Source organism: Cornus florida, unplaced genomic scaffold (genome assembly GCF_030987335.1).
Source record: "Cornus florida cultivar Cherokee Brave unplaced genomic scaffold, ASM3098733v1 CherokeeBrave_3.0.0_Hap2_Chr10, whole genome shotgun sequence".
NCBI lineage: Eukaryota > Viridiplantae > Streptophyta > Magnoliopsida > Cornales > Cornaceae > Cornus > Cornus florida.
Window position 1 is genome coordinate 83,911,804 of NW_026775580.1, and position 72,089 is coordinate 83,983,892.

At 35.9% G+C, this 72,089-nt stretch overlaps 3 protein-coding genes across 3 annotated transcripts in view; 2 read left to right on the top strand and 1 right to left on the bottom strand.

Annotated features, from left to right (window-relative positions):
* The window catches only part of LOC132279449 (uncharacterized), a 6,312-nt gene extending 5,014 nt beyond the window's left edge, over positions 1-1,298 (bottom strand). Inside the window, exons 1-2 of the mRNA XM_059781428.1 lie at positions 749-1,298; positions 406-639 (exon numbers count right to left, since the gene is read on the bottom strand). Coding sequence (XP_059637411.1) covers positions 406-639; positions 749-1,038 — 524 coding nt within the window. The 5' untranslated portion in view covers positions 1,039-1,298. The remainder of the gene's footprint in view (positions 1-405; positions 640-748) is intronic.
* An 11,161-nt stretch (positions 1,299-12,459) lies between these two features.
* On the top strand, positions 12,460-45,060 carry LOC132279455 (uncharacterized). Its single transcript, XM_059781436.1, has 7 exons — positions 12,460-13,111; positions 13,277-13,560; positions 37,054-37,192; positions 42,737-42,822; positions 42,916-43,502; positions 43,591-43,875; positions 44,599-45,060. Exons 2-5 carry the CDS (start codon positions 13,288-13,290, stop codon positions 43,060-43,062), a joined length of 645 nt encoding a protein of 214 aa, XP_059637419.1. The 5' UTR covers positions 12,460-13,111; positions 13,277-13,287; the 3' UTR covers positions 43,063-43,502; positions 43,591-43,875; positions 44,599-45,060.
* LOC132278023 (protein FAR1-RELATED SEQUENCE 5-like) lies at positions 43,763-56,389 on the top strand. Its single transcript, XM_059779856.1, has 3 exons — positions 43,763-43,875; positions 53,828-54,813; positions 56,358-56,389. Exons 1-3 carry the CDS (start codon positions 43,763-43,765, stop codon positions 56,387-56,389), a joined length of 1,131 nt encoding a protein of 376 aa, XP_059635839.1.
* The last annotated feature ends 15,700 nt before the right edge of the window (positions 56,390-72,089 follow it).

Here is a 72,089-nt window from a genome sequence, read left to right on the forward strand (position 1 = left end):
GATAACAATCTTTATCTTGTTTGTTCCAGTACTTTTCAATTGACATAACATCAAACAATTGTTAGATATATATCAAGAAGACCGACATTCAGAAAATCATGTACAGAAAGCATCAAATTACTATTTGATATGAAAATATTGCTCATGGTGCATAATGAAGTCCATTCTGAAGTGAATATTGGCATTTTTCTTTCATACATCTCTAAAATTAATTATCTAATGGTATTTGCAATGATTGAATCTAATGGTCAATCATATAAATAAAGAAATTCAGCTAGAATTTCTAAACAGTAGGTGCCCAAGAAAAAGACTCTAACTAGTCATTTCCATTTAACTCAAATACTAAACCAACTATTCAAACACACACACAAACAAACACTGAAGAGCAAGAGTTAATATGCTCACATAAGACTCTCCATGGCGGAGAATTCAAGCAGGTTTTGCCGCCCAATGGAGGTGGTTGACAAATCCAAAATAGCATTACATACCGCCAGCAAAACGTTCCGCTTCGAACTCTCTAACGCATAGACCAAACCCTTCACAGTTTCCCCATCCGAAGCAATTTGATCATTCATCTCAAACGAAGAAATCGAAGCAGCCCCAATAATCTCCGCGCAATCAGACACAATTTCATCACAACTGTAACCATAATTCAACTAACTATTATCACAGTTACATAATCTTCAATTGAATAAAAGGCGTAAGCGCACGTGAATGAACACACACACAAACACATATATACATATACCTGGAATTGAGGAGGAGAGGAAGCAAGGAAAGGATGGGGATGGGTAGGGTTTGCTTGGGATTTGGGGTTTGGGAGAGAACAGAGAGACGGAGTTGGTTTAAGCATGTCTTAATGAGGGGTTTGTGTGAGCTATGGGAAAGGGAGGCGAGCAACAGAGCGAAGATGGTATTGTTGTCGGTGTGGTGTGGTTGTTGAAATCTGGAAATGGAAGAGGACGTCGTTGTGTCGAGCTTCTTCCTTTTAGGTTTGGGTTTGGCTCTTCCTTTCCTCTTTCTCTCCAGCTGCTCCATTTCCCTGCTCTGCCTCTGCGTTGTCTTCTGGGTTTGTTTTACAGTTTAGGAAGACGATGATGAGGGAACTTGCTGCAGAGGTGCGTTTGAAAGCCCAGGAAGGGCCTTGGACATGGTCTCAACATTTTGGGCCTGTTTCAACCTTTTGGGCTTTGTCTACAAATACACACTCTTTTCTTCCCAAATTCAACACAATTTATAATATATTTTGCTTTTTTCTTTAAAGTTTTTTTTTTTTTTCCTAGTTTGTACTCATACATCTCTGCAATAAATTGTTTACATTTAGCATGAATCGATCTTGATACCTGAAAGTTACTTTTCATTTTTTTTTTTTTTTTTTTGTGCGCGCGCATGTAACAATCTTTGGGAAAAAAAAAAAATTTCACCCACTTACTTTGCTTAGATGAAGACTTGAATCCCTACCATCAATTTTAAAAAGTGAAAAAATATCACTAGTACAATTTTGTTTGAATTTAAACAAATTTCAGGTGTGAATTTGGATTTGAGGTCTTTTATTGATTGTTTGTGTATGGATTTGTAGTCCCACCTGAAAGCTTGAATTTGGGCTATACAATGATTGGAGCACTAATTTATCTTTTGTGGAGAGAGAGAGAGAGAGAGAGAGAGGGAGAGGGAGAGGGAGAGGGAGAGAGAACTATTTATAATTATATATATAACATCATTGATGGATGTTGCATTGGTGTGAAAAGGTGTAATTGTGCACTAATAAAAGTTATAGTGGGGCATTTTTTGGATTTAAATGAAACATTAGGGTTATTAAATGACCAATAAAAGTTATAGTTGGGCATTTTTTTTTAATTGAAATGAAAAACTAGGGTTTTACAGGTCTTTTCACATAGTAAAAGGTAAGTTGGTAATTTCAATTTTCTATATATTTTCATATACGTAGTACTTGTCATATGATATCTCAAGAGGTGTCAATATAGTTTTTTTTTTTAATTTATACTCTCTTTTTTTTTTGGGTAAGTAAAAGTAGAGGTAATTTTTTTATTTATACTTCTTGTGTCAAATAACAATCATTTTGTAGTAGGTGGAGTTTGAATCTTTAATTTCACATTTTAAGAAAATAAAAAGATATCGATAAAAACTATAAAGTGTGCTACATGGAAAATTTTTAAATTAAAAGTTGAGAAGCCTAGATAAGTGAAGAAAATTTTGTTATCAGAATAATTATGTGTATATCATTAATATTTAAAATTATTAATCAACATGGATGATATCCATATATGTTAGAAATAAGAAGACAGAGTATATAATAAAACTTTGTATTGTATTGATGTATGAGATATTACATAAAGGTCTTATATATATGAAAAGATTTTGGGGTAGGTGAATAATGAACAAGTAACTTATATATACTAATATGGTAGGTGCACTCATATTTAGTAATTTGTAATATGCAATAAACCTAGATGGTAGGTAAATGGATAAACTTGTAATCTAAGAGTCCCCCTCAAACTTAAGGTGAGTTATGAATCCAACTTGAGATTGAAGGCAAAATCATGAAAGTTATTTTAACAGCCCCCTTCAAAATCAAGGTGGATTGAATAAAATCATCTTGAGTTTGGAAATAATTAAGATGTTGAAAGCGGCATGGCGAAAGCGATTTGGTGAAGATGGGTTTTCATCCATAATGAAAATGGAGACACGATTAACAGTTGATGTAGCAGGTGATGTGGCACTACTGCTGGCACCGTTGCTGACTGTGTCTAACATGGAAACTAACGTGGCAGGTGACGTGACACTACTGCTAGCACCGCTGCTGACTGTGTCTGACACGGCAACTGACGCGGCACTACTGCTGGCACTGCTGTTGACTGTGTCTGACATAGTAACAGTCGTGACAGGTGACACACTACTACTGGCACCGCTGTTGATGTGTCTTGGAGGCTGATTGAGCGACTAAATAAGGATTTTGTTGATTATGAACTTGAGACTAAAGGTTGGGATGCGGAAGCATAAGTTTGAAGGTTAATCGCCGAAGGTTGATCGCCAGGGATGGGGCTGAAGGTGCCATCTCCGGCGGTGACTATGATAAATTGATAAAATTGTTACTAGTAATCGAAATACTCTGATACCATGTTAGAAATAAGAAGAGTGTATAGAACTCTGTATTGTATTGATGTTTATGAGATTTAAGATTATATAGATCTAAACCCTATATGGTAAATCTATACATGGTAACAAAATATTATAGAATATATTCTAACAATACATGGTAATAATATATTCTAACAGCCCCCTTCAAAGTTAAGGTGGGTTATATGAAGTCGTCTTGAGTTTGATCGACGACAATCCTTTCACCCTGATATTGTAGCTGATCTGACACCGATGCTAACGTAGTTGATAATATGACAACTGAAGTGGCAGGTGACGTGGCATTACTGCTGGCACCCCTGTTGCGTGGCAATTGACGTGGCAGGTGACTTGGCACAACTACTGGCACTGTTGCAGAATGTGTCTGACATTACACCAATGTTGACATGTCAGGTGACTGTGATGTTTCCATTTTTCACCATTTTTTCATTTTTCAAAATTTTTGTCATTATGAGGGTATTTTCGTCTTTTGCCGTTTTGCGTACCGGACATTGTGGAATGTGTCGGTTGTGTCTGAGAATTGATTGGGGCATTTCATTGAGTTCATGACTCTTTGAAATGCAAAGTTGTCATTTTTGCAATTTTTTTTCGCTTTTCGGGCTGGATGGTTCCATGTGGAACCCGCTACCGGAATTGTTGCACACAGGGATTTTAGTTGGGTCCATTTGCATTCCATGCATTTTATTTAATGTGCCTTATGTGAATTTTATATAGTTATGTATATGTATGTGGGTGGTGTAAATTAAAAGCAAAAGAAAAAGGAAAAATAAAAAGAAAAGAAAATGGGACCCACCAATACCAAACTTAAGGCTAAGAGACCATGTTTGGTCTCACCATTCTCTCATCTCTCCTGCTGGTCTCTCTGTAACTCTCAACTTTCTTTTTTTCTTTTTTCACTTCAAGGCTTCAATTCTTGATTCCTCTCTTAATTCTTGATATTTTTAAGTGCCGTTTGCGACAAATTAAAGCTTACGGCAAGGCCTATAAGTTGATTGGAGCAATTCCTAGTTTAGTGCACTTGGGAATTTCGAGATTTAGGGCATTTGATTTAGGGGTTTTTGGCTTAATTTGAGGTAGGGGTCTCTAATACTTACTTTCTTGCTAATTTGTGAGTTTTTCAACTTTAATTGCTGTTAAGCATGATTAATTTGAATTAATTATTTCTTAAATGATTTAATTGTGTCTATGAAGCATTCAATTATGTGTATTTGTTGATTTACATGGAAAACATGCTTTATTTGAATTGATTGTCTTGAAAAATGATATAGTTGTTGTATTTGAAGACTATGTTTATATGTGTTGAAGAAATTATGTCAAAAGTATGCTTAGATGTTAATTTCCATGCCTACGGTATCTATTAATTCTCTAGGAGTTGCTATGAAGGAGCATGTTAAATTGTGTAGTGTGAATTTTTCTTATTCTCATATTATTGAAAAAAAAAAATAATAAATAAATAAAAATATGTGACATACGTTCATAGCATTGGGCATGAATGAAAAGGGCAAAGTGTTTTGAAATGAAAGTGAAAGGGAATTTTTGAGAGAAATTTGATTAAATGGTTTTATGAAAACCCGGTCGCTGCGGAGTCACCAAAGGGCCGGTGTGTTAACGTAACCTAGAGAGAACTATGGGAAAATAGCTTAGCGTGGTTGAGCTAGCTGGGCCCCAAATGACGCCGCGAGGGTACCAAGGGTCAGGGACAGTAGCCAATCCTTCTCTCGTGTCTCTGTGGACTCACCAAAGGACGGGTTATATTAACAGTTTGAAAAGCAATGGATTTGAATTTTTAAAATGGGGAGCGACATACATAACATTGCATATTATGGCATAGCATTGTTTATTTTAAATTGGAATTTATGTTGTATTCTTTTGCGGCATAGCATGACCCCTATCCTCTATTCCTATTCATTATTTGGATTCACGGGGTCAAAAGAGGTGTGTCTTAGGCACCACCTACTGAGCAAATTGCTCACCCTATTATTTAATATTTTTCAGGACACGGAAAAGAAGTGGCGGATGACGTTCCACCATAGTCCTAGCATGGATTAGATGATCGTTTTGTTATTTTTGTATCTAAGTCTCACTATATATTTTTTTTTTTGTAAAACTTAATATAATGTATTTTGTACGAAAACTTATCGACTCTTATTACTGTAATTATATCTATGGGTTGTAACTTTTATATAAGTTGTCTAAATGTTGTAAAGTATGGACATTTGATCTTAACCTTGTATTTTGGGACAATAATTATGATATTTGAATGAAATGATATGTGGTTGTTCCACCGTGGGATGAACTAAGTTAAGGCATAATGAATGGAGGAAAGGGATGCTGGAATATATATAATATTTTGTATTGTGTGTTGGGACAGGTTGGATAAGTCTAGAAGGCTCGAGTGAGGTTGTTGCATATATTTTTTTTTTTTTTTTTATGCATCTAAACAGGTTGTTGTAAGCCCCTTTTTAGCAGAGGTCATGCCGAATTTTTATTTTTTATTTTTTATTTTTATTTTATTATTATTATTATTATTTTTATAATTAGTATCATTTAGGGTCGTTACAGTGACGTTGGGTGGATCTATGACAATCTTGGAGGTAGATGCAGAGCGTGAATAGGTTGACGATGCCATCTCCAGTGGTAACTACTATAAACTGATGGATAATGAATTTGTGAAGATTCACCACGTTGAAGGTGCGTGTGAGTGCATGATGACCACTGATGGTGCGTGGTGGCGCGGTGACGGAGTTGATCCGACACGTCGAGGTTCGGGATTACTGCTGGTGCCCATGAAAACACATGGAAGAGTGGGATTAATACTTGAGACGCATGGTGGCACGGTAACAGAGCTGATCCGACACATTGAGTATCTCTGAACGAGACATCTCATTAAACAACAAGGCTTCCTTATACGGGGCATCCGTAGACGAGGCTTCTCTAAATGAGGCAGAGTACGGAAGCGTGTTGGTTGACCGCCACCGCCAAGGATAGGGCTAATGGTGCCATCCCTGGCGGTGACTACGATAAACTACCATATTGTTTACTAGAGATCGAAATGCTTTGATACCATGTTATAAATAAGAAGAGTGTATAAAACTTTGTATTGTATTGATGTTTATGAAGCATTAATTATAAATAAGAAGAGTGTATAGAACTCTGTATTGTATTGATGTTTATGAAACATTAATCTATTTTATCATAAGCAAGTGTGATAGCAGACTCGAAATTTATGGTGAGAACAACATTATCATAAATTTCTTTATCAAAATCAGGATTTGCTGTGAAAATACAAGTCAACTACCAAAATGAATCTTTTTATTTCAAAATTCTTGGACACAAGTCATAATCTAACTTCCATCCCTTCCTTCTTCTTCCTTCTTTCTTACTTTGTGTGTGTGTGTGTGTTTCTGTCTATATATATATATATATATTTCTTGTAAAAATGCAAGGTCAAAAGTATGGCATTCCAACTCTCTTTCTTTTTGTGTGTATAATTGTTGGAAGAATTAGGATAATTGAGCAAGTGGTACAAGAAAATTGAAGGAATTCAATATTTTTGTACTTAAGAAACCAAATTTGTATTGATAACCAAATTAATAAAGCTAGTACAATTAAAAACAAAAAAAAAAATTTCAAGTAACAAACATTCGTGATAAGCGCACAAAACTTGTTATTTTATACTTAATAATAAATGATTAATTCAAAATTGGCTTTTTCATCAAATCAGCAAAGATCAAACCAAATTGGAAAAGATATAAAGCTAAATTGGAAAACAAGCTAAAAATATCAAGCCAAATTGGAAAGCAAATAATTCCAAATTGGAAAGCAGCAAGATTTTAGGAAGATTTTATTTTATTTTATTTTCACTTCTGTAATTAGAATTTTTTCCTCCTAATCGTTCCATTCTAAACTCTATAAATAGGGACATATGTAGAGGAAGTTGATGTACATTGTTAGTGAGATAAAATAATAAAAGTTAGAAATTTTTTGTCTTTAATTCCTTTCTTATAATTTTATTTTTATGAAGAGCAGTTTTATTTTTATGTTTTATTTTTTTGTTAGTATGCTAGCTTAAACACCCTTTCTCAAGGGAGTGATGAAGCCACCATGGTTGAAATATAAATAGTTGTATCCTTCATGTTGTGGAAGTTTTTCTCTTTAGAATATTATTTTCCTCTTCTATTCTGTGTTCTTATTTTGATTAAAAAAAAAAAAAAATTGAAGGAGGATTCTTCGTGTTTGCCAATTAATGTTAATTCGGAGAATGCCTACTTCTATTTACCAAAGATATATACTAGATTAAGTAAAAATATGTTCTCTCATATACAAGCAAGTGTTATTTAACGCTATAATTTTCCTTCATCTTTTCAAGTTGTAATTGGACTGGTGAAGTGATTTGCTTACAGAAGGAAAATTTACATAAAAAGAAATATACAAATTTATTTCTATTAAGCCATGGTGGTGGATAATTTCCTTTGATATTTTTCCTATTATTTGATCAGAAATTATTTAGTCTTATTTATTAATTTATTTTGTTTTTAGTTCATTATTCAAAAATCATCAAATTATTTTAAAAATTCTTTCTTTATCCCTTTTAATTGATGTTTTGAATCTATGTTCGGAATCTAATTTGAGAGTGGTTCGACCCGTTTATCCCCTATATCATTTTTAGTTTAATCTTTGCAGGTTTTTCTTTGTTTTTGCACAAATGGCACCGTTGACGGGGACTTAAGGGTTTAAAGGATTATTGCATACGCTAAATGCAATCGAGAATAGCAGTGAAAGTGGGTTTTGTTTTTATTTTTGTGTGTTTTGCTTTAGGACTAGCAAAATATAGGTTTGGGGATGTTATGAGTTCACATTTTATACATTTTTTATCCCCAAATTTATATCAGTTAGTAGTTTATTTTTATTTATTTTAATTAATTAGTTAATTTTTATATTTATTTGTATTATTTGTAAAGATAACTAGGTCTTTAGTCTATTTCTTTAAAGGTCTCAGGTTCAACTCTCCAAAGTGTTGAATTTGATTATATTTTTGGTCAAATATCCTAGTTAGTTGCCATGTCGGGGGTCTGTGGAGAAATATGGGTAATAAATAATGAGCAAAATCTAGAGAGGAGGAAAGAAATATAAAAGGAAAATGGAGAATGATGGGAATGAATGAGCAAAATGGGAGGAAATGGAAAGAATCAAGAAAAATTTGAAGAATATTGTTTTGGGAATTTAGCTATAAATTCCCACAGAAGACTTAGAGGGAGAAGAGAACAAGGTTACAGATTGGAGTTCTAGAAGGGGCTCCTGCCCCTCCAGTGTTGGTTTTTCTATTTTTTTATTTTAGTTTTTATATATTTTCTTTTTCTTTTTCGTGATTAATGTAATTACATTCAAATAATATTTGTTTGATTGTGTTTATAATTGAGATAATTTTTTCATATATGTGATAGTTGCATAATCTAGACAAAAAATATATCTTGAGTAAGCTCAAAATCATTCTTATAGTGTCAATGACAATGATGATTGTACAATGGTTTTCATGGCATGTAATGCAAAGAATTTTGATAGGCCATGTCTAGGGAAGACGAACCGTACTACAACCTTAGAGTAATGTAGTTAGGTAGATGGCCCGTGCCAACCGAAGATGGTTTATGCTTAGTTCTTGATTATATGTGCATTTATCTTCTTGACGATATTGTAGTTATCATGTATCTCTACATATCATAGTTATGCATACAATGGATTTTCCTATGTTAGATACAATTAGACATTGTTATGAGATTTGTGATGAATTTAATTTCATATATTTTATCTTTTATTATTTTTATTATTATTATTTTTATTTATTTTAAATTCATTTTCAAATCCATCCATTTTTTACTGTGTTAAGATTAAAACTAACTTGGATTCATATTAGTTTTTCATTAACGCATTCTCTTAGGTTCGACCCTGCTTATCACTACACAGTTTTAATAAAGTGATTGTAGTAAATAATTTTTTTTTGTACGGAGTGTATTCACAACGACAATATTTGGAAATACACGCCCGTCATTGATCCACTTTCAGAACGACCCACTAGGCCCAAAGCTCTATTCAACCACCTCCGGGCCCAATCTCCTCAGCGCTGCAGGAGGGACTTCCATTCACTACGGCCCAAGGAGAGACCCACTAAAGATTAGCCCAGGTTTGAGAGTTTTGGGAGAGGTTTTAGGGCAAATGTACACTTCTATAAATAAAAGTTAGAGAGATGGAAGTGTGAAGTGTAAGAGAATACTTTCTAAATACATGGAATTGGAATTGAAGAAAATTTAGTTTTAAATTGCCTAAATTGAAAATGCAATCTAGAAGAGCTTGCAAATCTTGTTTACAGTCGTATGAGGCGAAAAAGATTCAAAATGAGAAATATCTATAAATGATACCCACAAATATTAAGTTTTGCCACGAAAATTTTTAGTCGTGTTTATTGACATTCTGTGACAGGGTTCTCAAACTTAATATAGAGAGAGAAAGTCAACAACTGGTCTTTTCCCATGAGCCTCACACTTTCAACTAATTTGGGGAAAACATTCTTGTGAACAAAATGCGAGGAAGAGTGAATGGAAATGGATAGAGCCGAGTATTAAACCAACTAACAGATTTTTATCTTCCTCAAGGCATATAAACCACCTTCTATGCACAAGTGTTTGAAGCTCAGGAACTCTATCCAGTTTTCAACGCCGTTTCTTCCGTTGTTCATATTTTCTCACCAATGTGACCTTCCGTGAAGTCACAGAACTCAAAGAAAGCAAAAGCGGAAACAAAAATCAAAACGGGCAAAAACTATTAACTAAGGGCAAAATGGTCAATTCTCAAATAAAAAGATAAACTTGAATCTAAATAAGTCAAACAAGGTAAATACAACCTAATCTAATCATTTCACAACTTTCTAAATACTTGGGCAACAGTACTTTTTCAAGAACTCTTGTGAAAATTGGTTTCCTTGTGATTGGTATGAAGAGAATTCTTGAGAAAACGGTTAAGAGGAACTGTGTCGTCTAGTGGTTTAGTGACATTGCCATAAAAAATGAACAACGGAAGAAACGGCCCAATGCATATATGGTCCCTAACCTTCGATCCTGAGACTCGAGCTCAGATAACTTGTGCCATATTTACACATACATTGAGTCAAAGTCAATAATTTCCACGATATTTAAATTCCATGCTTTGTGTATTTTTAGTTTTGTAGAAAATCATTGATATTTGCTTCCTCCAATCCACATAATTGATAAAAATAACATTTAATTAATTTATCAACAGTTCTCCAAAACATGACTAAAGGACGAAATGAGGAAAAGACGGAAAAAGAAATTTATCGAAAAAGAAAAGAAAGAAAATGACCAGGCCTAAAAGGCTTTTCTTGAACCGCACATTCACCATGAGAGGAAGATTGATCTTCACTTGCTTAAACACTTCAATAATTTCACAAGTTCCTTAAGGAATAATTTGTTGGGTTTTTCGGCGACTTCAGCCTACCGTCAAGATTCTTTGTTGCTCTTGGTTTAACCCACGAGGAAAATTGTAAGTAAAATATAGAAATAATCATTACCCTTTTTTCCTCAACTTTATTATCATTGATCTTTCCACCCCGAGTTGTGCCGGTGGTGGCACGGGAGCAGGTGAACGACAATGTCCCAAGACTCCAAAATAAACCTTTGTTGAAATTAAACTAGACAATAGTGTTCATTTGATTGCTTCGTGAAGAGGACTAGAAATCCATTTAGTTACCTTTTGAAGGATTCAGCAGTCTAATGAATTTAGCTTGTCACAGATTTGGATATTGGGTGGCACTTTTGCTAAAGATCTCAACAGCATTGAAACTGATGAGCGTTGAAAAGTGCGTATTTAAATGTCATGATGTGGACACTTCCTAAGTAAGTAAGTGTTTATTAGCTTAATGTACTCCCGCCACCAACATTTTCAAATTTTGACTTTTTTTAATTGTTTTGATATTCTCTAGTTTTGTGCGCAGACAAAAAATGAGTATGAACCATCAAGAAAATTACAAGACTCTTTTGCGATAATTTTGTCTTTAATCATAATAAATCATTAGTTTCGTGTAATTTGTGAGTTGCGTTGTGCGAAGATTGTGGACGTAATTTGGATTTTAAAAACAGCACGATAAGCTCATTCAAACAACCTGTTTTCATATCATAATTCATTTTGCCCACCTAGGAAGAATCTCATTGTCAATTTTAGATTTTGTCATGGATAATGCTGACGAAATTGTATCGAACCGCACCGTGTATAGTTTATGTTGTTTCAATTTTCGGGTGCTTGACAACACCAAGTTAAATCAAAATTCCTCACGATTTATCTAGAAATGGAAAAACAAGCCTCCATGACAATTTTGTCTCGAATAGTTGGTTAGGGCTTGATGAAGTCAAATTCATTCCTAAGTCACGATAGCGTAAAGTAACATGAAACATGTTCCATCGGGTCTGATTCACTGTCGTCTTGGACCCCATCCTCCTTCAAGTGTCAACCATTCCATAATTATGAAATATAATTGACATCAGCTCCTCGTGGGTTCGACATCTCTTTTTATAGCACTATTCTGCACAGAATCATTTTTATTTACGGGGTTTCAAGCTCCCCGTAAATAAAAACCTCGTAAGAGTATCTAAAATGTTGCTAAGGGTTTTTCGGTGCTATTTGTGACTTGTTTGATTATGAGTTCGAACGGAAAAAATATGAATGAAAAACAAATGGCTTTCTCCGTTTAAGGATTACCACGACCTTATCTCACTAGAAAAATTTAGAAATTAATCTAGCAAGTTCATGTGTGTGTGTGAAATCTAATCTAATCCATCTTAAGAGAACAATTTCTTGCATATTCACTATTGAATAAATTATTATTTTTACTGCCAAAAATAAAGTTATCTATATCGAATAAATTATCTTCTTTGGGAGAACAAAAATAAAATATATATATAGCACAAAAAAAAAAAAAAAATAGTAAAGGAAGTAAAAAATGTAAAAAAAAATGTTAAATTGTTTATAGGGTACTTATAACATTATAAAATTAGAGTTGAAACATTAATGAGTTAATGGTCATTCTTGTCATTTTATTTATAAGAAAAAGGTAAATGGAGTTGCGATTAGAGAAATATGAAGTGCAATATTTTTGAATCCTCTTTATATATATATATATATATATATATATATATATATTTATGAGATAATTTATTCAATAAATATATTTGTTGGTATTTTTTTTCTTTCAAAAGAGATATAATAATTTTTTTAATGATTATATGTTTTTTTGTTCGGGCAAGAGGCAATTTATTTAAGATAATTTTTTATTTTTATTTTGACTATTATTTTTTTGTTACCTTAAAATAAATTTGATTCAACGTGTATATAATTATATTTATACTTTTTCATTTAAGATTGGAATGAAAAAATATGGAAGAGATCTCCATATTTTAAACTAATCAAATTATTTATTTATTTTTTAAATAAAAACCTAATCAACTCATTCATTAATTGCCAAGGTCATGTACCTTCTAAAACCTAAACATTATTTCTTCTATCTCTATTCTCACAACCTTAGCCACCGGAACCACCCCCACCCCTCAAACGAACGACGATTACAGTAGCGGGACCGCTGCAAATTTCTCAGATTAGTGCTCTATCATATGTTCCACTCATCAGGAGTGTTTTTAACTGTGTGAAACTTTGGGGATCAAATATCGATATTGAAATCAAGATCAGTGGTGCATATCTTTTTTGGCATGAATAAACGAGCAGCCGAGTTAACCTTGAGCACGTTGGAGCACTGTCCAGCCGAGCTAAATCATGGGTAGCCAAAGCTCGAGCATCCCTTGGTCTTTAACCAGACCAGACTGAACACCCCCAAAGGTTGGGGTCGTTTGCAGCCTAAATATCTAAATAAATAAACGAGCTTCCCTCGACCTCATTGGTAATTACAATTATTTATTTATTTCCTCGATCTCATTGGTGATTACAATTTTTTATTTATTACCGAATTGGTTGGTAAGCCATTAGCAATCCCGTTATTACTTAAAATTTTGGGCAATCGTACTTGATGTGTTACCCTATATGCTGTCTCTCTTATCTTCTACAGAGATTGCAACAATGGCATCAAGAGCTCTCACGACAACCTACTCGAAACTCCTCTCTCAAATGGCTGTTCGTTCCCTCCGCACCTTCTCTCCTTCGTACTCCAATTCCCAGTCAGATATTCCAACTAACGGTTCGGATTTGAAGTGGCGTTCCAATGAGCTTCCTTGTTTTTATAAGAAAAACAGAGTATTAAATCCATTTCTGCTAGAAGGGTCGGCATTCCCTCTGAGCCGCTACAAGATGGGAGAGATCCCAATGGAGCTCAAGAACAGTGTTTACATAAAAGTAAGTATTACTTTTCTGGAAACGTATATTAAGTTGTTTTCTGCTATAAAGGAAAACCATGCTTGGGAGCCAATAGACATGTAATTAAATAGGTAAATAATCTAATTTCACGAGTACAAATCTGAATAGCGAGCTCCACATATAATTCATGCTAAAAGGTTATATCTCAATGTCAAATGTGGTTATATCTCATTGTCAAATGTGGTTATATCTTTTTTTTTTATAAGTAAAAAGTATATTAGAAAAGCGTTCAAAAGGGGAACGCGTCCCTAATACAAGAAGAAAAAAGACCTAAGGACCAATAGCATTCAAAAGATCAAAGAAATCATCAATCGAGGAGCATGCCCTTCCTCTTACATAACATAATAGAGAACGAAGAATATGAATTTTCAGATTTGCTAAAGACGCTTCTTTTCCTTCAAAGTTTCTGTTATTTCTCTCACGCAATAGATACCACCAAACACAATGTGGAACAATCCTCCAATAATCATGAGCATGTTCTTTAACGGGACATCTTCTCCATGCGTTGATCAATTGTGAGGAGTGCTTAGGCATTACCCAATAAATGCCAGACATGCTAAAAATAAAACTCCAACAATTGTACGCCATATGACAGTGCAAAAGAATATGATCCACAGATTCATCATCTGCTTTACATAAACAACACCAATTGAAAATGATGTTGCCTCTCTTTCTCAAGTTGTCCAATGTCAAAATATTTCCCAATGTGGCAGTGCAAACGAAGAATGCGATTCTAAGAGGAGCTTTAGTACGCCAAACAGACTTCCATGGGAAGTCGTGACCAACGAAGTTGGACAAACACATGAACATGGATCGGAAACCATACCTACCATGAGCTAAAGGAACCCACAAAATATCATGACACCCTCTGCCAACATCCTTCTATTTATACAACGTATCCAAAAAAAACACAAGCTTCCTCTATTTCCCAGTCCTGAAAGTGGCGCCTAAAACGCACGTCCCACGTAACTCCACTATTATCAAGTTGATAACAATCAATTACGTAGACATGCTTATTGTCTGCAATACTGTAAAGTAGAGGAAAGGAGTGAGACAACAGCTGATCTCCGCACCAAAGGTCCTCCTAAAAATGGAGATGTCTACTATCACGAACTTTGAATCTAATGTGCGAGGAGAAAACATCCCAGCCCTTTCGAATGAATTTCCACACACCAACGCCTCCCGTAATAGTGACTGGGAGAGAGGACCAGCCCCCACTCACCTCACCAAAGCGACACGAGACAACTCTTCTCCACTGACGATGGCGTTCCTTTCTAAATCTCCATAACCATTTTCCTTATAGAGCTCGATTAAAAGGAACCAGCTTTCGAATGCCTAATCAGCCTAATTTCAACGGTTGGCAGACTTGTTCCCAATTAATGAGATGATACTTAAACTCCTCTCTCCTTCTACCCCATAAAAAATCCCTCTAAATTTTTTCAATCCTTTCAGCAACATTTGAAACAAAGATCAATCCTTTCAGCAACATTTGAAACAAAGATAAAAAGTAGGTAGGAAGGGACGAGAGTCTTAATGAGAGTGACTCCCCCCCCCCCCCCCCCCCAGAAAGATACTATTTTTTTTCCATCCTGCTAATCTCTTCTCATATCTATTAATCACTGGGTCCCAATTCCCAACTCGCGTAGAGGAAACTTCCAAAGACAATCCTAAGTAAGGAAGAGGAAAAGCGTCCACTCCACACCCAAGGACAGCAGATAAGGAGGAAATATCTGGAACATCCCCACTGGAACAAGCACACTCTTTCCAACATTAATCTTTAGTCCAGAAACTGCTTGGAAGCAAGCAAGAATGCAACGAAAACAAATGGGAGATCTGCATTTGATGTTCGATATCTTTGCCAACTCTGAATCCACTGATGAAACCCAAATCTTCTATTTTTCTCATTAATCTGCTCAGTCCCTCCATGACAATAAGGAAAAGAAAAGACGATAATGGGTCTCCTTCTCTCAGACCACGCGAGCTAGCAAAAAAACCCATAGGGGAACCATTCACGAGCACAGAAAACATAACAAACGAGATACAAGTTTCAATCCATTTTATCCACCTGTCTCCAAACCCCATCCTCCGAAGTAGATACAAAACAAACTTTCAATTAACGTGATCATAGACTTTCTCAATATCAAGCTTCCATAAAATGCCAGGAACCCCACTTTTCAATCTAGAGTCAACACATTCCCCTGCGATAAGAACATAATCCAAAATCTGCCGTCCACCAACAAAGCATTCTATGATTCTGAAATCAGACCATCCAAAACATTACTCATCCTGGAGACAAGAACCTTGGCAATAAGCTTATACAAACATCCTATTAAGCTAATTGGCCGAAAGTCCTTAATATCAAAGGCACCGCCCTTCTTGGGAATGAGATCAATAAAAGATGCGTTCAGTGATTTCTCAAATGTGCCATGAGAATAAAAATTCTGAAAGGTGCCCATCACCTTAGTTCACACCACCTCCCAACTCTCCTTAAGAAACTGCATAGTAAACCTATCTAGTCCTAGAGCTTTGTCCCTATTACAGCTAGAAAGTTCCTTAAGCACTTCCTCCTCCGTGAATGGAATCTCAATCCTATCATTATCCAACACAGAAATAGAGTTAAAAGGAAGACCATCAAGAGTAGGTCTCCAACCCAAAGTCTCAGTGTAAAGCTACTGATAAAAAGAAACAATTCCCCCGCGCACCTTATCCTCTCTCCACAGCTCAGAACCATTGACAATGATGCACCCGATGTGATTATATCTTTTGTGAGCGTTGGCAAGTCTATGAAAGAATTTTATGTTACGATCCCCTTCTTTTAACCACAATGCCCGAGACTTTTGACGCCACAAAATCTCCTCCATAACAACAATCTCAGCAAAATTCGCCTAGCACAAGGCTCTTTTAGAGCGTAATGTCTCCCTATCCTGCCCCACCTCATCAAGAACTCTATTCTTCTTCCATTCAAGATTCCCAAACACTTCTTTATTCCACCTCTTTAGCTCAATTTTAAGAAACTGAAACTTTCTAGCTAACACATAGCTAGCAGAGCTTGTAAAACTCGTTTCCTCCCACCAAGACTGAACTTTCCCTTGGAAATCCTCAGATCTCAGCCACATATTTTCAAAACGGAAAGGTGTGCGTCTAGAACTCATGCCACCACAATCAAGAACTAAAGGCACATGATCAAATGTCACTCTAACCAGAACAGCCTGAGAGATATCTGGGAAATGCTCTTCCCAAGCCCCAGAAATCAGAAATTTATCCAACCGTGAAAAAGTAACCGATTCCCTACCATTAGACCAAGTAAAGGCTGCTCCTTCCAATGGTAGGTCAATGAGAAAATGACTATCAATGAATTCTGAAAACATGGTCATTTCAGTGGACCACCTGCCCTGTGGACCTCTCAAACTGTGACCTAACAGAATTAAAATCTCCGCCTAAACACCAAGGCAATTACCACAATCCCTTAACGTAGCAAAGCTCTTCCCACAGGACTCGTCTGTCACTATCAATAACAGGCCCATAAACACCTGAAAACACCCATCTGAAACTGTCTTCCTCCATCTGAAACAGACATGACATAGAGAAAATACCCTTCCAACTATTCATACTTGATAACCACCTTCGATCCCACATGAGAAGAATGCCACCCGAAGTGCCAGAGGCATTTAACACTTCCCATTCCACAAACCTTCCTCCCCATAGACTCTTGACAATCTCAACAGTGATAGAAGCCATCTTAGTTTCCTGTAAACAGACGACATGGGCACTCCACTTCCTCAAAGCTACCTTGACAACTCTTCTTTTGTCCGGATCATTTAGACCACGAACATTCCACGTTATAAGTCGTAGCTTCATGAAGAACCAAAAACGATCAACTCCCCTCTTCTTCCCCATTTACCACTTCTGGTCCTTCCCCTTTCTTTAGTCGTCCCATTCTTTTGGTCATAATTAACACAAGAAATTAGATTCTTCACTTCCTGTTCCCCTTTCCGATGCGAAAAATGTTTTCTGGCTTTGACTTCTTTTGTGCCACGATTAGGTTTTGTATTGTCATTACCTGCAACTATTTCGTGAAGAATAGACAAGGTTCGATCATCATAACCTTCTGAAGAGACACCCAAGGCTTCACTTACTGCTCCAATGTTCTCGATAACCCATTCCATACCCAGATCATTGGTCGTCTCCAAACAATCTGGCCGCACAACTGCCAAAGGTTCCATTAAGTCCACTTCTGGTTGATCCAAATCTGTCCAGGAAGAGGAGTCATTAGAACAGTGCTGCTGAGAAGGAAAATCAACCACTCCTAATTGCATATTCCCCTCTGTTTCCAAATCATCCTGTTCAATTGAAAATCAACCACTCCTAATTGCATATCCCTCTCTGTTTCTGAATCATCCTGTTCAATTGACAAATTCATCTCATTCGCAGATGATTGACAATTCAGCCCTTTAAACGCAGCAAAGAGCTGAAGCTCTTTAATTAGAGCCTGAGCTGAGTCATTAGTCAATTTGAAGTGCAGGTCTTTCCCAACGCAAACTGTCACCCCATTGAAACAACCAACACTCCCAGTTGTGGCTTTTGAGACATCCAACACTGACCCATCACACAATGAACCTGAAGACCCAAGAAGACCCCTCTGTTGAGTCGAAATATCCTCCGCAACACCCTCAGTTCTCACCACTCCACCCAAAGGAGGAGTAGAAGTAGAAAGAGAACTTTGAGAATGAACATAGCTCAAACCTGAATGTGAGGCGTGAGGTCGTCCAACCCATTTTTGAAGTCTTGAGCACCATTCCAAAATCAATAATTTTATTTTTAAATTGTGAAGACATTCAATATTTGTTTATACATGTCCAAGAAGTATCAACTTTCTTTATGGAATTTGCTCCATAGAAAAGACTCTGGGTTCTCAGGTAGCAATAGTGAATAGATAAATGGCGCATAAAATAGATGATATATACAACTAACTGACATGGCCCTAGAGTTTCTCTACTACTCTAGCCACACCCGCGCGGCACCAAGGCGTTGTACCTCAACCTAACACACTCTCACTCATGCTAACACACTCTCACTCGTGCCTCTCACCAATTAACTAGTGTTGTAGTGTCTAACGCCCTCACTCGGCTTGCACTCACACACACTTAGGCACTTGTTGGCAAGAGGAATAATACACTTATATTATTACTTAAGAAAGTGTTTTATAATGCTCTTCCTTTCTTACAAATGGCCCTTTTTGCTTATTTATAGGCATCCTTCCTAGCTTCTAGAATTCTCTACACATTTATCTTCAACAGTACAAAGCACTCTACACTTTTAGAAATTGTTCTACACTGTAAAATATTTACAAACTCTCCAATGTTCTAGAATATTCCAACTCTCTCTACAATACTCCACAATTCTCTACATTGTCCAGTGGATCATATCCTCCTGCATTGTCCAATGGCGTACAACTGTTGGAACCTCATATTTGGTTTATTCGGTATGTTTTGGGTAATGCCAGGATCTTCCAAGGGATTGATTAGCGCATGGAGAGGATGCCATGTGAGAAGCAGTGTTCGCGATTACTGGAGGACAGTTCTGCATTGTGTTTGGTGGTGCATTTGGAAAGAGAGGAATAGTAGAATATTCGAAGGGAAGGAGTCGTCCATAGCGATGCTGAAACTTCATATTATTTGTTCTATTTTTAGTGACATGAAGAGGAGCCTCCTCTTCCGATGACTTAGTTAATTTTTTGGATTCTTTAGGTCCTTAGAACCCGGTTCCATTCTTGTTACGGGACACGTTCCTCTTTTGAATGCTTTTTAATCGATTATTAATTATCAAAAAAAATACTCCACAATTCTCTACACAATTTCGGAAGATTTTAGAACTCTACCATACCCTACTCTTCTTGATGCAGTGCCTAATTGGCAGCCTTGTCAATGCCATGTGGATGCTTAAGTGGCTCTTTGATGTCTTGAAACATTACTTGTTTTCCCAACTACTTCTATTTACTTTTTCTTGGTATTTTGTGTCTTGTAAGATGTGTTTAATTTAAAGTTGCCTCTTGAGTCTTGTGTTGAAAGTTGGGAGTTGAAACCTCATTAGTGTAGTGTTGAAGGTGAAGACTTATTTTATATAGGTGCTGTATGTGAAGGCAGAATTCAGATTTTGGATATTATATTTTTTAATGACTTTATAGAACTTTGGTCTTGTTCATCCAACTCCTTTCTTGGTTGTGATTTCTTGTTCTATAGTTTTTCTTCTTCCCTTTTCCTCACCTGCATCATTTGGTATCACAGCTTGCGCTACGCTCTCGGGCCGACTTCCATTATCTTATTTCATGGTGGCTAGGAGAGGTAGAGGAAGAAATGGTAACCGTATGATGGGAGATTTGAGAGATGAAAGAGATGATGTACTTCAAGCACTTCGAAGACAAGTTGAGCAACTTACCTTGCGGCTTAAACACCAAGAAGCTCATCGAGAGCGTGATAGGTCAAGTCGTGGGTCTTCTAGTGACGAGTCCGATGAGCACCCTTTTGCCAATCGTGTGGAGCCATAGTTGGGAAGGTTATACCGTGATTTTGACAATGTGAAAATTGATTTACCGGAGTTCCATGGTTGTCTTCAACCCGAAGAGTTTCTTGATTGGCCTAGTGCCATTGAGAAATTCTTCGACTACAAAGAAACACTCGGGAATCAAAAACTGAAGCTTGTGGCAACAATGCTTTGAGGTTATTTTTCAGCATGGTGGGACCAAGTTCAAGAGACGAGGCTTCGCAAGGGAAAAGCCTAAAATTACTTCTTGGGAGAATAAAGTCTAGGCTTAAGGAGAAATTTCTACCTTTGGATTTTGCACAAAGTTGTTTTTCTCAATTTAACAACCTTCGCTAAGATTCAAATAGCGTGCTAGATTATAACAAAGAGTTCTACAAACTCGTGGCCCAGAATGACATTTAAGAAACTGAAGGACAACTTGTTTCAAGATATGTTGGTGGGCTGAAAATTCCAAATCGTGATGAAGTAGAAATCCATCGAATATGGAGGGTCAATGATGCTTACCAATTAGCATTGAAAGTTGACGCTAAACTTGCTTGTAGTGGTGCTAAAAAGTTTATGGATGTTTGTAGCCTGTGTCCTCCTTCAAAAGGTGAATCTTCTTGTGGTGGAGGAACTAATTCCAAGTTCGGAAATATTACTAAAAATTCTGGAAAATCAGTCCCTACCAACCGTGTTGGAGCTCAATCTAGTTGTAACAACAATCCAATTTCTTGCTTTAAATGTGGCCATGTTGGGCATCATTACCACGAGTGTCCAAAGAGGCAAGTTGACGCACGTGTGGCTTTTGGAAATGAAGACAATGATGAAGAAATATTTGATGATTCAAATCAGCCCATATATGACGAGGAAGGTGAATTGGACGTGAAGAAATTTAACCCGAAGAAGGTGAAAGCTTGGTGATCCAAAGAGCACTTGCCACTCCTAGAGTTGAATCTAATGAAGATTGGCTTCGGTGTAATATCTTCAAGACTTGTTGCAAGTCTCATGGCAAAGTGTTCACAATTGTTATTGATGGTGGGAGTTGTAAAAACATCGTCTCACAAGAAATGGTGAACAAGCTCAAACTCCAAACCGAGCCTCATCCAAAGCCTTATCGGATTGCATGGTTTAAGAAAGGAAAGGAGGTATAAGTCTCTAAAAGGTGTCTTATTTCATTTTCCATGGACAAAAATTATAGTGACCAAGTGTGGTGTGATGTTGTTACTATGGATGTGTCACATACTCCGAGGAAGACCTTGGCAATATGATAGAAGTGTTACCCATGGTGGTCGTAAGAACACCTACTACTTTGAAATGGGTAAATTAGAAAATTTTCTCTTGCCAATTAAAGAGGAAAAAGCTCCCAAATCTTCACAAGAGGAGGGTAGTAATTTTCTGACTTTGTCAAAATTTATGAACTAGGAAGCACGGACATGCCTAAAAGGGCAAAGAATCCGTGTCGGACACGCCAAAATACGTGTCCGAATATTTTAAATTTTTTTGAATAACTGGACACGTTTCCGACACGCCATAAATACGTGTTTGACACGTGTGTCACTCTTTGGGGATTTTAAGAAAGTTTTAGAAACAATGTTGAGTTGAAGTGTAATGTCGGAGTTGTTTAATTACACAATTACTTAAAAACTTGTTGTTTCATAAAACAATTTTATATTCAAACGATTAGATATTTATTCTTATATTTTAGTTCAAAGGTTTGAACCATTGTGCTATCATCTTTGACTCTCTTGTTGTCCCACCAACCAAGCTTCGCTACCGGTGAATGGTCTCTCTATCTCTCTCTCTCTTCTCCTCTTTATCCTATTTTCTCTCTTATTTCTTGTCCTCTTTTCTTTCTTCTTCTTGTTCTTCACAACCCCTAAATACTTCTTTTTTTTCCTTTCACAATAAGTTTTTTTTTTTTTTTTTTTTTTTTTTTTTTTTTTTTTTTTTTTTTTTTTTGTCTTTTTTCCCTTTTTCCTCTATTCCCCATGAACTTTTTTCTCTTCTATGGATTCTTACCTTTATTTTTAACCAAGGCCTAATTCGTTTTCTAACAAAACCCTAATCCTCTTTGCCCCTTAGGGTTTTTTTTTTTTTTTTTTTTTTTGTTTTAAATTTTTTTTCTCTTTCTTAACCCTCTTTCTATCATTCCTTCTTTTTTTTTCTAGCAAAACACATTATTTATTTATTTTTTTTCATTATGAGATTGTAAAAATATTACTCTTAATTTCGTAAAGTACAACATCACATATATAGAAAATATATTTCTTATTTGCCGTGTCCCTGCTATGTTCATGTCCTTTTTTTTTAGGATTTGCCGTGTTGCCGTATCCATGTCGTGTTGTATCCGTGTCCCGTATGTGTTTCCGTGCTTCAGTTTATGAAAGAAAGTGATGAAAGTGGTATTGTATATATGTTGCTTGCTAAAGAAGAAATGCAGCCCATTGATATGCTTAGTGAGCTATAACCTCTTTTGGAAGAGTTTCAAGACGTCACACCCGATGATTTGCCTAATGGTCTCCCTCCACTTAGAGCCATTCAACACCAAATTGATCTTGTTCCCAGTTCTAGTCTTCTTAACAAGGCTCATTATCAGATAAGTCCAAAAGAACATGAAGAATTGAATAGGCAAGTCATAGAGTTGTTAAAGAAGGGGTATGTTAGAGAAAGCATGAGTCCTTGTGCGGTGCTGGCTTTGTTAACTCCAAAGAAAGATGGAACATGGCGTATGTGTGTGGATAGTCATGATATTAACCGGATGACCATCAAATACCGGTTTCCCATTCCAAGAATTGATGACATGTTCAACATGCTTGCCGGTGCTAAGGTGTTCTCCAAGATTGATCTTAGAAGTGGCTCCCATCAAATTCGTTTCAAGCCGGGTGATAAATGGAAGACCGCCTTAAAGACTCGCGAAGGCTTATATGAATGGCTTGTCATGCCATTTGGTCTTTCCAATGCTCCGAGCACTTTCATGAGGGTAATAAATCAAGTGCTTCGACCTTTCATTTGTAATTTTTTTGTTCTTTACTTTGATGATATTCTTATTTATAGTCATGATCAAAGTGAGCTAATGGAGCATTCGAGGGCTGTTCTAACCACTTTGAAAGGAGAAAAACTTTATGTAAATCTCAAATAGTGTTCTTTCATGACAAATAGCCTAGCTTTCCTAGGCTTTGTTTTGACTTCTACAGGGATTAAGGGGGATGAAGAAAAGATTAAAGCTGTCCAAAGTTGGCCTACACAAAAAACCTTGCAAGTAGTGAGGAGTTTCCATGGATTGGCTTCATTTTATCGCCGATTCATAAGGAATTTCAGCACTAATTTAGCCCTTTTGACTGATTGCATGAAGAAAGGAGAGTTCAAGTGGACAACCGAAGCCGAAAAAAGCTTCCAACTTGTTAAAGAAAAACTGTCCAGTGCACTCGTCCTTGCTTTGCCAGACTTTGAGAAGATTTTTGAAGTTGATTGTGACGTCTCTCATGTAGGCATTGGTGGGGTACTTAGCCAAGAAGGGCATCCGATTCCCTTTTTTTTTTTTTTTTTGTTTTTGTGAAAAACTCAATGAAACAAGGAAGAAATATTCTACTTAGGATGTGGAATTTTATTCCATTGTTCAAGCACTTCGGCATTGGAGGTCTTATCTAATTCAAAGGGAGTTTGTTTTGAATTCCGATCATGAAGCTCTCAAACACATAACAACCAAGGAAGTTTAAACCCAAGACATGCAAAGTGGGGTTTTTTTTTTTAACAAGAGTGCACTTTTGTGTTGAAACATAAAAGTGGCAAATGCAACCAAGTGGTAGACGCTCTTAGTAGAAGAGTGGCACTTTTAAATTCCGCAAGTGTTCAACTTGAAGGGTTTGATACCATTAGAGACACGTATGCCAAAGATGAAGATTTTGGTGAAATTTGGAAACTCTGTAAAAAAGGGTGACATGAATACTATTTTCTCCAAGATGATTTCCTCTTTAAAGGAGCTTGCTTGTGCATTCCAAAATGCTCCCTTAAAGAGTATATCATTAAGGAACTTCGTTCGGGAGGCTTGGGAGGACACTTTGGGAGAGACAAAACCATCTTGCTTGCGAAGGAAAAATACTTTTGGCTTACCATTTATTGAGATGTGACCCATTATGTGAAGTGATGCTGAGTATGCCAAACTTGCAAAGGGAAAACTCAAAATACTGGTGCTTACACTCCATTACCGCTTCCTAAGGCTCCATGGGAAGATTTTAGCATCGATTTTGTGGTGGGTTTACCAAAAACACAAAGAGGAAATGATTCCAATTTTGTGGTTGTTGACCGTTTCTCTAAAATGGCTCATTTCATTCTTTGCAAGAAGACTATGGATGCCACTTATGTTGCCATTCTTTATTTTAATGAAGTGGTTAAGCTAAGGTTATCAAAATCGCGATCCAGAATTGTAGTATGATTTTACGATTATGGTCACCCAAAACGGGTGGACTCGCTAATAAATTGTCATGCAACACAGAATCGATAAAAATCATAGCAGAATCGTAGAATTGTACGATTCTACGGTTCTGCTATTTGGCCTTGCTGGGCTTGTTTTTATGTCCGGGTTCACTTTATTCACATTTGGGCTTTTGAAATAAGAAAGGCCCAGCCCAAAAAATCATTAAATAGTTGATAAAATAGAGAGAAGACCCAATTTAGGGCAAAATCTCTCATTCTTTTCCTCTGCCAGCCCCAATTTAGTCGATAAAACCAAATCCCACTTCGCTCTGCCGTGATCTTACTTCACTTCGACAAAGATCTTCTGTACTTCGTTTGACAGTCGACATAACTTCTGGACTTCGTTCACGGTTTGACACTTCAACAACTTCAAAGGTCTTAACTCCTCAATTCTTAAACTCGGATCACAAAGGTGTTTTTTATTTTTTTTTATTTTTTATCTGTTTGTCTTCTGTTGAATCTGTTCTGCTTCTCTTCTGTTCTGTTTGTGATTTCTCTAATGAATTTTTTTTTTTTGTTCTTCTTCTGTAGTTCTGTTATGCAAAAATAGCTCGAACAAAACAGAGCAATTTTTTTTTGTTCTTCTTCTGCTTTTGCTTCATCCTTGCTTCTACTTCTGTAATGAAATAGAGCAATCTTTTTGAATATTTTCTGTTGGTTGGTTGTAATAACACAAACTTCAGTCCAAGTCTCTGAATGAGTTTAATAGTCTCTGTAAAACAAATTCTGGCTTTCCTAACCAAGAAAGAAAAATAAAAAAGAAAGAAGAAGATTAAAGTATTAAACAAGCCATCCATTGGTACCCTGTCACTAGGTTTTTTTGCAAGGATTGAAACTTTAATCTTCTCACACACAACTTCACAACTTATAAATTGCAAAATTGTCATGATGAGAGCTCAACCTTTTGAGCTACATTCTCTTTTATATGATATTTGGACTTTGGAATGGTACTTTTATACACTCTTTTGTGTGTGTGTGTGTGTGTGTGTGTGTGTGTGTGTTTTGGCCTTATTCTTGCTACATTTTAAAGATATTAATATATTATTGCTTAAGAAGTTAGTTTGAACTCTTTTTTTTACTAGTTGATAGAATCTTATGATTCTCGATCCGATTCTACGGAGCTCAAAACGATTCTAGGTAGAATCCTAATTTTAACAACCTTGGGTTAAGCATCATGGTGATCCTAAGTTCATTGTTTCGGATAGGGATACCAAATTCCTTGGTTATTTTTGGAGATGTTTGTGGAAGAGGATTGGTACTAATTTGCTTTATAGTAGTGCCTATCACCCTCAAATGGATGGATAAACCAAAGTGGTGAATAGAACTTTGGGGAATTTGCTTAGAAGTTTGGTAGCAAAGAAACCAAAGCAATGGGATGTGTTTCTTCCTCAAGCCGAATTTGCTTACAATTATGTGGTGAATCGTTCTACTTATAAAAAAAACGTAGTGAATCGTTTTACCGGAAAGAGTCCATTTGAGGTGGTTTATGGACAAGCTCCAAGACACTACCTTGACCTTGCATCGATTCCTAATCCATCTTTGCCTAATAAGAAGGTTGAGGATTTTGCTACGTCTATAGTGAGAGTTCATGAAGAAGTGAGAAAGAAACTTGAAGAAAGTAATGAGAAGGGATGGAATGAGTTAGATTTAGAGTTCATGATGGTAGGGAGATTCGGTTTTGGGAGGATGTGTGGTGTGGAGAACGCACCTTAGCATATTCTTTCCGTAAATTGTTTAGGATTGTGGTGGATAGGCATGCTTTGGTGGCTAACTGCTATCGCCTTGATAGCGAGAGACCGGTTTGGGATGTGCTTTTTCACCGATCTTTTCAGGATTGGGAGATGGATGATGTTCTTGGTTTTTTAGAGGTGCTGTATAGCCAGGTGATCCAAGGAGGAGGTAGGGATTCTCTTGTTTGGACTTCTACTGGGGACTGTTTAGTGTGAGATCTTTCTTCGGATGCCTTTTGAACTCGGATGGGGTGGTATTCCCTTGGAAGGCAGTGTAGCGAATTAAGGCGCCATTGAAAGTGGCTTTTTTCAGTTGGACGGTTGTGTGGGGTAAAATTTTGATGCTCGATAATTTGAGAAGGAGAAAGCTTATCACGGTGAATTGGTGTTGCATGTGTAAGTGCCATGGCAAGTCGGTTGATCATCTTCTTTTGCATTGTCCAGTGGCGGTGGATTGTTGGAACCTTTTGCTAGGTTTATTTGGAGTTTGTTAGGTCATACCTAGATCTACTAGAGGCTTGATGGAGATGGTGCCTCTGTGTCTTTGGTGGTGCTTGTGGAGGGAGCGGAAAGAAGATCCTTTGAAGGAGAGGAATATTCTGTTAGTGTTCTGAAATCTTCTGTTATTAGCTCTATTTGTTTTTGGGGTTCGGGTAGATTATGCTCTTCTGCTGAGGAGACTGTTGAGTTTTTGGCTTCCCTTGGACCTTAGGGGTTCTAGGTGTTTGTGGTTTTGTTAGGGATGTGTTCCCCTTTTGAACGTTTTTTTATTGAATTGTTTACTTATTAAAAAAAAAAAAATGAGAAGTACAAGGAAGTCGCTATTGTTCATCAGCGAATTAAAATTTTCAGGGAAGGAGATCTTGTTTGGGTTTACTTGAAGAAAGAAAGATTTTTAGCCAGGTCTTACAACAAACTCAAAGAGAAGAAGGTTGGTCCATGCTGTGTTCTCAAGAAAATCAATGACAATGCTTACAAGGTTGAACTCCCTCCCAATATTCGTACTCATCTTACTTTCAGTGTTCAAGATTTGTCGGAATATCATGGAGAATTGGTGGCAAACTCGTGGACGAGTTCTTTCTCACCTGGGGAGGATGATGCAATGCCGATGTTTCCCCAACTACTTCGATTTACTTTTCTTGGTATTTTGGGTCTTGTAAGTTGTGTTTAATTTAAAGTTGTCAACCTCTTGAGTCTTGTGTTGAAAGTTCAGAGTTGAAACCTCATTAATGTAATGTTGAAGGTGAAGACTTATTTTATATAGGTGCTATATGTGAAGGCATAATTCAAATTTTGGATATTATATTTTGTTACAAAATTATAGAGCTTTGCTCTTGTTTATCCAACTCCTTTCTTAGTTGTGACTTCTTGTTCTATATTTCTTCTTCTTCCCTCTTCTTCACTCGAATCATTTCTCATGCCATGTAGACGCCTCCTTAGTTCACACGTCGCCTGCGTGGTGTAACCTCCTTGCAATTAGGCTAGGTGGGGCATTCTCCCCCACCCAATTCTTGTGATGCCTCTCATCACAGTCTCGACGCTCGTCTGGAACCCTTCCACTTGCCGTGATATTCTTGCCGCATGTCTCTTCCGTATGCGAATCAGCTCTACACTTTTTTCTCCGCGCGAGCGCTTTCATCTCGCAACGGCCCAACAACCCATGCCTTAGATGCGTAGCTCGGCTGCCTCTGTTTATCATGACTCCTTTTGACGTTAGCCTTGTTGTCCCTCTTCACGTCCTAGACTGGCAAGGCGTACCACTCCACTTCCTACTTTGTCAAGGTTGAGGGCATCCACACGACCCGCATGACTCCCGTGGACTCCCCCATCTATTCTTTATCACACTCGATGAGCACCTCCCTGATTATGGTCTTCTCATCTTCAGTGTTACCCACAAGCTCCTCAGTAGGCGATGAGGACTCTTCCTCGTGCGGCACGGTCTCGCCTCCCATGCCTACTACCATGCTACCATTCACTAGCAGCTCTTTTGTGCACTCTTGCACGTTAGGCTCTTCTATAGGAAGTTCCTTCTTAAGCTTGCGTGAGGGTGGCAATCTCTCCTCTTTGCTTGGCATGGTCCCGCTCAACATGTTTTCCCCCACTTGGCCTACTCTTGCGGCTCTCTCGCGTATTCTTACATGAAAGGCACAAACTCTAGAGCCGCCTCCTTCTCAAACACTAGTAGTTTGGCCTTCACGAGGCACTCTTGATGCAGGAGCATCTACAAGGCTCTCCAAGACTAATCGGGCTTGCTAGCCAACTAGGCTTGGGTTAAGTTACATGGACTCTTCAAAAGAAGTGAAGTACCTATGTCGAACACATATTGCTCGGACATTGGTATGGGATGCGTTCGACACTTTGGGTTGGACATGTACTTCAAAAGTATATCCAATCATACAATTTTATTATTTTATTACCTTAAAATAAGTTAAAGGGTAAAGTGCATTAAACCCCCCTGAACTATAAGGCATTTGCACAAAACCCCCCTGAATTAAAAAGAGCCCTCCTAAACTATTAGAAAGTTGCAGTTGAGGACAACATGTGAAGTGTCCGGTACCAGAAAGAGAAGATTACAAAATTACCCATAATGAAACTGCACCGTTTTGATGCTTTATAAACTCGCGTTGCTGATGTGTCATATAAAATTTCAATAACCAATCAAAATTGGACAGCACACCACCTACCCCACCTCATTCTAGCACCAGTTCCCACAATCCCACCTCATTCTAGCACCACTAAACACCACCACTGCAACAGACCTGGAGAGGTCACATAGCACCAACGGCGAAGCAACGATGAGGACGACGACACCAAACACGCGACCTGGAACAATCACATAACACCAGCGACGAAGCAGCGATGAGGACGACAACACCTCCTCCTCCTCAACATCATCCTTCACCGCAGTGTCAATGACAACCTTAACAACTCTGATACATCTTCCTCGACTGCTTCTTCATTGTTCGTCCATGTCAGCCACCAACCCTTTCTCTCCCACAAAGATTCTTCTTCCCCCAACCACCTCCACTGTTCACGGCCGCCACCCCCCTCTCCAATCCACCTCCATCTCTTTTTTTCTCTCTCCCTGATCCGCATCCAACTCCGGTCATATCCGAACCTATTTTTCTTTATTTGTTGCTAGCTCGTGCCGGAAGCGAAAATTCTACTTCTTCCGCAACCATTCAACTCTTCTCCACATTCAAAATCGTTCCAATTCTAGTAGTTTGATTCAAGGTTCTTTTTTTTTTTTTTTTTTTTTTTTTGTGGTTGTTAAATTAGACTGTTTCTTTATAGGAGATGAACTGAAGAAATTTGAGCAAGAGGAGAGATCAAGAAAGCTTGAACAATGCTCAACACCACTTTGGTTTCTATCACTGTAAAACGAAGAAATTGCACCTATAAAACGAAAATTAGGGTTTGTTGATTATTTACACTTCTTCGGTTTGTGAATCTTTAGTGCCTTGCATATAATTAGACCTGTCTATGCATAAAGCGAGAGAGGACGATTTGCAATAGAAAGGGTTAGGGTTCCAACGGCAACAAGTCTTGAATTGGGGATTTATGTTTTATAGCATAATATATTATAATAGTGATAAGGGCAACTTCGCCATTTTCAAATTTATCAATGGCATGTGATCAACACAGGCCTATTTAACGGTAAGAAATGGCCGGAATGCTACCGGTGGGTAATTTTTGCAAAAAATTTGATAGTTCAGGGGGTTGACTGTAAAAATAATAGTTTGGGAGGTTTATAGGGGGAGAGAGTAAAGTTCAGGGGGGTTTATTGCACTTTACCCTAAGTTAAATGCCTACATTAAACACTATATAAGATAAAAACATTACTTTACTCTAGAAAATAAAATGAAATAACTAAATAAAATGAATATTTAGTAATGTCTGTTTGTCCTTTTGTTTAGAGATTTGACATGTCCGACGCATGAATACATACTTGTACCCGACACACATACCTCGAATCCATGTAACATAGGGCTTGGGTTTTAGTTATTTGCTTATTTTCTATGTGTTATTTGATTGGTAGATGGTAGTTATAGTCCTAATCTTTTTAAATAGTCATATGTGATTGCCATGTAAGGTTTTTTTTTTTTTTTTTGATAAGTAAAAATGTATTAGAAAGCGTTCAAAAGGGGAACGCATCCCAAGAGTTATACAAATACCGAAGCCAAAAGAGGAGTCCTATGGACCTAAAGAACCCAAAAAGTCCACAATTTCATCTAAAGATATACAATTCCTCCCTAGCACCCAACTAAAAAGAGAACTAATATAGAAAACTTCAACGCCCCAATAGAGGATTCCTCCCCATCAAAAGATCTTATATTCCGCTCTTTCCAAAGACATTAGCAAACGTAGAGGGGGGTCGCCCTCCAAGAGTCACAAGCATGAACCCCCACCATGTGTCCCCTCCAAACGTCAATCAAATCCCTTGAAGTCCAGGGCATAACCCATTGGACGCCAAACAGACCAAAAATAAGACTCTAGCAGTGATGGGTCACGCGGCAGTGCAAAAGAAGGTGATCCACAGACTCTCCATCATTCTTACACATACAACACCAGTCTGTGATTTATCTTCTCTTTCTCAAATTGTCCCGAGTTAAAATTTTGCCCCAAGCTACAGTCCTAACAAAAAAAGCCACTCTGAGAGGAGCCTTTGAACGCCAAACCGTTTTCCATAGATGCTAGGTTTGCTGTAAGCCTGTAACCCTAGTATAAATAGTCTATTAAGAGACTTTGTATGCAGTTTTTTATTCCAGAAAATCAAATTTAAAGTTTATCTAGGTCTCTTTGCCCTAGAACTCACCTTTCTATGTTCTAACTTCGTATCTCTCTATTTTTCTGCTTGTTTACTGTTGGAAATCCCTTTCCTTCGTGGTTTTGCACTTCTACAGTTGCCGGACAGCATCTTATCACTACTGTCCTGCATCAAATTGGTATCAGAGCCGAAAAAACCCTTAGATCTACACCATGGTTGGACGTGGTATAGGCCGTGGAAGAGGAAACCAAGCCCAAGAAACAGAGATGACTGAGATGTGGTGTATGATTGAAGATCTGTCAAGAGCGGTGCAAGCTCTTCAACGACAGGAATATGCGGAAGCCCGTATGGAGATTCCGGAAGGCAACCGTGGCCCCTTGTGCGTACCAGAAGGTAGTCTTAAGGATGAATATTTTGAGAAAGAAGAGGAAAACCCCTTTCATGATGCTAGAAATTGAGAAAATCTGGATCACGAGGATTGGAAGAGAAGTTGGTTCGTGTGTTGGATTTGAATTGTGGAGGAATTAAAATTGAAGTTGCTGACTTCTAAGAACAGTGTGTTCGGCAAGGGAAACAAAAAATCAACACATGGGAACATATGAAATAAAAATTGCGAAAGCAGTTTTTGCCTGCTGATTATTTAATGGAGTTATATCAAAGGTTTCATGGTTTGAAGCAACAAGACATGTCCGTTGAAGAAAATACATCTGAGTTTAATAATCTCTCAATTCGAGTTGGTTTAAACGAGATTAATGAACAATTGACGTCTCGTTATCTCTCTGGTTTGCATGAGTCCATTAGAGATGAGATTGGGGTGGTCCGTTTGTTCAACCTAGAAGATGCTTGACAATGTCTTAATGGCGGAAAGAAGAGTGCTGCGTTGTGGCGGAAGGAGAGTTGTTTCTGGACGCCCAAATACAGTTTGGCAGAAGAGTACAACTGCTGTTTGAGTTGTTCGAAGTGCTGGTGTAAGCAATTCAAAGGGTGGCAGTACTTCTAAAGTTCGTTGTTTCACTTGTTGAGAGAAGGGGCACACGTCTTACGCTTGTTCACAATGAAGGGTGAATTTAGCAGAGTTTGAAGATGAAGAAACATAATTACATGAACGAGTATTTTAATGAGTATGATGACGGAGAGGAAGTTATTGATGTTTTCCTGGTAAAAGGAGAGCCTTTGGTGATGAGACGAGTGATGACAACATCCAAAGTCGAGGAAGAAGACTGGAGATGACACAATATATTCAGGGCATGAGTCCTTTGTGGTGGAAAGGTATGTAACGTGATTCTTGATGGAAGAAGTAGTGAAAACATTATTTTGCAGGATGCGGTAGACAAACTCAAGTTACAAACTGAGAAGCATCCTAATCCCTACAAGGTTGCATGGTTCCTAAAGGGGAATGACGTGCTGGTTACTTCACGGTGTTTGGTTAAATTCACTATGGGTAATACGGTTAACGATGAAGCTTGGTGTGATGTTTTTCTTATGGATGCCTTCGTATCTTTAGCGGGAGGGCCATGGTTATTTGACAAAGACATGATCCATTATACTAGAGCCAATTCCTACTCGTTTCATAAAGATGGGAAAAAGTTGACTTTGCAGCCACTTAAAGAAGAAATCACCGACATTCCTAAGGCTGCCAAAGTTAATGGGTTTTTGACAGCCCAAAAGTTTGAACTTGAGAGCAAGGAGATTGGAGTTATGTTACTATGTATGCACTTGTTGCTAAGAAAGTACAAGAGGACCAACCTTTAAAATTTGATGAGTTTCCAATTGAAATTCAGCATATACTGATGGAGTTCCAAGAGCTGGTTGGTGATGATTTACCACGAGGTTTGCCACCAATGAGGAGTATTCAACATGCTATTGATTTGGTGCTTGGTGTAGCTTTACCAAACCTTCCTGCTTATAGAATGCCACCCACACAAGGAGCTGAAATTCAAAGGCAAGTGGAAGACTTGATTGTTAAGGGTTTTGTGCGTGAGAGCACGAGTCCTTGCGCTGTTCCAGCATTGCTAACCCACCAAATAAAGATGGATCATGGAGGATGTGCGTAGACAGTTGTGCCATCAACAAAATTACAGAAAAATACCAGCTTCCCATCCCTTGATTAGAGGATATGTTTGATATGTAAGTGGGGTCCAAGGTGTTCTCCAAAATAGACTTAAGAAGTGGGTATCATCAGATTCGTATGAGGAGTGGTGATGAATGGAAGACATCCTTTAAAACTCCGAATGGACTTTACGAGTGGTTAGTGATGCCATTTGGACTATCCAATACTCCGAGCACATTATGCGAGTTATGACCGAGGTAGTCAAACCTTTCTTAGGCTCATTTGTGGTTGTTTATTTTGATGACATATTAATATATAGTCATACAAGTAAAGAGCATTTAGTTCATTTGCGCCAAGTCATGGAGGTTTTTTGTAAGGAGAAGCTGTATGTAAACTTGAAAAAGTGCTCTTTTCTGTGCGACAAAGTTGTGTTTCTTGGCTCTATTGTTTCAGCCGACGGTTTGCAAGCTGATCCTGAGAAAGTAAGAGCTATTAAGGAGTGGCCAGTACCACAATCTGTGGGTGACGTTCGCAGTTTCCATGGATTGGTTTCATTCTATAAGAGGTTCATTCGCAACTTCAGCTCTATTATGAGTCCGATCTCTCAATACTTGAAAGCAAATGTTTTTGAGTGGTCAAAATAGCACAAAGAGCCTTTGAACAAATAAAAAGATTGATGACAGAAGCTCTGGTATTCACATTACCAGATTTTGAGAAGCTACTCACTATTGAGTGTGATGCATCACATGCATGAATATTGGTTGTTTTGAGTCAAGAAGGAAGGCCGGTGGAAATTTTTAACGAGAAGTTGTCAGGTGCTAAATGTCATTATTCCACCTATGATTTGGAATATTATGCTTTGGTTCGTGCAATCCAACACTAGGAACACTACCTAGCCTATAAAGAATTTGTGGTTTATTCAGATCATCAAGCCTTAGGGTATGTGAATTCTCAAAAGAATTTAAATGCTTGACATGTCAAATGGAGTTCATACCTTGTCGTCCTTTCTCTTTCTCATTGTTATGGAGGGGTTGAGTAGACTGATGAAGAGGGCAGAGGATTTGGGTTTTATCAAAGGCTTCAGAGTGGGTAGAGATTCAACTCATCAGGTGGAGATATCCCACTTGTTGTTTGCAGATGACACTTTGGTTTTTTGTGATGCTGAAGCGGCCCAATTGAGACACTTGAGGTGTATTCTTGTTTGTTTTCAGGCAGTTTCTGGGTTGAAAGTTAATGTTGGCAAGAGCGTGCTTGTCCCGGTTCATTATTTGGGAAGCTCAGGGCATTTCCTCATTAGCTGAAGTTCTTGGGTGTGGGGTGAGCTCTTTCCCTATTCATTATTTGGGTTTTCCCTTGGGGGAGTCTTCTAGAAGGATGGGGACTTGGGACCTGTGATTGCCAGGTTTGAGAATAGATTGGCGGGGTGGAAGAAGCAATATTTGTCGAAAGGGGCCAGGGTCACTCTTATTAAGAGTACTCTTTCAAACCTACCTACTTATTTCCTATCCATGTTCCAGATTCCATGTTCTGTTGCTGAAAGGATCGAAAAAATTCAATGGGATTTCCTGTGGGGTGGAAGGGGCGAAGAGTTCAAGTTCCATCTCGTCAAGTGGGAGCATATTTGTAAGCCTGTTAAGATGGGTGGCCTAGGCATTCGAAGGCTGATCCCCTTTAATAGAGCTCTCTTAGGCAAGTGGCTGTGGAGATTTGGGAGAGAATGACACTGCCCATGGAGGAGGATTGTCTCATGTCGGTATGGGGAAGAGAGAGGTGGGTGGTCTTCATGCCCAGTCCCTAGCACAGGAGGAGTTGGAGTGTGGAAGTTTATTCAGAAGGGATGGGATGTTTTCTCCTCTCATATTAGATTCAGATGGTAGATGTGTGCGGTTTTGGGAGGATTTATGGTGTGGAGACCAACTGTTGTCTTGTTTTTTTCCCAGACTTGTTAGATTAGCTACTGATAGACATGCCTTTGGAGTTGATTGCTATCGGCTTGATAGCAGTGGGATTACGTGGGATGTGCGCTTTAGGCGTCCTTTTCAGGATTGGGAGATGGATGAGGCTTGCACTCTTCTGGATATGTTGTATCGACATGAGGTAGGTGGCATTGGTGATGATGTTCTCTCGCGGGTCCCCTCTTCCCAAGGAGGATTCGAGGTTCGATCTATGTTTCTGTATCTTTCCAACTTTATTGGTTGTGCTTTTCCTTGGAAAACTATTTAGCGTTCTAAGGCTCCTCTTAGGGTGGCATTCTTTGTGTGGATTGCCGTTTGGGGTAAGATCTTGATGTTGGATAACCTGAGGAAGAGAGGCATTATTATTGTTAACTGGTGCTGCCTACGCAAAATGGGTGGTGAGTTTACTGATCATCTACTCTTACATTGCCTTGTGGCGTACGATTGTTGGAATCTTATTTTCAGATTGTTTGGCATTTCTTGGGTGATGCTCCGATCCACAAGGGGTATGATTGATACATGGAGGGGATGTCACGTGGGGTGTCAGGCTCGTGAGTGTTGGCGGACTATTCCACATTGCGTATGGTGGTGCATATGGAAAGGGAGGAATAACAGATGTTTTGAGGGAGTAGAGGCGTCTACGGCCTTCTTGAACCTTCATATCATTCATTCCATTTTCAGTTGGGTGAAGAGGAGAAACTGTTCTTCTTTTGACCATGTTGTTGATTTCTTGGACTTTTTGGGTCCATAGATTCCTGTTTTGTTTGTGTACATGGGACGTGTTCCCCTTTTGAACACTTTTTATGAATTTTTACTTATCAAAAAAAAAAAAAAAAAAAAAAAAAAAAACAAAAACAAAAAGTGTTCAAATTTTCTCTTAAGTACAAAACTGGCAAGTCTAATAAAGTTACAGATGCTCTGAGTCGGAGGAATCTATTGTTGACAGAGTACTCAAGTTCTTGGGTTTGGGGAGTTTGGATTTGAGAACTCAGCATGTTGCAGATCCATATTTCAGCTCTGTAGTTGCAGAACTTCAAGGTCCTGCAGGTTGGAAGATGCTGCCATTTAGAATGCATGATGGGTATTTGTTTAAAGGAAACTTGCTGTGCATTCCAGAGGGATAATTACGTGAACAAATTGTTAGAGAACTTCATGGAAATGGGTTAGGAGGACATTTTGGTAAGGATAAAACAATGGCAATGGTGGCTTATCGTTATTATTGGCTTGGAATGTACAAGGATGTGAATAGGCTGGTTTGAAGGTGTCAGATTTGCTAGTTTGGGAAGGGAAGTTCACAAAACACAGGTTTATACACACCTTTACCAGTGACAGAAGCTCCTTAGGTTCATATTAGCATAAATTTTATGTTGGGACTTTCCAAGACAGCAAAGGGGCCATGACAGTATTTTTGTTGTGGTGGACTGTTTCTCCTAAATAGCGCAAATTGGAGACGGAGGACCATGGTCCTGGCATAATTTAGATCCATGGATGAACCATTAGTTTCAATAGAAATAAAAGAAAAATAGTTTAACCAATATAGGAGGGAATAATTAGACTTGATTGAAAAATTAAATATAATGGGAGAAATGGATTTCAACAGTGAAGAATGAAATAAGAGAATAGATATGGCTGATTCCATTTATATAGGATAAAGGGAAGGATAATGGTGACGATCTCAAGCTTATCAAAAAAAAAAAAATGATGATGATCCCTACTTGATCAATGTGATTATTTGGCTTGAATAAGATTGCCCTTCCCTTTAAATTTGATCTCCTACAGAAGATTCAAATTTAGGCTCAAACCAAATTTAAAGGTAAACCAAAAGTCTTCGACAACAATGTGATATATATATATGTATATTTGTTAAATAATGCTATACGAAGATCTTAGTAAAAGTCTTTATTAAAATAAAAAAAAAAGAGGAAAAGGAAAAAAAGGTTTATAGTTTGGCTGACTGAATTATTGTATTGTTAGCGCCAAATGATGATGAGGAACACTTGCGACCGGCAGCGACGGTTTACAAGTCATACTGATGCAGTTAATGATGCAACCAATGTTGAGAGTAATGCCTTTTCTGCTGAAGTAGCTGGTGATGCAATCCTTAAGGGTCCAAGTAAGTGTGTTTATGACGTATGTGTCCTCATTTTTTGTTGCTTTTCATTCTAATGATAATTTTAGTACAAGTTATATGATCCAAAAGTTCTATTTATAGCTTAGAGCCTGATGCAGTTGTATACTTTCATTGTTCTAATATTTACTCTTCCCTTGGGAACTCGAAACCTAACATGTGTTGCATTATACTCGTTATATATTGCAAAACTTCTTTGTTTATTTGCATTATACTCGTAATATGTTGCACTTTTTATTATTATTATTATTATTTTTTTATAATCATTTGTCATTCAAATAAATTTCAATTTGAATTTGGGTGGGAGCTTCCTATAGATTGATACGCTGTAATTAAAGAGATGAAAAAAGAAGAAAAATATGGAGGAGGGGGAAATCTATAAATCTTATCTCTAGGTATCCTAGTTGGACTCAAATGACTACATAAAACATATATTCTATTTGGTCGGAGATTTGGTATGTTCAATATATAGTTGTTGCAATGAATACATAAAACATAGATACTATTTGTTTATGGATTTGGTATGTTCAATAAATAGTAGTTGCAATGAATACATAAAACATAGATACTATTTGTTCGTGGAATTGGTATGTTCAATCTATAGTTGTTGCATAATATTACTTATATATATATTTTCATAAAAATCATTTGTACTTGAATTCTTAATTGTTTATGATCTAACCTAGACTTGGAATAAATCTCATGTCATGTTCATGAAAAGAGCATGAAAGGTTGCAAGTTACAAGGTATTATTTCATTCAAAAAGTGAATTAGAAGGTTGTGCAAAATTTAGTTGAAGTTACATTTCTCATCCATTATGAAATGCTAATGCTTTTTATTGTTAGTGACATCATAGAAAAGCGCTCAAACAGGTAGCACATCCCAAATACAAACCTCACAGCCAAAACAATATGCTATATCTTCAAACTATCCACAAAAAAATCATCATGTCCCCTACAAATTTACAATTTCGACCATTTAAAGTAAAAACTAACAAAATAAGAAAAGAGAAATTTGAGTGTCCAAATAAGAGTCTCCTCCCCATCAAAAGATCTCTTATTCCTCTCTCTCCCAAATATTCTATCACAAGCAAAGAGGTGCAACCATACAAGCGTCTCAAGCTTGCTTCCCCACTGTGTGTCCTCTCCAAGCTTTGAGCATGCTATCTTTAGAATAAGGCATGACCAAAGAAACACCAAACCAGGCAAGAATAATGCCCCATCCATACCTAGTGACGGGGCAATGCAAGAGTAGATGGTTGATGGTTCACCGAGTTCTCATACTTCTTACACATGCGGTACCAGTTGACATCTTATCTGGAGGTTGTCAATCGTCATTATCCTCCATAAAGTTGTTGTCCACCCAAAGTAAGCCACCTTTAAAGGGCTTTGGTGCTCCAAATAGCCTTCCAAGGAAAAGGCGACCCCTCCAGGTTCAATAATCTCTTATAAAAGGGCAACACCCCCCCCCCCCCCCCCACCCAAAAAAAAGGGCTTTATGGCGATTTGGAGTTGGGGCACATTTTTCAAGAAGATTTTTTTATATATACATAAATTATGTTATGAAGAGGACCTTTTTGGATGTTGCAAGGTTGCCACGTTTGGGGTTGAAGGGAGAGGTTGTGCGAACATCTTCAGACAGAGGTTTTTTTCTTCGGGTGGATGAGAAGAGTACGAGCCAACGGGAAACGATGCTTCAATCTTGCCTCATTGGGAGATTCGACAGAGATGTGGGTAGCTTGGAAGGAATTGAGGAGTGGGCTTCAAGGATTTGGCAGATTTTATGTGGGGCTAGGGTTTCGAACTTACGAGATGGGTTGCTGCTATTCCGATTCCTTTCGGAGAAGGAAGTGTATAGGGTGTTAAGATGGGGAAAGAAATCTTGGGGGGATGCATAACTGCTGATCGGTCTGTGGTGTTACAGAGTTGGGTGTCTGGGGATGAGGAAATTGACGAGGCAGAGGAGGATAGTGCTGTTTGGGCTTCCACTCCATCTATGGTGTCAGAAGCTTTTTGAATCTATAGGGCAATTATGTGGTGGGTTTAGGGAGGTTAAGGTCTCTAAGAGCGAGACAGAAAAGATAGTCATCACGGTGGATGACGGTGGGGTCATCCCGGAGTTTGTGATCGTTGAAGATAGAGATTCGGCTTTCAAGATCTTAGTGACGGAGGAGATTGCTCCTTCTGTGGTGGTGAAATCAATGGCACCTCTGAATTCTGAGAAGAATGGACTCGTGTCTCGGAGATCCGATGCTGGTTCAGTCCGATCGACGAGCTTGGGTAGATCGGAGAAAGATGGATGGCTGCCAGGTCAAGGACGGAGTGTTATGTACGCGCGGGAGGCGAGTAGGGAAGGAGTGGATTGGAGGCATGTACGTGCAGAGGATAGGGGTTTGAAGATTACGGATAAGGTGTTGGAAGGGGCTGGGCCGGGGGAACGTGGGCCACTTAATGGGCCGTACAACAGGTCAACTGGTTCTTATATTCAGATGCACAAGTCCAATGATGGATTTGGGCCTAATAATTTGGTCCAGCGGAAGAGAGATAGGGCTGTGTATTGGGCCCTAATAAAAGTTTATCCATTAGAGTATTGGTTTTGGGCTCGAAGGAAGAGGAGAGGAGATCCAGAGGGGATGGGTTGGCCAAGCCCAGGTGGGGATTTCTACAGCGGTGTTGGGTGAGGTTAATAGACACTTGACGTGATCGGAGAAAGAGAACTAGGTCAGAGCTAGCTCTTATGGCAGTCGCAAGGGGAGAAGGTTTCGTCATGGGAGTTGTTGTGTGTAGAAGGCTTCGGATTTTTGGTCTCCGCCATTAACTTCTTTTGAGGATGGCGAACCCATAGTTGGAGATGGGAAGCGTTGGTCACGAAAGGAGAAACAAAAATGGGTTTGCCCAAAGGAAAGCCAACCTGTTCTTTGTATTGAAAAAGAAAGAAAAGAAAAATTAAGAAGAATAAAACAAAATAAAGGATGATTTTAAAGTTTTGAACCGTACCTTTGATATTTAGAGTTCGATCGTCTCTCATTTGACGTTCGGTTCTTTGGTTGTTGTTTTAAATTTTTAATGTAGTTAGGCTAAAGAGTTGGATTTTATATTTAAAATGATTAAATTTATTAGTCTAAAATTAATTGTAGGCCCATATAAATCATAGGGGTGGCAATTCGTGTTCACAGGTCATTATCGTGTCGTGTCGACCTAAGGGTATTTTACTAAATAGTTCAACTCGAATACGACCTATTTAATAATTGCGTTAGGCACCCTGCAGGCACCCAAGACACCCTCAACACTAACCTAACCTGTTTATTAAACAGGTTACACGTGTAACCCGTTTAATGACCTATTTACAGAAACAAAACATTATAATATTTTAATTATTAATAATACTCGATCAAATAATAAATACTAGAAAATACAAGTTTTAATCCAACCAAATTACTAAATAATCTCTAGTATACAAAAGAATAAATTAGAAGACACCAGTTTAGATAGTTATTTTGGAACTTAAATAGAATTTTGTTTATGACATGTATTAAACAAGTATAAACAAGTTACATGAGTTAAACCTCTCAACCCAAACACGACACTATTAACTAAACGGGTTAATCATGTCGACATATTTACGACCCAAACCTATTTAAGGTCAACCCAAACCCGCGTAACTCGTGTTGTGTTTTGAGTCGTGTTGGCGGGTCGTGTCAAACTTTGTCAAACCTAATAAATCCGGAAGAAGAACAAAATAACACGATTTAGTAATTGGTATCCTATGCGATTCAACGATCCTACTTGTGATTCTACAGAGATTCTACTTCCCAGCCATTTTGAATGGGATAGGATCGGTTTAGCAATTTGAGATCCTAGAATCGTAAGATTTTAAGATCCAGAATTGGGGTTTTAACAACTATGGGTCAAACACGAACACGACACTGTGTCAATTCAAGTTGACAAATTGATGATCCAAACAAGGTGCCAACACACTTCACTCGTGCCTGTCACTCATTTTTTGGTGTCTCATGCCCTCCACTCGGCTTGCACATTCACACGCTTTTACTTATTTGATTCATTTTTTTTTTTTTTTTTCCTTATTGTTATCCAAAGTCGTCTCCACCCACCAGAGCAAAAACTGTCGTGTGGCACCAAGGCATTGTACCTCCTCGCGACTAGACCTTGGTCAACCTAACTTCCATACTTGCTTATACCAACACACTCCCAATTGTGCCCATCACTCCTTTTGTAGTGTCTCACACCCTCTACTTGGATTTCACATTCACAGGCTTAGGCACTTTGGTCGGTAAGAGGAATAATTCACTTCTAAAGACTTACAACTTGTGGGTGGCTCACTCTCACTCTTGCAGCTTATTGGAGTACAAATGAGACAATTCCTCTATTTATAGGCATCTCCTCCTTAATGGACGGTTAGGATGCATTACATCAACGGTTGAGATTGATCCTTTAGAATTTTCTTCTACAATTCTGTATCATTCCCACCCAAAACCTGCGTAGATATTGTCCGTTTTGCACTCTCTCTCTTAGTGCTCATGATTTTGCTCAGAACGCATCTACAGTTAGTGGGTGTCCGGTGTCCACACATATAAATCTTAACAACTTCACCCCCCCGCCCCCCGCCCTGCCCCGCGCGATGTGGGACATCCCAATTCTCTACTGCTCTAGAATCCTCAACACTCTATATTACTCTGGAAGACTCTAGACGCAAAATCTTTACACTTGCCATGAAGACGCCTTTCTCAACACTCGTGTGCCGCCTACATGGCGTAGCCTCCCTATATAATTAGGGGAGGTTTGACATATGGCTTCCCTTTTCTATGGAATTTTATTATCATTTCTATTTTTGTACCTAATACCTATGTTACATGGACTTAGGTTCGGGTGTCGAACACGGGTATGTATCTATACGTTGGACATGTCAAATCTCCGAATAGAAGGACACACGGACACGGCTAAATATTCATTTTATTAATTATTTTATTTTATTTTCGAGAGTAAAGTAATGTTTTTATCTAATATAATATTTAATATAGGCATTTAACTCATTTTAAAGTAATAATATAATGTAATTGAATGATTGAATATGCTTTTTAAGTATATGTTCAACCAAAAGTGTCGGACACATATCCCATACCCATGTCCGAGGGATATGTGTCTGACACAGGTACTTCACTACTTTTGAAGAGTCCATGTAACAGAGCCTGATACATAAAACAATCAAGAAAGATTTGGCTTCATGTGATTAGAGTGTTTTTCTATTCATTGCTATATTTTTGCCTTTAATTGAATGATTGAATATGCTTTTTAAGTACATGTTCAACCAAAAGTGTCAGACACATATCCCATACCCATGTCCGAGGGATATGTGTCCGACACAGGTACTTCACTACTTTTGAAGAGTCCATGTAACAGAGCCTGATACATAAAACAATCAAGAAAGATTTGGCTTCATGTGATTAGAGTGTTTTTCTATTCGTTGCTATATTTTTGCCTTTAATGATGTTTTAAAATTATGTCTCCTTAGGATTCAATCATCCTAAAGGGTTCCATCTTCGTATGGCACGTGCTGTTTGGATCAAGGGAGCAACGTTTCCATATAACAATTTTACTGTATGTTGTATATCTTGATAATTTTTATTTATTCTCTTATATACTTCAAGATTATTCTTCTAACTAATATATTGTTTGATCATTAAACAACAGGAATATTGTAGAGTCCGAGATCTTTTTGTTGAACAGAAGCACAACATAATTTTAGAAAATTATGGGTTGTACAAAAGGGGAAACACTGACTGGCATGTGGATGGGGTTTCCAAGTTGAGATATATCTCGAGAGAAGACTTCGTCTAGTGGTACCGCAGGATTCCTAAATGGTGCAAAAAAACAATTTATAATTACTTGTTTAAGCAGCGAATTTGTGTTTTGGAGAGTTGTCCGGAGAGTTTATTAGAACACCTACCAATCACCTGTTTTTGGCATCCGCCAGCCCCAGGGTGGTACCTGTTAAACGTTTCTGGATTTTTTAAGGAAAATCTTGGTGGGACCAAAGAAGCTGGTTGTGGAGAAGTATTAAGAGATTGTCAGGGAACGATTTTGAATTTGTTCCATAAACCACTTCCTCATGCGACATCCAGAGATGAAGTATTCTTACTTGGAGTGCATCATGGGATACATGAAATTCTCCAGAGAAGGGAAGCAAAGCAAATAATATTGGAGATTGACCATGAAAAAATTATCGAGGTGCTAAGTCATCCTACTCGCACACCAAGGGAATATATGGAGCTTTATCTGTAAGCTTTTAGTATAAAATTTGAGTTTATTCTTTAAATTTAGATTCCAATTTCAAGTTACATTGATATAAAAAATATTGTTACCCAGTGAAATTTTTGATATGTTGTCAAAATTTGACAAATATCAAATATCGTTGCAATATCCTCAAGGAAACATTCTACCTAAACGAGTTGCGTGTATAGATTCGCATCTGACCGTTGGACAGAATTTTCCCATCGGCGAGAGAGGTTATGAAACACAAGTCATGTGTGATCAATCGATGATTCCACGATATGAGATCGTCCCGGAAGAAAGAATTGAAGCTAAAGAATCAGACAAAGTTGAAGAATCGGACGAAGTTGAAGAATCATCTGATGATGATGTTGGAATTTGGTACTCGGCTTTATCATTTTCTACATAACAACAGGCTACTAGTTATTATTATTTTTTTTTAATCATTAATAGTTAAAAATATATTTTAAATTCCTGAAAGGAGAAAGGAATTAGCCTGATTTTGTGTTGTTCACCCGGCATAAAAAAATAAGACTAAAAAAAAAAAAATTAATATTAGGGGGAAATTTAGATATGCTCTATTTCATCTGTATCAAAGTAATCCTTGTAAGTAGTTTGTGATTTATATATATTTCTAGACATCACATTCTGCTCCTTATTCTATGTAAGCCTATTTTTACTTCTATTGTTTTCTTTATCTTTATTCTAGTATAATATAGAGTTCACTAGGAGAGAGAATAGTCGGTTGAATGTCATCTGGTTCATTATACCGGCAACTAGCTGATTTTTCTACTCCAGTGTGTTCCCAGTGATTTTCCTAATAAGTTCACAACTTATTAAAGCAACTGGCTTGGGCAGGGGCTGCATATAATCTGATATTGTACATGTTGGCTAACCATGTTTGTAATTTTGAATTACTATCAATTTTTTGTTATATATTTGTCACCATATACTTTTAACCAATTTAGCTTAAACCTTCTACGAGTGTTGTGCCACTTGCTCACATTTCTGTAACTTTATTTTTCATTTTTTCAATTTTTTTTTTTTTTTTTTGAGAATTTCGTAATTGTTTTGTGAATTGATGATTCAACTTTGTTCTTCTAGGTTATAGGGGCAGCATGGTATTTGCCGTCAGTTGACCAGTATACATCGTGCTGGAAATCATACTGCGAAAAGGATTCAGACCCTTCAAAACGGTTTCTTAATTATGTGGATTGTGATGTTCTAGACCATGATGACAAGAAGAACTGGGCAAATACTACAAACGTGTTTTAAGAGTTGTGATCCTGACAATGATGATCACTTCCAAGTGTGGAGTATTTTGAAAAATGCAGTGAAAAAAAGTGCTCTCTTAAACTTTCTTGAAGGGTACTTTTCTTGCAGAACCTAGGCTGTGCTTGCTACAATTTTAAAGTTCTAATAATAAATATCCTAGTCCTAAAGGATTTAGTTTAGTTTTGTCTTATATAATGACTACCTATCAATGATGTGTTCTTTTTTAATAGCAAAATCCTTTTCTATTTTATTCATTTTGTACTTATAAGTAGGGGTGCACAAAAAAACCGGAACCGTGGAACCGGAACCGTCGGAACCGGAACCGTTTTTCACGGTTCTCATAGTTCCGGTTCCGGTTCCGGTTCTAGCCCGTGGGAACCGGTAAGAACCGGAACCGTATGTATGTATATATATTATAATATATAATTATATATATATATGATATAAAATTAACCGTGTATGTATATATATACCTATTTTTTTTTTGTTTTTTGCCCTAATTTGAGCCTCAGCCTCCCCAAATGCCTCTAATCTCCATCTGTATTCTCTCGACTCTGAACTTGCCCTCTCTCTCTCTGCAACTAACTGTATGTAAACTACAAAATCTAGTGGTTTGAGAGATGATACTGATAGATTAGCTCTTGGGTGTGAGGCTCCTTCCGATGTCAAAACCTAACCCGTCTGAAGCTTTGTGCTTGCTGAGAGTTAACCACACCGGCATGTTGGTCAATTGAGGACATCATTATCCGACGCTCCTGATTTCCCCGACTACATCTCCAACCTTTCCAACGAGTGCTTAGCTTGCATATTCCAGTCGCTTGGCTCCAGTAATCAGAAGCGATGCTCTCTTGTCTGTCGCCAGTGGTTTCAGGTCGAGGGACAAAGCCGTCACCGTCTCTCTCTCAACACCCAAACCGATTTGCTCTCGGTGGTTTCGTTTCTGTTTTCGAGGTTCGATGCGGTGACTAAACTCTCTCTGAAATGTGATCGCAATATGCGAGCATCGGCGACGAAGCTCTCAAGCTCATCTCTTTCCAATGCCGAAACCTAACGGTCCTAACCCGTCTGAAGCTCCATGCTTGCCTGAGAGTTAACGGTTCCATGGGAACCGAACCGGAACCGTACCATTTCTACGGTTCGGTTCCGGTTCGGTTCCATGCTATACGGTTCCGGTTCCGGTTCCCTTTTCAAGGAACCGTCGTGAACGGTTCCGGTTCCGGTTCCGGTTCCGGTTCCGATTCCAGCCGGAACCGTAAGAATCGGAACCGTATGCACCCCTACTTATAAGATTTTAAAATTCTAAAAAGGACATATGATTCTAGGCCTTTTGTGCTTGACCTCTTTGGTTGATTGGTCATGTCGCTTATCTTCATCAAATAGGTGTCTCTTTTTATTTCATCACTCAATTTTTCCATTTATATTTTTATTTTATACCGATTAAATTTTAAAATTCTAAAATTGTCGCACACTTCTAATATTTACTTTTCAATTTAATCTCTTTTTATTTTTATTTTTTATCAATGGGCACTCTGTATCTTTATCTACAATCCTCTCTTTCAACTATTTTTTCTTTATTGCAAACCTATGATACTTAAAAATACTTGGTTTTTCTTTTAAATTTGTATGAAAATCTTGCTTAATATAATGATTTATCTAGGTCAATTGTACATTTAACAAATGATACCATTCTAAACCAAAGTAAAATTCTGATATTTTATTTTGTCAAAAAAAAAAAAAAAAAAAAATTATTAAACAATTTCGTTTTTTTTTTTTGTGCGTAAATAAATTTTATTAAACAGGGAAAAGATACAAGAACAAGAAGGGACAAGCCAAGTAGGCAGCTTAAGCATGTATCAGACCATACATTTATTTATGTCAAATGTTATATTGACTAATTTCAGCAGGACGCTTCACTGCAATTGAGGTGATAGATGACTAGCTATAAAATGAAGATGCTTTCATTTCTTAATTACCTAACGAAAATACCAGTCTCTGTCACCAACGTACAAGGATGCACCTTCAGCATGTATCAAATAACATCAAGTTGAATTTTCCATTCCTCAAATATAAAAATTATAATATTTACCAAATATATATATATACAAAAACTATAATTTCATTGCTTAAAAAATGAAATAAATTAAAAAATATAAACTTAAATTTCTTTTATTCCTTTTTCAATATAATTGCCAAAGAAAATTTTCTTTATTAAGGTCATTCTTATTATTTTAAAAAATTAAAACAAACGTACGTATCAACAACACTATTGTCCGGTGCATGAACCCTTTATTTTTAATTTTTATTTTGTATATGGACTACTGTGCATTGCTGTCATTATTATTGTTGTTTTTGAAAATTTAAGCAATTCATTATTTATTTATTAATTTATTTTTTTCATCACCAAAAAGACATCAAATCCATTACTCAAATAATAATATGAGAACAAATTTGTTATACAGCTTTCGTGGCTCCTTTGCGTTCGATACTTTCCTTCGCTTGTCAATCCAACGGTTAAGAGCAAGCCACGTAAATAAAAGATCTCAATATTTTAGTAATAAAAGTTACTTAGCTGTAAAGAAGTAACTCAACTCCACATGTCACCTAAACTTCTCTCTCCTCCTCAATCTATTTCAACCCACTGGGATTTTCGGATTCGGCCATGGCTCTGCCTCGCTGCCCACTCCAACAAGGGCTCAAATCCCCTGCTGTGAGTTACCCTACAGTCCCCTGTTGTGAGTTGCCAGTAACTTAACGTGCCAACTGTAAAGCCAATAAAAAAAAAAAAAAAAAAAAGAAAAAAAAAAAGAGGGAAAGTTGAAATAAGCTGCCGCCCCCGCCCTTCTGCAGTTTCACTTTCCCCTTCTTCCCTTTTGCTTTTGTTATTTCCTTCCTTCCTTTTTCATTTTATTCCAAACCCTTATTTCTCTCTCTTTGTTCCATCAAAAAAACATATTGCTTTTGAATTTCTTTTTTATTAGAAACCCTAATTCCTCTCTCCTCTATTCTTACTTTTTTATAATCTTTTTTGAATCAAAACCCAGATTGCAGTGTGCTGATTTCTCAATGCAATGTCAACTATTCTTCTACAGGAAGGAAATCTACAATGGACCTGATGTGGTATCTACAATTGACCTAATTAATGCTTGATTGTTGGTAAGTAATATTGTGCATTTAATATATTGTTCATTTACAGTGAAATTTTTGTTTTGAACGGAAAAATGTAGATTTAGAAAATTTATGATTCTTTCATTTGTCATCGATCTGTCATTGTAATAAATGTAAAATCTTCCATAATTGATTTTTAGAACTGAATTGGCTTCAGTAGGTATGAATGTGTTATCAAAAAAATTGGTATTAAATGCATGCGGCAATTAGACATTTCAGAGGTTAATATTTGATATTTATGAGGAAAAAAAATTGCGAAGTTTAACAAATAGGAACTCTGATCACCTCACCATCAAAATAAACTATTGACACAGTTCTGTAAAACAAATTTCATACCTCTGTAAAACTAATTTGACACCTAAATTTAACATTTTTTAATTCTTTCATTTGTCATCTGTTAGTGTAAATTATGATATTTTTCTACTTGAAATTGACATTGGTTAAGCATTCTAGCATATTTAAAATGTTGGATAATTGTAGGATTTTTTTTCTATAATCTTCAATAACCATTCTATTGAATGTAAAATCTTACATAATTGTTTTTTTTAACTGAGTTGGCTTCATTAGGTACCAATTTGTTATCCAAATATTTTTTCTTCTCATGTATGCGGCAATTACACATTTCACAGGTTATTATGTGACATTTATAAGAAAAAATACATTATGAAGTTTAATAAGTAGGGACACTGATTACTTTCATTATCAAAATAAGCTATTTACACAGTTCTACTAAATTAATTTCACACCTCTACAAAACTAATATCACACCTAAATTTAACATTTTTTAATTCTTTCATTTGTCATCCATTAGTGTAAATTATGATTTTTTTTTACTTGAAATTGACATTGGTTAAGCATTCTAGCGTATTTGAAATCTTGGATAATTGTAAGATTTTCTTCAATAATCTTCAATAACCATTCTAGTGAATGTAAAATCTTCCGTAATTGTTTTTTTTTTTTTTTTAACTGAGTTGACTTCATTACGTACCAATGTGTTATCCAAATATTTTGTCTTCTCATGCATGCGGCAATTACATATTTCACAGGTTATTATGTCACATTTCTGAGAAAAAATACAATGTGAAGTTTAATAAGTAGGGACACTGATCACCTTAACCATCAAAATAAGCTATTCACACAGTTCTACAAAACTAATTTTACACCTCTGCAAAACTAATTTCACACCTAAATTTAACATTTTTTAATTCTTTCATTTGTCATCCGTTAGTGTAAATTATAATATTTATTTACTTGAATTGACATTGGTTAAGCATTATAGTGTATTTGAAATATTGGATAATTGTAGGATTTTCTTCTATAATCTTCAATAACCATTCTAGTGAATGTAAAATCTTCCATAATTATTTTTTTTTAACTGAGTTGGCTTCATTAGGTACTAATGTGTTACCCAAATATTTTGTCTTCTCATGTATGCGGCAATTACGCATTTCACAGGTTATTATGTGATATTTATGAGGAGAAAAACATTATGAAGTTTAATAAGTAAGAATACTGATCACCTTCACCATCAAAATAAGCTATTCACACAGTTCTGTAAAACTAATTTCACACCTCTGCAAAACTAATTTCACACCTAAATTTAACATTTTTTAATTCTTTCATTTGTCATCTGTTAGTGTAAATTATGATATTTTTTTACTTGAAATTGACATTGGTTAAGCATTCTAGCGTATTTAAAATCTTCGATAATTATAGGATTTTCTTCTATAATCTTCAATAATCATTCTAGTGAATGTAAAATCTTGCATAATTGTTTTTTTTTTTTTAACTGAGTTGGCTTCATTAGGTACCAATGTGTTATTCAAATATTTTGTCTTCTCATGTATGCGGCAATTACACATTTCACAGGTTATTATGTCACATTTCTGAGAAAAAATACATTGTGAAGTTTAATAAGTAGGGACACTGATCACCTTCACCATCAAAATAAACTATTTACACAGCTCTGCAAAACTAATTTCACACCTAAATTTAACATTTTTTAATTCTTTCATTTGTCATCCGTTAGTGTAAATTATGAATTTTTTTACTTGAAATTGACATTAGTTAAGCATTCTAGCGTATTTGAAATCTTGGTTAATTGTAGGATTTTCTTCTATAATCTTCAATAACCATTCTAGTGAATGTAAAATCTTTCATAATTGTTTTTTTTTAACTGAGTTGGCTTCATTAGATACCAATGTGTTATCCAAATATTTTGTCTTCTCATGTATGCGGCAATTACACATTTCACATGTTATTATGTCACATTTATGAGAAAAAATACATTGTGAAGTTTAATAAGTTGGGACACTGATCACCTTCACCATCAAAATAAGCTATTCACACAGTTCTAATCAACTAATTTCACACCATTGCCAAACTAATTTCACACCTAAATTTAACATTTTTTAATTCTTTCATTTGTCATCCATTAGTGTAAATTATGATTTTTTTTACTTGAAATTGACATTAGTTAAGCATTCTAGCGTATTTGAAATCTTGGTTAATTGTAGGATTTTCTTCTATAATCTTCAATAACCATTCTAGTGAATGTAAAATCTTCCATAATTGTTTTTTTTTTAACTGAGTTGGCTTCATTAGAAACCAATGTGTTATCCAAATATTTTGTCTTCTCATGTATGCGGCAATTACACATTTCACAGGTTATTATGTGACATTTATGAGAAAAAATACATTGTGAAGTTTAATAAGTAGGGACACTGATCACCTTCACCATCAAAATAAGCTATTCACACAGTTCTGTAAAACTAATTTCACACCTCTGCAAAACTAATTTCATACCTAAATTTAACATTTTTTAATTCTTTCATTTGTCATCCGTTAGTGTAAATTATGATTCTTTTTACCTGAAATTGGCATTGGTTAAGCATTCTATCGTATTTGAAATCTTGGATAATTATAGGATTTTCTTCTATAATCTTCAATAACCATTCTAGTAAAATCTTCCATAATTGTTTTTTTTAACTGAGTTGGCTTCATTAGATACCAATGTGTTATCCAAATATTTTGTCTTCTCATGTATGCGGCAATTACACATTTCACAGGTTATTATGTCACATTTCTGAGAAAAAATACATTGTGAAGTTTAATAAGTAGGGACACTGATCACCTTCACCATCAAAATTAGTTATTCACAGAGTTCTGCAAAACTAATTTCACACCTTTGCCAAACTAATTTCACGCCTAAATTTAACATTTTTTAATTCTTTCATTTGTCATCCGTTAGTGTAAATTATGATTTTTTTCACTTGAAATTGACATTAGTTAAGCATTATAGAGTATTTGAAATCTTGGTTAATTGTAGGATTTTCTTCTATAATCTTCAATAACCATTTTAGTGAATGTAAAATCTTCCCTAATTGTTTTTTTTTTAACTGAGTTGGCTTCATTAGATACCAATGTGTTATCCAAATATTTTGTCTTCTCATGTATACGGCAATTACACATTTCATAGGTTATTATGTCACATTTATGGGAAAAAATACATTGTGAAGTTTAATAAGTAGGGACACTGATCACCTTCACCATTAAAATAAGCTATTCACACAGTTATGTAAAACTAATTTCACACCACTGCAAAACTAATTTCACACCTAAATTTAACATTTTTTAATTCTTTCATTTGTCATCCGTTAGTGTAAATTATGATTCTTTTTACTTGAAATTTGCATTGGTTAAGGATTCTAGCGTATTTGAAATCTTGGATAATGATAGGATTTTCTTCTATAATCTTCAATAGCCATTATACTGAATGTAAAATCTTCCATAATTGTTTTTTTTAACTGAGCTGGCTTCATTAGATACCAATGTGTTATCCAAATATTATGTCTTCTCATGTATGCGGCAATTACACATTTCATAGGTTATTATGTCACATTTCTGAGAAAAAATACATTGTGAAGTTTAATAAGTAGGGACACTGATCACCTTCACCTTTAAAATAAGCTATTCACACAGTTCTACAAAACTAATTTCACACCTCTGCAAAACTAATTTCACACCTAAATTTAACATTTTTTAATTCTTTCATTTGTCATCCGTTAGTGTAAATTATGATTCTTTTTACTTGAAATTGGCATTGGTTAAGCATTCTAGCGTATTTGAAATCTTGGATAATTATAGGATTTTCTTCTATAATCTTCAATAACCATTCTACTGAATGTAAAATCTTCCATAATTGTTTTTTTTAACTGAGTTGGCTTCATTAGATACCAATGTGTTATCCAAATATTTTGTCTTCTCATGTATGCGGCAATTACACATTTCACAGGTTATTATGTCACATTTCTGAGAAAAAATACATTGTGAAGTTTAATAAGTAGGGACACTGATCACCTTCACCATCAAAATAAGCTATTCACACAGTTCTGCAAAACTAATTTCACACCTTTGACAAACTAATTTCACGCCTAAATTTAACATTTTTTTATTCTTTCATTTGTCATCCGTTAGTGTAAATTATGATTTTTTTTACTTGAAATTGACATTAGTTAAGCATTCTAGAGTATTTGAAATCTTTGTTAATTGTAGGATTTTCTTCTATAATCTTCAATAACCATTATAGTGAATGTAAAATCTTCCCTAATTGTTTTTTTTTAACTGAGTTGGCTTCATTAGATACCAATGTGTTATCCAAATATTTTGTCTTCTCATGTATGCGGCAATTACACATTTCACAGGTTATTATGTCACATTTATGAGAAAAAATACATTGTGAAGTTTAATAAGTAGGGACACTGATCACCTTCACCATCAAAATAAGCTATTCATACAGTTCTGTAAAACTAATTTCACACCTCTGTAAAACTAATTTCACACCTAAATTTAACATTTTTTAATTCTTTCATTTGTCATCCGTTAGTGTAAATTATGATTCTTTTTACTTGAAATTGGCATTGGTTAAGCATTCTAGCGTATTTGAAATCTTTAATAATGATAGGATTTTCTTCTATAATCTTCAATAACCATTCTAGTGAATGTAAAATCTTCCCTAATTGTTTTTTTTTTAATTGAGTTGGCTTCATTAGATACCAATGCGTTATCCAAATATTTTGTCTTCTCATGTATGCGGCAATTACACATTTCACAGGTTATTATGTCACCTTTCTGAGAAAAAAATACATTGTGAAGTTTAATAAGTAGGGACACTGATCACCTTCACCATCAAAATAAGGTATTCACACAGTTCTGTAAAACTAATTTCACACCTCTGCAAAACTAATTTCACACCTAAATTTAACATTTTTTAATTCTTTCATTTGTCATCCGTTAGTGTAAATTATGATTCTTTTTACTTGAAATTGGCATTGGTTAAGCATTCTAGCGTATTTGAAATCTTGGATAATTATAGGATTTTCTTCTATAATCTTCAATAACCATTCTACTGAATGTAAAATCTTCCATAATTGTTTTTTTTAACTGAGTTGGCTTCATTAGATACCAATGTGTTATCCAAATATTTTGTCTTCTCATGTATACGGCAATTACACATTTCACAGGGTATTATGTCACATTTCTGAGAAAAAATACATTGTGAAGTTTAATAAGTAGGGACACTGATCACCTTCACCATCAAAATAAGTAATTAACATAGTTCTACAAACTAATTTCACACCTCTGCAAAACTAATTTCACACCTAAAGTTAAATTTTTTTAATTCTTTCATTTGTCATCAGTTTGTTTAAATTATGATATTTTTTTTACTTGAAATTGACTTTGGTTAAGCATTCTAGTGTATCTGAAATCTTAGATAATTGTACGATTTTTTAGCACTTTGCATTAGTTCGGTAAATATTTAGTATATATATTTTTTTGTCACAAGTTTTAGAAACTGACTTTAATGTTTTGATGGACCTTTTGCTTGTTGTAGCATTCATACTGAAGTTATCCCAATGGATAATAACTTAAGTATTAATGATGTGAGAACAAGCGTTCCAATCGTTGCCGAAATCAATATTTCTGAAAACTTAGTAGCCGAAGTTGTCAATCCCATTGACATAGAATTCACACCAAAATTGAACATGCAGTTTGACACTGAGGATGAAGCAAACGACTTTTATAATGCTTATGGGCGTAAAGTTGGATTCAGTATTCGTAAGGATTATGCAAATAAAAGCCGTAAGACAAGAAATATTACAACAAGCAAGTTTGTGTGTTCCAAACAAGGTTTTAGGGTGAAGGACAAGAGGGATATCCATACAAGAAAGCCCAGGGCGGAAACTCGAACCGGTTGTGGTGCACTGATGCAAATTAGATATGACCGCAAGAAGGGAAAATATGTTGTATATAATTTTATCGAATCTCACAATCATCCTATGATAATTGAAGAATGCACACATATGATGCCATCACAACGAAGAATAAGTGTTACCCAAGCAATTGATGTGGAATTGGCCTGCCAATCTGGAGTTCCACTCGGTAATGCATTTGAGTTAAAGAGCAGGCAGGCTGGTGGGAGGCAATCAATTGGCTACACCAAAGTTGATCAACAAAATTTTCTAAGGACAAGAAGACAGAGTGAGTTAGAATACGGAGAGAAGACATGGCTGATGAATTATTTCAAAATTCAATCTTGTGAGAATCCTTCATTTTTTCACACCGTGCAGTTGGATAGCGATGAAATGATAACTAATATCTTCTGGGCAGATTCGAGAATGGTAATTGACTATGGGCATTTTGGAGACGTCGTCACATTCGACACGACATACAAGCTCGTCCAAAACAATCGTCCTTTTGCGGCTTTTCTTGGTTTGAATCATCATCGGGAGACTGCTGTCTTTGGACTAGCATTGATGTATGACAAGACTGCCAATTCCTTTGCGTGGCTATTTGATTCATTCTTGAATGCAATGTCAGGTAAGTAATCTAAATGTAATTTTTTTTTTTGTTTTTGCAATTATTAAAGGCTGAAGTTGATCATGCCCTTTTTTAACCCTTCCTTTTTTTTTTTTGCTTTTTTTTATTTTTTATATATATACTTTTTCATTATGATTCTGATTTTTATGTAAATTACTTGTGGTTACTTGAGTGAGTTTATTGTTTGTACCTTGTAGCTCACCAGTAATTAATCATATTTGAAGTCTACTACACTACCTGGAGATGTTAGAATCTTTGCTTCCCAAGGGTAGTAGCAACAGTCATTTATTCCTTCCAAATACCTGTATATGTTTTCCTGAATACAAATACTAAATAATGCATTGACAATACTCGTGTATAAAATACTAACTTTTTCTTGTGTACATACATGTCCATTATGTGCACTCTCGGGTTGAGTTTGAGTCATATTTTAAAAAACAACCAGAGAAGAATAATGAGATGAAGGTGGAAATGTAAAAAATGTGGATTGTGTGAGGTGAAAGATTGGAAGAGTGCATTTGGTTAAAAAAAAAAAAAAAGAATTGGTTTAAGATTCCATGTAGGTTAAAATTATAATTTAATTATCTGTGCTGCACCTACTTAATTAGAAGTTAATTATTAAGGAGAGAACAATGAATAATCTCTATTTTTCTGTTTCTATATCATGGAAAAGAAAAACAAAAATAGTTGCAACATTTTATTGTACTCATTTTGTCAAATGTCAAGGGTAAAATAAGAATTCTAATTCCTTTATTCTTTTTGTTCACATATTTTACACTAAAAGGATTTAGCTCAAATTATAACTCTTTATGTCTTAAAAAAAAATTATATCTCTTTAATAATAATAATAACAACACAAGGTGTTGTGGGAGATGTAAAGAATGTGGATTGTGGGACTTACCTAAATAAAGTCCTTTTATTTTTATTTCTCTTTTCATCTCATTATTCTTCTCTGCTTGTTTTTTAAAATATGACTCAAACTCAACCCGAGAGTGCACATAATGGACATGTATGTGTACAAGAAAAAGTTAGTACTTTATACACGAGTATTGTCAATGCATTATTCAGTATTTGTATTCAGGAAAACATATACAGGTATTTGGAAGGAATAAATGACTGTTGCTACTACCCTTGGGAAGCAAAGATTCTAACATCTCCAGGTAGTGTAGTAGACTTCAAATATGATTAAGTTACTGGTGAGCTACAAGGTACAAACAATAAACTCACTCAAGTAACCACAAGTAATTTACATAAAAATCAGAATCATACTGAAAAAGTATATATATATAAAAAAAAAAAAAAAAAGAAAAAAAAAAGGAAGGGTTAAAAAAGGGCATGATCAACTTCAGCCTTTAATAATTGAACATGGCCATTCTTTTTTACCTTTTTTATGTGAATTACTTTTTCAAATGAAGATATTTTATTGGGCCATAATGTTCTTGCCTTCAAATTTTCAATACTGTTAAAAATTTTAGTGATGATGTATGATAAGATTGCCTATTCATTTACATGCCTTTTTGATATATTCTTGAATGTGATGTTAGGTAAAGCACCACAAACGATTCTTACTGACTAAGATGGTGCAATGGCAAAGGCGTTGGCACAAGTTATGCCGAGGACAAGACATTTACTTTGCACGTGGCACATCATGGCAAATGCACAGAAGCATGTAGGCACCATTTTTAGGAATGATGAAGGGATTAAAAGTGTGCTGAGTCAATTCATGTACTGTTATGATGATGAGGATGATTTTTGTATACAATGGGATGTAATGTTAAGGGACTACAATGTTGTTGGTAACACATGGTTGAACAATTTGTTTGGTTTAAGAGAAAAATGGGGTTATCCATTTGTTAAATATTGGTTTACCGCTGGAATGCAGACAACGCAGCTGAGTGAAAGTTTAAATAGCTGCTTGAAAGAGTACTTAACCAGGAAAATGAGTATTCCAGATTTCTTCATGCACCTTGACAGGCTATTGTCAGACAAACGGTACAAGGAATATCAAGCTGAGTATGGTTTACTCAGTAAACTACCTAGACTTAAACAAAATTGTCCCATTCTAAAACAAGTGGGCAATATGTACACATTGAAGATTTTTGAACTTTTCCAGGACCAATTCATAGAAGCTTGTGTGGTTGCTACCGTGGAAGGAACAAGTTTTGTTGAAAATGGATTACGTGTTTCTAGAGTATCTGTTCATGATGGCAGTATGGATCGGACTGTGACAAGGTGGGATGATGGCTTTCTAACTTGTTCGTGAGGGAAATATGCAATGGAAGGTATTTTGTGCAGCCATGTACTTAAAGTACTGAAAAACGACACTCAGTATTTCAAAGAATTACCTTCTATGTATATACTAAAAAGATGGACAAGAAAAGCTAGGGATAACAGCGTAAAGCTAGGGATAACAGCGTACAAGACATCCGTGGATGTGAAGTTATTGCTGATCCTAAACTTGAAGTACGCAGAAGGTATAAGATGTTATGTCGTTTTTTTTACAGAAATCAGCTCATTTGCATCCGAGAAAGAAGAGGTATTCAATAATTTGATGCTAAAGAGGATGAAATGGAAAAGGAAATACATTAATGTTGAAATGCAATGTTTCGATGTTGAACAAGAGGCAACCAATTCAGCTTTTTCAACTGAAAGAAGTAATAATCATGAACATAATGAAAGTATCATTGGGCAAGCCGTGACCGGAAGTAATGCCAAGGGTATAAAGAATAAAGAAACAGGTGGTAAGGGACCAAGGCGCAGGAAGAAGAATAAGTTTGAACAATACATGCAGAGAAAAAAAAACTATGCGAAACGAAAGGTTAATTTAATTTATTTTTTATTATTTGATAATTTAATTTTCCAGTATATGTCATTAACATTTTGATATTAGCAATGTCATAATTTTGTTTTTACAATGAATAAATCTATTATTTTGTAGAAATCAAATGGCAACAACAGTGTTAGTGCAGGTGTAGGTGGCAGTAGTACCGTGCCACCTATTACATATGTACGTCTGAATGTAAGTTTTCTCCTTTTCTTAAATGAAAACATTGATTTTTTATTTTTTATATATTATTATAATTTTCAGTATGATAATCTCTTAATTAAGAATGTTTATATTAAAATAAGGGTTGTGACATTCCTAGCGACGCCACTTGGATTTACAAAGATCATCACCCATGTGCACGTTTACATTCGGAAACAAATATCGACCAAATGACATATTGCCCTACCACTAACTTCGGTCATCCCAGGACTCCACCAACTAAACAGGTATAAACAAACTTTTATTCTGAACTAGGTATATAAAAATTAATGAACATTATTTCATACTTTTGAAATCCATTAGTTAATGAACATTGAGAATATATTGGCAGGGGACTCCATTTGTTTCGTATCATGAATGCCGATTCTCAGATTATCTTGTAAGTTTATCTCTTATAAAATTTATGCTTCTGCAATATATTCTAAACATGTATGTTTTAACTTTGCATTAATTAACGTATGTACAAACATTGTTTTTGTATGATCCATTTTAAGGATGTTGATCACACCAGTGGTGACCGTAATTTGATGCCAATGTCGGAGGAGACAACATCCGAGATCAATCCTCCAGCTCGGCAAAATTTGTTTTGAGTTAAGAAATTCTTGACAAATTGATGGTGTATAGGTATACTATGGTTGATGGATGATAACAGAATATGGTGGCATAAAAAATATATCCCTTTTTGAGTAAAGATTTGTAAATGTATGGATAACTTGTTCACTTTTGTTTTTTGGGTTTTGTATATATGGAAAATGAAATGGATTTTTATTCAGGCCTATTTATGTCAATTGAAATATGTATGTGTACATATATTGTTTAGTCCATTTTGTTTGTGATTTGGGACAGGTTGAAACCATTAATTTCAAGGTGACATGGTTCCGTGAATGGCATCTGGCTATTTTCTCCAATGATGGCGATACTTAATTGCCTCTTGCATATGGCGATTTTATGTTAGACAGTGCTAATTAGATTATCCATCCCAAAAGTTCCATTTTGTTACTTCAAAAGTTAAATACAACATCACACTACATACATCACATTACATACATACACATATATCACATTACATACAGAAAATGACATCAACGGTTATCATCAGTTGACTATGACTTTTTCTCCAATGATGCCAGACACCATCAATATGTGGAGATCGCAATGGCAAAGATTACATTTTATTTTCTCCTCATTGATTCGCTCGACCATCCACCATTTGACGTGAACCATGTCACCTTCATAGTTCGGTGGTCCATAATCTTCCTCACAACAAGCAGGAATGTTATGAAATAACCCATTTGACCACCCTCTTTTCACTATTGAAATCATTTGTTCCCTCCGATGTTTTATGATCAGTTTATTTGTTATGTCTGTGTTCATGTTCGAAAGTTGTTGAATACCATTTACTTTATCAGCATCATTGCCATATATTAATACAATGGCTAAAGCAAACTTACAACCAGTATGCTGAAGATATGCACCTTTGGTTAGAATACTTAGCCCATCTGCCCGATTTTGATGCAAGAAAAATAGCTCCTACATCCAACATAAAGTTCTTAAAAATAAACCCGATTAAATTACTTTCACAATTTAGTAAAGTGAGTGCAAGCAACGTACCACTCCGGAGACAAACATAGCCTCCAAATTGCCATCATCAACACACTTTTGCATGAACACGCATCGCAAATAGTAAGTATCACTGGTACCCCCCGTTTGTATTTCGTACAAGGATTTAAAACTGAGAAGTCGTCACATATGTGGCTCCAAACACACCATAGCTAGCTTATGAGAACTGCACATATTTAAACACTTTTAACAAAAAATTTCGTGAATGAAAAAAATATTATAAACATAAAACAATAGTGTACAATTAAATCCTTACCATTGTTGAAGTTGTAGTAGGTCTTGAAAATTATTTGCTGCCACTCTACTAACCACCTCACTGAGCAACGGCGGTGGGAGTTATTCTATTTTCATTTTTAGACTACTTGTTTTGTGTATGCTGGTTACCTTTTGGGGGAAGGTTAACCATTGGTTTACCAGAAAGGGAAGAACTTATGGTGGATATATAGTCAATATGCATAGCCAATTAATGTGGTAGGTTAGGATTAGTTGAACACGAAATTGTGTAATAACTCACAACATTAGCTGTAAATGTATAATTAAATGCACTGCTTGTTTGATATGACTAAGTATATCTACAACTCCTCTATTACATATAGATATTTGGTTGAACCGGCAAATCTCCTCTAAGTACATTCACCATCTCAACTAAGTATTCACATCCTGTTATTTAAGTAATAACACATATGAAATTATCTGAATTCACCATACTGTTTTTCTGATTTGAAGTGAATATAGAGAAAATAATATGTGTGTGTGTGGGCGTGTGTGTGTATATTAATAAGAAAGTATAAAAAAAATTAAAAAAAATACAATCTTCACCTTCATAATTAAGTATTCACACCCTGCTGTATAAGTAATATCACATACAAAACTATATGAATTCGCTAAACCCTAGAAGGAGCCGGCTCTTGTAAACAAGAAGAGGCGGCTCCCTAGCCTTGAGAGCCGGCTCTCCTTTTTGGGAGCCTGCTCTTTGGATGGAAACTTCATTTCGTTGAAAAAAGCTTTTAGAGCCGTCTCTAATTGAAATGGAGCCTGCTCTAATTTTCTGAGCCTTCTCTAGAAATCTAGAGCCTTCTCTACTTTCCCTTGAGCCTTCTCTAATTTTTGTAGAGCCTTCTCTACTTTCTTAAAATGAATTCCAGTATGATGTAAGGTTCATATGAATGTGTTTAAAAACCTAATGAGCTATTTTATGTTCTTTGAGAGATGAGATGAAAATGATATGCATGAATTGTAATTTTGAGCTTCTCCTCCTATCAATATGCATCTATCAAGATACTTATATTATCAAAAGAATAGCACATTAGCATGATAGCACATCTTTCTCCCCCTTTGTCATCTCAAAAAAAATGGGAGACTAAATGAATAGTAAAGAAAAATAACTTGCCATTTCAGGAAATATCAGAGAAGAATGAATTAAAGCACAAAAGATAAGCAAATATGGCAATTTATAGATAACAGAAAGAGATTGTGAACACGAGTACCATATGACAGATAAAGGCATAGTTTATAAAACACAGATAAATGCTTCTCTAAAGCAAATAAAGCTAATAAGTGCACACAAAAGAGGGTTTGAAATGGAGAAAAACTGTTCTAAGGAGAAGAAGGTCCATATTGGTTTCGAAATTCTGTAAAATCGTCATTAAGATGAGCGATTGCCATGTGCATTTCGTCAAGTTGAGTTTGTTGTTTCTCAAGAGTGGCTTGGTTTTGACGAGTCCCTTTGAGAATTTCCAACAAGAGAGCACGATTGGTACGATTTTCAACTAGAACTTCCTCATTTTCATCATCGTCATCACTTTCATGGTCGTCTTCATCCCCATCATCAACATCTTCAATCTCTTCTCCTCTAGCTCGAGCCTTTTCCAACCTTCGTTGCCTAGGATAAAACCACACTCCATTGTAATCCCTTTTTAGCCCCATTGATGCAAGATTGGAGGCAGTGAGAATGTGTCTTGGCCCTGGTTTGACTGCTTCACGACTATCAAGCAGAACCTTCTTAGCCATAAATATGTGAGAGAGAACCATGGGATAATAAAGAGAGACCTTTTTCTTTCTTTTGCATGTAAGAAGGTGATGAAATATAATATATGCAAGATCAAAGTGCTTGCCATTTAAGACACACCAGATAAGAAAGACGTCCATGTGGGAAACTTTGGATCGACTGCCAGATTTGGGAAGAATAGAATACATAATGATCTTGTGAATCAGTCGAGCTTCCATAGTTAATTGTTTGGTGTTGACTTCTCTGGTATTTGTTACATTTGAATCATAACTCATTTGCCGAATAGCCGCGAGTTTATCAAAGCCTTGTCCTTTAAACCAGTTGAAATGAGAATAGAATTGAATTCCATCCACAGAGGGAAGATGAAGGATTCGAGCAATGCTGTTTGTATCAAGGTGAAAATATATTCCAGCCACATAGCAGTTAAGTTTTTCTTCTCCAGGCATTTCTTCAAGATGAGTGTAGAATAACTTTACTAATTTTAGATAGTAACCTTCATTCATTCCAACAAATGATCCAAGGCCAATTGCATCAAACAATCTATAGGTGTTGAGATGAAGATCATTGCAAATTGTGTCAGACAACACCATTGTTGTGGCCACTTTTCTATGCTGAAAGAATTTGTCATATATGCTTTTGTATGTGGGGTTTTTATATAGCATGGTGGCAGAGATTTGAAGTGAAGGAGGATTTGGTTCACTAGGGCCTGATTCATCATTATGTTGAGTAGACCGTTTTTGTCCACGAGAGGGATTCTTTCCACGTGAGGATGAAGCCGTGGACATTTCGAGAAATTAAACTGAAATTACAGAGGAATTCTCTGAATAAAAATCCAATTTAAAAGGCAATGAAAAAATCAAATCTCAAATAAGTGTAGACAGAAGATTAACAGTAAAACAAATTGAATCAATGGAAAGGCCCAGTCAAAGTTGCACATTTAGTTAGAATTTTGAGGGAAAAATAATTTATCTAGACATGAAGAACCAAAATGAAGGCATACTAGAGGATTCAAATTTAAACTGAAATAGAAGCATATGGAATTTTAACAGGACAATGCATGGAACAGTCCTAAAATGTTTGCTTGATAAACCAAAAAAAATTTATATAACATGCTCTAGGGATTGAGATATATATAAATTCATCCTAAGAGTAGGAATTCAACATAATTGTGAAATGTACTACTCAAATGAACCAAAGTCATCACAAGTATTCAAAAATAAATTTAGACAATAAAACACAAAAACAAATTTTTTTTTTTTTAATTTTTTTTTATGACAAAATTTATTCCAGAACACAAGATTTGATCAAAATATGATGGATCAACAAATTAATTAAAGGAAAAATGGAAGTTTGTGCATAAATTTTGAATTTGCAGACCATAGACTAAGCAATTCTTGCTAGAATAAGTCTTTTACATGTGAAAGAAAAAGGCTACATTGCAATCAAGGGTCTCATGGAATGATGAAATCAAAGGAGTAAATTAAAAATTAATTACTGAACATTCAATAAACAAGTAATGAATTTATGAAATGTAGAAAAAAATAGATGAAAACTTACTTGCTTGAAGAGACTAGAGGAGAATGAAGAAAGCCTTAGCCGAGATGCTCTCTGGAAGTGAATGAAATTATGCCCAACAGTGAGTAAATGATATACAACAGAGAGCAATTCGAAGGGCTATATTAAGGAGATGGAGCCGGCTCTTGGGATTTAATAAAGCCGGCTCTTGAAGTTCAATGGAGCCGGCTCTAAGTTGTTGAGCCGGCTCTTTGAGTTGGCAGCCGGCTCATAATAAATATGGAGCTGGCTCTCAGAATTTTTAGAGCCGGCTACTTGCCAAGCAAAAAAAAAATTAAAAAAAAAGAAAAAAAAAATAATGGACAGCCGGCTCAAGAAGAAATGTGGAGACGGCTCAACCCAATTTTTTGGAGACGGCTCAATTAATTTGTAGAGCCGGCTCTTTTGGGCTTTTTTAGAGATGCTGAGAGATGGTTGTTTAAGGCATTTTTAGGAGCCGGCTCTTCCCTTTTGTTGAGCAGGCTCAATTGTCTGCAGAGGAGATCCCGAGAGTTGGAAAAAAAAAAAAAAAAAAATTTAGCACTGAAGGAGCCGGCTCTGCCTTTTTCTAGAGACAGCTCTTCCTATTCCAATTTGTATGCAGGTTTGAGAGCCGGCTCTTGTTTTTATAGAGCAGGCTCTATCTTAAAATTTTTGAGATCCCGAGAGCAAGCAGTTTGATATCATCTGTGGAGACTGCTCTGCCTTGTGTAGAGACGGCTCTTTTTCTTCAGAGAGACGACTTTTTTTTCTGAATGAAGCTGGCTCTGCTGCTGCTTTGCTTTACTGCTGTATTTCTTCTTCTGAGCACATTCCAATTTCCCTTCTAAGCAAGCAAAACTTATCTTCTTGGAGTGGTTTTGTAAAAATATCAGCTAATTGTTTCTCCGTATTGACAACATAAGTTCAATGTCGCCCTTAGAGACATGATCCCTAAGAAAGTGGTACCTAATTTCTATATGCTTTGTCCTAGAATGCTGAATCGGATTTTTTGAAGACCAAGTTCTTCTTTATTTTCTTGCACTTTGATACTTCTTTGAAATCATTGCTTGAGTGTTTGGAATGCTTGAAATGGAACTTCTAGCTCATCATTAAGGATTGAATGATTGAACAACTATACTTCACTCAATGAAAATATTAGTACATAAACATCATTAATGGGTTGTAATCATCAAAACATAAGATTGACCTTTAGATAACATCCTTAGGCCAACACTTGTATTCAATTACATCAAAGGACCACACAAGTCTCCAATGAAAGCTTTCAGTTCTGAAAATGGAGAAGAATTTAAGACAGCCTTACGTGAAAGCTTTCAATTTTGAAAATGGAGAACAATTTAAGACAGTAGAGACTTGCTAAAGGATATATGTTAATAAGGTCAACATGACCCATGGTGCGTAGAATCCAGATAAATAAACCTGACGCCTTAAAAGGCCCTCAAAAATATGCAGAGGATAGAGTGTGTTTCAGACCTCACTAGTAGGTATTTATTTATTTAATTTGATACGTCAATATTAACTGTAAACTACTAAAAAACACCATAGTGGGTGCAACCATTTACTTGCAAAGCATATAAAAGCAATAAAATATATGCTCTGATAAGCTTAGATTTCCTAAATGAATCAACCAAATAAACATGTTGAGATATGAAAAGTAGTTTAAAGATTGACCGGATTCAGTATATGAATACAGAGCCCAACTTTTTACAAAACTACCTTGTACCCAAATTTATACAAAACTAACATGTACAAAACATTCACATAACAGCCCTATACAAGCCTGAATCGTTACAAGGTACGACAAAAATAAAACGGAGTAACTTTCATGACAAAAAGGCATTCCATTGACAAAAATTAAACCTTAACATAGCACCAGTTTCATCACCACCTAAAATTAAAGCTTGCAACCTGGTGCAAATTTAACTTTTCTCCCATGCTTAGCACTGTTGTTCAAAATCTCTTGCCTACATTCGTTCAAAGGATCGGTTAAAAGTTGCAGTGCCATTTCTATACGGATCACAGTAGAGTCCGTCTGTACCGTTACATAGAAGTAACATACTGTTAGGAAAAAATATATATTATGTTTAAACCACTGTAAAATAGAAAAATATTTCACAATGACATTACACTAACATTGAAGCTTCCCAACAATCTTCTGCCATCCCATAACTCCATGAACCTCATAAGAAAAAGTCCACATGAATGTTTGAACAATAATTAAAAATTGTATAAGAGAGCTACTGAGGAAGTTCATGTCAAACATACAAGTAATAAGTTAAATAACAAAAAGATTTCAAAAGTATAAAGTCAAACATACGGGTCAGGCTGCACGGGTAAATCTTGATGCTTTATGATATCATAAAAATCCAATTTTTCTCCTAGTGCAATGTCAAGAAAATCTTTCTGCAATACAAAAACAAAATTACTAACAATATGATCATATCAAATTAAAAAATGAAATGAATTAGAATAAAAGAGTTGTATACCACCAATAAACCATAATTTGTGTGCCTAAAACCAAGTCCGCTGCTATATATGTAATGAATAAGCTTATCCAGATGGTGAATGACAAACAAGAACCAATGATTACTAACGCATGCAGGGAAATAGAACTGTTAAACACATGACATATATTAGTAGTGGAATATTGTCACAACCAGAAACGATAGGCAGAAGACATGGATTGTTAAAGAAAATAACATACCAACTCAGATTTATGAAAGTCGCTGGTCTTTGTTTTTAATTTTCTGCAGTATTTGTCCCAGGCGCTCACCAAGCGTTTCCTGCACTCCTCCTTATTACTTACAAACTCCACATTCTCATCCCTCATGCAACTTACCGCAAAACTGGAAAAATAGTACTTCATTTTCTTCTCATCCTGTTTTTTGTTTAGAAACGTCGAATAACAATCAATTACCTATAAGAAAGGAAAATCATATGTTAAGGACAAAAAAAAAAAAAAAAAAAAACCAAATTTAATATGGACTAAAAATATGAATGGGGTTAATATTCATGTAATCCACTCAACCGAACATCGTAAGAACATCAGCCCGATTTAGTTGTGCAGCATCAATACTTACCAAAGTTTCACTAACATAACAGAATAAAATAAGTATTTAAAAAACATTGAACATAAGATTAAGCATAAAAAAGGGCATGCCTAGAATCTGTCATATCCATTACTTACGTTTTGTCACGGTCAGGGGCTCTGACATATTTCAACAACATTTTGTCATCAGTACTAAGTCTAATTTTTTTCTTAGACTCTGTTTGGTCCCAGGGAGAGTGTGTATATCGTGACCTACCTCGTCGACGACCACTAACAATTGCTTTGGGGACATAATCATCAACTCCTGTCATGTATAATCAATATCAATTACTAATTTAAGGTAATCATAATAGGATAAATGAAAAGATGGTTGAGCATTTAAAGAATTATACCTATAGGGATGTTTGAGAAATTGATATCCTTTTGTGCCTCTTGCACAACATTTAAGCCATCTTCAACACCCTCCCCTACAGCCTCCAGATTACCCGTCCCAGCATGAGCCATGGATTGGTCAGTATTTGAGATACTGGTTTCGACATTTGATTCTTTTACATGATTAAAGCACTTTTCAACTTGGTCAGAATTGTCATCAACTCCACATTCATTGTCAAATTCAACAATGTCATTTTCATCAATATTTACTCCTTCACCGCTTATTCTATGAACCACCAAATGGGGATCGGACGAGTTGCTTTGCGGCTGCATATTCAAATACTCACCACTTTCTTCTCCAATACTCGTGCGACCTGAACTGGTGTTACCCTCCACAGTACCTTTCTTTCGTTTCTCCCGTCGCCTTTCCCTAATGGATTGAAGTCTCCTAAAAATTTGGTTAGTATTTTGAAGTTGCATCTTCAATTCTTGAAAGCAGCGCTGCACACATCAGATAATAGGTTAAGAAGTTGCGATCTTATGACAATAAGAACAAATATACAAAAAAAAACATAATGTAATGTAAACTTCATAAAAATATCCATTTATTAATGGAATGTATATTTACCTCGTATTCTGAGTCCGAACTTGTATCGGCAGTTGGATTGGTCATACGAGATGTAGAATGTGAGGGTGACGAATAATAATCACTGATAGGGACTTCATGACCACTTGTAGAATTGGTTGTGGGACGAGCCTATCACAAGTGTTTTACACTCGGTTATAAAAATGAATACAACTATGATGCTTTAATTAATTAAAAATTAAAAACTACAAGTACGAAAAAAATTTAAATTACTTGACCATGTCCAAAGCCTCCTATATTTTCCTCCTATTGAAGGCGTTTCTTTACATACTCATCTTTTCAAAAACTCACAGATTGGACATCCCTTTTGCCGGGCCATTTCACATCAACTCGGATGAGATATAGTAACTGAATTCAATGACATCAAATAATTAACATATATACACTTGCCTTGAGATATAAAGGTTTGAGGAAAGGCTTTTCTTTATCCAATATACTAAGTATTTTAAAAGATAACATTCAGTAAAAAAAAAATATTATACCTGCAGAAAAATTAAACACCCTGTCCAACTCTGTCTTTCTTTTCCCGGCTTTTTGAGGGGTTTAACCAAATGTTCATAAGTATAACCACACCAGTTGTAAGTCCTAATTGAATTAACTTTGTTCACAGATTCAAACCCCCTTAGGTGGGCATTACTCCGACCATTTGGCCTTAGGACTATTGCACATGCAAATAAAACAAATGCTCGCTTAAAATCGTCACTAACATCAAGTTGTGTAACCTTGTCTTGCAAAGCATTTATGTGCATCCCTCCCGGACTACGAAATCCACAATTATTTATCCATTCTGCTTCAACATCAGAACCTTCTGGCACGTCCGTCTCCCCACAAGGCAAGCCAAATATGAAATTGACATCATGTGCTGATATAAAGATATATTCATTATGGCCGACTCTAAGAAGACCGGTGTGGCAGTCGAAGTTACTGAATATATAACGAAAGAGGTTACGATCCAGACGTGTGCATTTCAAGTTCAGCAACTTCCCAAAGCCAATTTCCTCAATCGCTTTGATCTTCTCAGCACTAAGTTGGGATACACATTTGACAAATTGATCGATCGAGCATCTGTGCCAATGATTTTGATTTTTCTACAGATAAAAGTTCAATTAAATGATCAATTACAAAACAAAAATACTATAAACAAGGGACCGTGCCTCAAATAATGAAACAATAATAAGACGGAAGGGAAGGCAAAATGACATAATACCTTTTGTTTGGGGGCTTGTTTTGGTGCATTTTTTTTCCTTTCCGCTTCTTCCTTTTCCTACTCATCCTTGAAAGGTTGTTTTTCAGTTTCACTCATTTTATTCCAAACTTCTCTGGCATCTTTACTAATTTGTGCATAATCAACTTTTCTCCAATTCTTGGAAGGGTTTTCTGCTTTGCACTTCTCCTGATAATATTTCCTGAAATTATAAACATAATGAATAATTAAAAATTTTAATACCATTTAAAATTTTTTAAACTTTATTGTTTAATTACATTACGACTTTGTTTTCCATACATCAACATATATATCACTAAGGTAAGAACATTGGTGCAATACATCACTTTAAACAAAAAATATAATTAAATCAAGTTTAGTAAAAAAACAGAAAAGTTAAAATCAGTACCAAGGATCTTCATAACATTACTTGATAACATCACAGTCCACAAAATAAGTCCAGCACAAACAATTTTTCATGTGCCTTTTTAAATGGGTGCGAATCCTCTAAAGTGAAATAATGAAAAGAGCGACATCTATTTTTTTGTCTTTTTTCTTCCAAAAATTAAAAAAAAACATACACTTAGCTATAGATTATTTAACATATCTTTGAAAATTTTTGGGCAAAGTTTACTGTTAATTGTCACACTCACCACCTTCATCGTCACCGTCAAAAGAAAAAATTTGGCAAAATTTTTTATTAATTGCCACACTCAACACCTTCACCATCTAATTAAGGTATTCACATAGTGCTGAAAAACTAATAGTCACTCATAAATCTAAGTCAATTCAACATAGTGATGTTATATATACATACTTATATACTAATATATATTCAGTACCTTAGTCTTAAAGCATTCTTGTATATATACATATATATATATATATATATATATATATATATATATATATATTGAGTTATTATATTTCTTTCTAATCAATATATATTCAGTACCTTGGTGTCAATATTTTCTTATTTTATTTCTTTCTAATCAAATTTTTGTATTAATCAAATCAATAACTTCAATAAAAAATATATGGAAACAACATAATTTATCATTACAAAAAGAATTTTTTTAAAATAATAACAGAATACATGAAATTTATAATAATTTGATCTCATTGTCATTTAGGATTTTGAAAATATACCTAAATTTGAAGAAGCAAGGTCCATGATGGCTTACAGTTCGTCCCTTCTGCTTCAGTTTTGAACTTCCTACAGTGTTTTTCACACTCTCACTCTGTCTCGATTGACAATTAACCTTTCAACGCTTTAAATGACCTCCACCTTCAATCTCATCGCTACTACTTGATGATTGAGATAGAGAACTGGCAGAAAGAGAGTATGAAGCATCATCACAATTTCTTTCACTATCTACAGCAATTCTTTTTCCATCGCGTTTAGATGCCATGTCTTTTTTTTTTTTGTTCATCTTCTTTGGCTTTTGTTGCAATTTTTCCCTTTTTTTCAGCGCGCTTGGCCACATGCTTAATCCTTCCCATTTGATGTTCCTAGATTATGAGTTCATAATGAGATGTTGCACTTATAAAAACAGAGATCAAAATAAGACTTTAAGTAAATTTAGAAGCATAAAAGTTAAAAGTTACAAGCTTAAAAGATCATATTATTTATATTTTATTTAAAGTTAAAAGTTAAATTTTATCATATAAAAAAAGCATCCAAAAAAACACAGTCACATGTTAATTTAAAGAGGATTTTGAAAGGGATTATAAGGTATTTAGTTGTCAACAATTTTCACTTTTATGTAATTGAATTTTTAACACAATCACGAACCTACTCCAAAATTGGAGAATGAATATTGTGTGGTTATAGACTAAATAATGAATTGGCAGACTTCACAAAATTTCGCATTCATCAATTTTTATTTAGTGTAATAAAAGAAGAAGAAGAAGAAGCATATTGAAGGGATTAGATGCCTAATGACTAAATAATGAAAGTCTGCATGCTACTCTCTTGGTAGACTTCACAAAATTTCGCATTCATCAATTTTTATTTTGTGCAATGTAAATAAAAAAAATGGAATTTCAATGTATTCGTAAATAAGAAATTATTGCAATTATTACAAAAAGCATACAGACTTTACAAACATATATATAATTTTACCTTTTGCAGTCCATATTGGATTATTTTAGTTCACAAAGTGATGTAGTATAGAACTTATAAATAGTTTAGTTATTTTACACATAAATAGTAATTACTTGAGTTATATGTTAGTTTTTAGCGATTTCTAGTTCTATGACTTTAACATGGAGATCTCCACATTACTTAAGTAAGTTTATGCAATGCACATGTACACTTAACTGCATAAAGTATGACGTTTGGAACAACTGTGGTCTTAACATGTAAGCAAGGAGAATACTTGGTTGTAGGCTATGTCACATAATTCTAACATAGGAGAGAGATTGGTCTTAATTTACAGCAAGTTTCAAAGTGATTTAGGGTACTTGAGAAACCAAGTACACTGATATTCTGTGATTGAATCTAATAAGGAGCTTTATTGACATACTAGAAACAATGAGCCCCCCAAGCTACTGGTGGAATGACCTAACAGACAGAATGAAATTAAAATTTGGAACTTGATGTGGAAAAGTAACACAAAAAAAACCAATACATGATACATAAACTGATCAGAATCATATTTTCCAAGTAAATTCTTAGTTCTCCTGATTAACTCGACTTGTTAAATCTACTCAATTATGAACTACTCTTTTTTTTGTCACCAACTCATGACCTTGTCAGGGGCAATCCATCACTCATCCTAGAGGTTTTCTCAACCACCACATTTACTTAGATTTTTCTGACACTTTAAATGGTGAACTTTTCATCACCATTATAAATTTAATCAATTTTGCCTCACTAGTAAAAATATTAAAACTGAATTCAACAAGCAAGTTGTAAAGATTTAATTAAATTTACAAATGTAGATAAAATTTAGACAATAAATCATATCAATGGTAATCACAACTGTGACCTTCTTATTCGTGAAAAATAGCAGCATCTAAGAGCATAAAAAAAAGAGTAAATTCGACTTAACTAAACAGAAACAAGGCCAACGAAGATAGCGAAGCAAACTGTGGCCGGAATTTGACGGCAAGCAAACCAAGGCCGGCGAAGATAGCGAAGCAAACCGTGGCCAGAGAAAAACCCAGAATCAAGGCGCCGAAATTTGATGAACTAAGGCCGGCGAAGATAGCGAAGCAAACCGTGGCCAGAGAAGAACCTAGAATCACGGTGCTGGAATTTGACGGCAAGCAAACCAAGGCCAGCGAAGATCGCGACCAACAAACGCTGAATTTTGACTCTCCTTTCTTTGATCGAAACCCAAAGAATTTAGGGTTCTTTGCCGCCGTTTTCTTTTCTTTGTAGGGGTTCATCTTTTCTCAGATTATCTTGGTTTAGGGCTAACTCTTTTGTCAATAGGGTTAGCTTTTTGAGTATTTTTTTTTCTTTTTATGTAATAAATTACCATATAAGTTAACGGAAGGCAGATTTAACGGAATAATGTATTTTACACCATTTTAGTGGAGCCCACATACATATTACAAACTGAAGCATACGTGGCCAAACTAAGGCCTTTCATCAGCTCACAGCAGGGGACTGTAGGGTAACTCACAGCAGGGGATTTGAGCCCCTCCAACAAACCCATTAACACTCTGTCTAAGAAGTTCATGAAATTGAATCTGTAACTACAATGGTCAGCACTATAAAAAGAAGGAGGAAATCACTAACAATTGAATCTGTAAATACGGTGATTG

Coding starts and splice junctions, on each gene's coding strand:
- LOC132279455 (XM_059781436.1), top strand. CDS start 13,288: ATGGCATCAAGAGCTCTCACGACAACCTACTCGAAACTCCTCTCTCAA. Junction 37,193..42,736: donor TGCAATCCTTAAGGGTCCAA/GTAAGTGTGTTT, acceptor ATGTCTCCTTAG/GATTCAATCATCCTAAAGGG. Junction 42,823..42,915: donor TTCCATATAACAATTTTACT/GTATGTTGTATA, acceptor ATTAAACAACAG/GAATATTGTAGAGTCCGAGA.
- LOC132278023 (XM_059779856.1), top strand. CDS start 43,763: ATGATTCCACGATATGAGATCGTCCCGGAAGAAAGAATTGAAGCTAAA. Junction 43,876..53,827: donor GATGATGATGTTGGAATTTG/GTACTCGGCTTT, acceptor TGCTTGTTGTAG/CATTCATACTGAAGTTATCC. Junction 54,814..56,357: donor ATTCTTGAATGCAATGTCAG/GTAAGTAATCTA, acceptor ATGTGATGTTAG/GTAAAGCACCACAAACGATT.